The sequence below is a fragment of the Grampus griseus genome (genome assembly GCF_964374135.1).
Source record: "Grampus griseus genome assembly, contig: HAP1_SCAFFOLD_76, whole genome shotgun sequence".
NCBI classification, from domain to species: domain Eukaryota; kingdom Metazoa; phylum Chordata; class Mammalia; order Artiodactyla; family Delphinidae; genus Grampus; species Grampus griseus.
Window position 1 is genome coordinate 889,231 of NW_028133371.1, and position 72,089 is coordinate 961,319.

At 38.8% G+C, this 72,089-nt stretch overlaps 1 long non-coding RNA gene across 1 annotated transcript; it reads right to left on the reverse strand.

Annotated features, from left to right (window-relative positions):
* Window positions 1–708: 708 nt before the first annotated feature.
* On the reverse strand, window positions 709–27,892 carry LOC309817777. The gene is made up of 4 exons (XR_014296251.1): window positions 27,867–27,892; window positions 27,215–27,456; window positions 25,164–25,254; window positions 709–820 (listed from the first exon to the last, which is right to left on the reverse strand). It is a non-coding gene; the product is annotated as an uncharacterized lncRNA (long non-coding RNA).
* Between the last annotated feature and the right edge of the window lie 44,197 nt (window positions 27,893–72,089).

Genomic DNA, 72,089 nt, shown 5'->3' on the forward strand with positions numbered 1-72,089 from the left:
AATGGTGCTATATAGGGGAAAATAAAGGAAATAAATCTGGCAGAGGAACATCGGGGCCAAAACCAATCTTAAAAGTATTAGAAAATACAGTGACCATACACACTGATGATAGAGTGACATGAACTGAGGCATATGGTCCCTTTTGAGTAAATGCCTTAAATACAAACTAAAAAAATAATGTCATAAGATTTACAAGCACTATAAAAATATTTAGCATTATTGCAGTAGATAGTAGAAATATATAACCTTTCAACTTAAATGAAAACAAGACTGATGAAATATCATCTTTGTTCCCATGTCATCCATGCAAAGGAAGAAATAATAAATCAGCTTTTAAGATAGAATTTTTTACAATGAAAGATAAAAAAACAAAGAAAAAGAAACCCTAACTGTTTATCCCATGAAGGGAGAAAAAAACAATTTGAAAAGTCAGAGTAGAACTCTCTGAGGACAATATTTAACATCAATTTTTGTAAAACAGAATTTTAAGAAGCTGGTTTTGAATTGTTTATAGAGTTTCTAATTAGCATGCTGAGGAAATACAGGGTCCATCTTAATCCAGAAGCAAATAAAAAGTTCTGACTCTTAAAATGCTAGGCTCTAGAGTAGGTGCGTGCTGGTGTGCTGGTGTGTATGTGTGTGTGTGTGCACATCTGCTGTGTGTTTTCAATAAACTCAAGAGGACATAAGGGTGTATGTTATTACACTGTAACAATTCTTGAGCAAGTCTAACTGAAGGTCAGTAGCAGACAAGTAGATGCCGCTTGGGTGGCCCCCCAAACTCTCAGGTAATGCGCAGATCTGGCTTGGCAATCATGTTCTGCTTTTAGACATAATGCATTTTTATGTTCTTGTTAGCATTGAAAGACTAACTTGAATATTCTGCAACTGACGAAATGGACAACAGAGCAGTAACCTAGAGTTTACAAGTATCTGGGGCAGTAAAACTTTAGTTCTAGATTTAACTTGGATTTTAGTCCTAATTTAACTTGGATTTTCTACAACGCATTTTTTTCCTATAAACTGGAGGTATATACCACCATAATCCTAAAAAACCTGTGACTTTGGGCTTCAGGGGTCTAAGCCTTCTCTCTAAGTGACTGAAAGGTACAAGTGGATATTAGACCCGTCTAAAAATTGTCCTTTTCTGCCCTCACATAAAAGGGTTCAGCTTGATTTTTGGATAGCTGTCATTAAAAAAAAAAAAATGTGCAAAGAGCTAATGCCTTTTGCTACAAGACAAAACAATTTCTCCTGGACATGCAGTAATAGGAGGCAATGCCATGTGTTGGAAGCATGCACATGTTTTATGATAGATATTAATCTGGAGGTTAACAGCTAGGTGCTCTGGTTGAAGTAGTTTATTTCAAACATACATATAATGTTAACCCACTTTGTAACAAAGCCTTCAACATTTCATATGCAGATTCTTTTTTCTTTCTAGTTTAAGCCCAAGGAAATCCCTATACATCTTGTCACCAAAGAGAAAATATAAAGAATTCATAAGATTAAACAGTTCTTATCAATTGTATAAAAAACTAGAAATGTACTAACTAGACAAAAATGTAGATGTCTAAGAGAACGTCCAACAAACAGAAAAGTAGAGGACTGCACTGAGATTGCAATCCTGAGAAAAATACATTATTTCTAAATGAAGAAGTAAAAGGAGATAGTATAAATTGAAGCCAGAAGAAAAATTTAAAACCTACAAAAATACGAGTCAATACAAAGTTAAAAACCCATTAATTTTACTATATACCCAAAGGCTTCACAAAAGATCTCATGAATATCACAAATTAAAATAAAACAAACAAAAGCCAGAAATATTGTTTTCCCCAAATTGTACTACTACCTGCTTATTGCTTCAGTGGTAAGAAGAAAAATTATCTTCAAATAGTTAAATTGTATACCTACTTATATTTTAACTCTTAGGTGGATCTGTTATATAATATATATGATCTTTAAAGAAAACTTGTTGATTGTTTATTTTGGCATCTGTTAGGAAATTCCTATTTAATTAGATAAATCTCCTTAGATAACTCTTAAATAAAAATAGATGCAAATATACTATGTTTCATATCATTCATTTTAGACCTCTAAGAGTTGGAAAAGCTCAACCTGGAGAAGAAACTAGTTTTATTGAGGGAAGAAACTACTTTCCAGTTTAGAAGAGGAGGGATTATCCCATTTCTTTAGAGGAAGCAATCAGGAAGATACAAAAAGAATGATCCTTGCCTAGTGCTAAGGCCAGAACTACTGTGGATATTGTACCAGATCTTGTAAAAACAGCCACTGTGCTGGCACTCACAGGCCTGGGTCATGGTGTGTTTAACAATAAAACTTTGTTCCAAAGGATGGAACTCCTTTGGGCCAAAAAGCTTTCACCTGCATTACTCCATTAACCTCACTGTTTGGTTATGGGAAATGTGTTTATTTTTTGAAATGACATTGAAATATATCCTTAAAAGAACACTTTAGGTCTCAACAAGATTCTCTTCTCTTTCAGCCAACACATTACCTTTTAGAAATCAACAGTCTACTTCTTTCTTTAAGTCATCACATTTCAAAGCTGTAGCAGCTAATAAATGTTAATATGATTTTTCCAAAACTGCAATCTCCCTAAATTTCTATGCTGTCTTCTTTATCCTGTCTTTTCAAGGTAAAGGTATCTTTCCAGTTTTCTTAGCATTATCAGGATTATGGATTTTGTTCATTGTTAAAGTTCGTTATTTATGGACATAAGTTAATGTAAATGCAAAAATATCTCATATTATTCACAAGCTGGCTGACTTAAATCACTCGCTCTTGAAACAGCTTTACTGCTCTCCAATCTGTTCAAATGCACGGAAATATAAATTCAGGATGATGTGGCTTCTCTGCAATGCTTTCTTTTCAGGCTGCAGTCTACATGAGAGCGTTATATCTTACCCTTGCTGCTGTTGTTGTTCAATCTATAAAATCTCTCTTGAAGACCCCCAAAACAGCTTGTAATTTAAACTTTTACTTTTGGTGACTCACTGTTTTCAAATTGCCATCTCTGACCATATCCCCCTTCCAGGGGAATTTATGCAGACTCTTAACCCATAATTGCTGTACTCTTTACCTCTATTTCTGGGTTCTTAAATTAACTGTTACATCAGTGTGCTTCATTACTCAAATTATTTTTTCTTAGGAACTTTTCCTGGAAGTAAGTTCATGCTATTTTTGACAAGCAAACATTTGACTTCTGAAAGAATTCTTATGGAAATGGGTTTATATCCCAAATGCACCACCACAAATCTTTGTGACCTTGCATAAACGTCCCTTACCATTTCAGGTGCTATCTTTACTTGACTCCAAAGTGAACTGATTAAAACTATGAGCATCTAGCTGTTATGCACTTTTGTCTCAGTTTGGTCAGTGAAACTCTCAAAAATCCATCAGATTTTCATTATTTTTATCATTAGCCTGTTTGTATAAAATAAGTTACCATTTATGGAGCCAGTGTTCTCCTTTATTCCGGCATCCAATCATTGTAAATATTTCTCATGGACACATTCTTAGAAGGCCTATGAATAACCTGGCCTCTTACTGATTCTCCCTTTTGGAGTCTTACTAGCCAGACTTCCCCAATAACTTTCAGAGAGAGTTTTCCCCCTTTCCGGGTCTTCTTTTTGAATTCTATACGCCATAGAACTTTCAAAAGTCATCACACCAATACTAATATTACCACATACCCTCCAAAAAGCTCCAAGCTGTTTATGCCTATTCATTAAGTTAATACTTTATCAAAACTTGTCCAATTAAGTAGTTTTAGCACAGATATTTTACACATTTTAGCACAGACATGCTCTGTTTAAGGCTGACAGATCCATTAGGAATTAACTTTCTGGTACATTTTCCCTCTGACATTTTCCTCACAACTGCGTTTCCTCATAACTGAGCCATCAGTTATCTCTTGCCTATAGAAAGGCAGATAAGAGAAAAGAAAGCTAAGTGAGAAAAGATATGTAAATAGACTAGCACAATATTGGACACATAATAAGTATTCAATAAATGATAGCAAGTATTCTTACCCTTATCCTCACATTAGTTTATATGTATTAAAAACTGATTACTGGACTCAACTCTTACTTCCATTGCTCATTAGATCCTCACAGAAACCTTGGAGGAAGCGAGGTTTTATCCCCATTTTACAGGTTGGGAGACTGCAGCCTAGAGGGCTTAAGTACCTTAACTGAAGTCATATAGTCAAGAAATAAGCCTGTATTTGTCACAATCACTTGCCCATGCTTTGACATGACACCACCACCCATCATTTACCCAGCTTCACCAAGGTACTACTAAATTTTTTACTCTTATTCTCTTCTCTTTGCTTCATACTGCCATTGTCACCAGCCCACTCAAATTCACTTTTAATTTTCCAATGTTAGTGAGGGGAGTAGAAGGTGGAAATTGAGGTTAAAGGAGGAAACTTTAATGGTATTCAAGGATGACTTCATCTTAACTTCCAGCCTTCGTCTACCCATTCTCTGCTCCAGTCACACGCAGAGTATTTGCTCTCTCTTCCATGAGTCTTGACTTTCCTTGTCTTTATGCCACTTTTCTTTTCTCCATTTGCAATGAATCTCCCTTTCCCTTGGTTCTTCACCATTTCTTACTCCATACTCTCCATTAAAATTCAAATCTACCTTTAAAGCCCAACTCATATACCAGTTCTGTCCTGCAGTCTCCTGGATCTGCCAAGTCAGAACTAACCACTTGCTCCTCCGTGCTCCTGCAATGGCAATGATGTTAGAAGGGCGAGTGATTTTACAGCTCGCTCACCACCTGCGGGAAATATGTCCTATTTGCCCTTCCACATCCTTGCTCCACCCAACTCTATATGGATGGCTTGCATGGCCTAGCTTAGTAAGTGTCCTTGCTCTGGCTTCTGTTTGGCTCACCAATGAAGAGTACCAATAGAAGATTGTAGGGAATGAAGGAGGGGAGTGAAGTTAGGGTATTAATTCTTGCCAAATTGCTGGGAGTTGGCCGCATCCCCCAACTAACGTATAGTGTTTCTCTGTGGGGCGTCACAGCATCTTTGGGGAGGACTCTCTCTCCAGCAAGGCTTCCTTTCTCTTTCATCTCCTATAAAGTAGCCACACTTTTACTGAACCCAGGGCACTACACTATCTCTTGATTCTCTACATTGGGCTCAATTTATCCTTACTGATGTACCCCTGATCTGCTGCTGAGACCCTGTCTGATGAACTTCGTAATATGCTCTTCTAAGCTGTTAATTTTACAAACCACATTATTACACTTATTAGAAGAATGTCTTCAGGACGTGTCAGTAAGCTCTGATTGATGATAATGGTAAACAGCTAGAACTTATGGAACATAAAGTATGCTTTGGTTACTCTCGAGTACACCGTGTGCATTATTCTAATTAATTAAAATCACTATTAGCTAAGCAAGGCACACAGCTGCTAAGAGGTTCCCAGAAGTAACTTGCTCGTGGTCACTCCAGTGTTTCTGTAGTGTTTAGGACTCAGATCTGTCCAAAGCCTAAACCTTAAGTTCTAGGTCTAAGCAGTGGGTCTCCAACTTGAGTATGCATCAGCATCACCAAGAGAGCTTGCTGAAACAGGTAGTGGGCCCCACCCACAGAGTGTCCGAGTCTGTAGGTCTGGAGCAGGGCCCAAGACTTTCATTTCTAAAAATTCCTACGTGCAGCTGATGTGCTGGTCTGGGTACCAGACTTTGAGAACCACTAGTCCAGGCATTTTAGGTCCAGAATTTCAGGTGTTAGAATAATTTTCTGGTGATAAATGTCCAAAAAAAAAAAAAACCACTGCATTTTTCTGTTTGTAAGGAGGTAATACATTCAATCTTAAAGAGTCAATAATGGGGCTAAGTATTTAAGAAAGAAGAGTTATTCTCCAGGAAGATGGGAGGAGATGGACATTCTAAGGACAGGAATGCCCTTTCAGGAAACTTGCAAAGGGAACAGAAAAATAACATAGTAAGATTCTGCTATCCAGTGTTCACAGAACATGAGTGGGGTACTCTTGACGGTAAAATGGGAAGCCAACTTTTGCTCACCATATACATACCTTATTCAGTACAAATGTTTATTAAGAATCTCCAAAAGCTAGACACTAGGCATCAGGGCTACACTGATAGAGCAGATCAAGTGCCTGGCCTCACGGAGCTTGTGCTTCAGAGGATGTACATCAGCTAGATAGACTGAATGATGGCTACTATATTAGGTTCACACTTCGTCTCAAGAAAAAAATATATCCATAGACGTGATCCAGGAGTCAAATGGCAAAAGACCTAGCCTCAAAGTGAGTGTTAATTTCATTAAATGGTAGGTAAAAATTATTTTATATGCCGAGATAGGCTCTGCTTAAAAGACACACTATTCCTCCAAACATATTATACAAGCCAGCTTATGAACCTGTGACTTTTTCTAGGAGAAATGTTGCCTTCTTTCCCAAGAAGGGAGCGGTAGGGGTCGGGGTGGAAATAGTTTCATCATCAGAGGCACAGTCTCACTACTACTGCTCAGCCCCAATTCGCAACCTTCTGAATGGTTTCCAGACTAAGTAATTTAGCAAAGTGATGAAGAAAAAATGGCCCATTAATCTTATGATGCGTGTTATAACTTAACTCTGGGTTTAGCATAGGAAAAATTTTATTTGCATTGATTAGAAATATGCTTTATGGCTGCATATATTATTCACTCTGAACATTCTAAAATTATTAGCTGGGTTGACATGATGAACTGCACAGGAGTACTTCTAGATGGCATCTCAATGTCATCTGTTACTCACATCATATAGGTCTAGGAATCAATATGTATTTTACTCAATATGAGATCTTATTCCAAACACCAAAAATATGCCTGTTTTTATTCGATGGTTATCATCATGAAACTACTAGCTAAACATCATTTAGAAAATTCAAAGCAAGTAAATTACTGTATTAACTGTCCAACTATGATTATGACTTTCCTCCACTTACAGCTGAACCTAATATAATGATCTGGTCAGTCTGACTAGGAGGATTTATTCATTAATTTACTCAAATGTTCTGAGGTATATTTTGAAGGACTTAAATTATGGTCTGGTTTGTAGGATCCAACAGTAAGGGTGCAGGTTTATCTCCTACAAGCTCTGTGACCTTGCCCAAGTGACTTAGCATCTCTGAGCCTCACTTTCCTAATCTGTAAAATGGAAACAATAATAGAACCCAAGTTGTAAAGCGGAAGGAAAAAAAGTAATATGGCAATGTATTTTGGCACAAAAGAGCAGTTACGCTGATGGTCATTATTTGTGAATACTGTTGCTAAGATTACTGAAAACCTGTTGTGTGTTAGGTGCTGTTCAAGGACTAGAATTTTAAGACTGTTCTTCACCTTTATCCCAGTTTTACCTGCAAAGTTCTGCCATGCACTGGAAAAACATACTGGTATTTCTAGGGAAGGGGACCACACAGGTGACATTTTTGTTTCACCAGGTAGATAAAGTATACAAAGGTTATAGTGTACCTTTTAAGTCCTTTGGACGTCTAGTTACCTTTCACTAGAATGATTCTAGTAGATTCTGATAGATACCTGAGACAAGGTCAGGTCAGTGATGTTGGTACCTTTTCTGGCTTAAGAGCATAGGGCAGAAACACAGGAAGAGAGGTCTTCCTTTTCCACTCCTGTTACTAAGAACCCTCTCGAATAATGACAATCTGAAACAGATCACTACATTGTTGCATGTTGTAGAATCAAAGCAGTGTACAAAGCAAAGAGCACTGGCCTCCATTATACTTGCATTTCACTTGAGATTCACTTTTCTAGACCGTGGTGAAAGCAGATGTTTCAACACTTTCCAGGTACTGGAATATTACCATCTGGCAATCTCCACCACTGCATGTTTGATCACACTATTCCCTGCAAATGGAATGCTGTTCCATCAAGGTCAGATTGACCAATGCAAATACCTGATTTTATCGTACGGTCAGAACCAAATTAACTTACTGAAATTCTGCCCAGCTCAGGGTCTACCTTCTCTGTGAAACCTCCTGTGAGATCCCAAGTTACAAACAACTCTATCTTCTTCAGAAGACATTGTATACTATATAAATAGTAATTTACATATAAATATATTATATGTGTGTGTATTTCTTTGTTACATTAAGTTATAACTCCTGCGGTTTCTCTTCTTAACTAAACTGGACCCCCTTATCATCACAGTGGCCATGTACATCATTGTATCCTCCAAAACATCCAGACAATAATATCATGGATTCAGTATATAGTTGTTTAATAGAAAACAACTAACCACTGTAGAATACTAGTGTCTCTCAAGGTGTGTTCAGTGGATCATAAATCCTACGAGACAGTCCATGACGGAAGATTTCAAGTAAATTTGGGATCTGTTGTCCACTACATCTCCTTATCAGAGACTCATAATTCACAAGACTCGTAAAAAGCTCTGTAGCCAAAGAAACTGTTGACTTAGTTTGACCCAGTATTTCTCTTACAAGAGTATCAGTTCTGGAGGTCAAGGACATTTTCCACCTCTAATACAACATCTCTACTGCCTAGTAGAGTGCCTGGCACTTAGTAGACACCTAATAAATATTTGAATAAGTTTCAACATACATTCCCCTTTTAAGCTATAGAAGAAAAACATAGTATATAGTAGATTTTGATTTACTTGGGGAGAATAATCATATGAATAGATAAATTTACACAAATCATTTTAAAGTATATATATTTGATAATACTTTTTTCCACAAATCTACACAATTGCACATTTAGTGGTGATAGTAAACGAACTACATTTGCTTCTGAAAACTTGCTAAGAAGCATGGCTACTAAAAACTACAACTTGAACCCAAAACAATTGATTTAGTTCATCGGTCCCCACTCCTTAGCAGTTTTAATATAGAAGAAAATAGACGCATATATTTCTTTTCTGCCATAATATGACATCATATAAGGAATGCTATTTCATTAGCTAGAAATAAGATTTGCTTTTGTTATTTTAGTACATTTGATCACATAAGAATAATGCTAGATTTTTTCCCCTCCTGTGACTCTCATAGCATCCCATCTAAAATAGACTTTGGAGATTTAGATCAAATGTCATATCAATTGTCCTAGACTGCTTACTACGTGCTTTCACTATAGATTTTAATGTCAATAGAGAAAGGAGAAGGAAAAGTCAAAGGGAAATGAAACAGGTGTATGCAACACCCCTCTCTACTACCAACATTTCTCAGAATTCTGGGGGAAGTTGCATCTATAAGGGGAAAGTTTTTCACCATGGAACTCACGGTGGGTGAACTTCTCATGAAGAATTCTTTTTTTCACTACTGAAGAAAAATATGTTTGATTTTACCATAACTGAAAAGTTCTCCTGTTTCTACTTCTGAGGTTTGCCCTCAAGACTACTGTTTACCTAATGGAAGTGACTCCTATGCATGGAGGAAAAAGTGCACCATTTGAAGGAAAAGCTAAAGGAGTGATATTCAGGTAGCTCCTCATTCCACCAATGAAAACATACACATAGATTTTCCACTTTACACCTCATTTTCCACCTTATTTTCATGATTTTGAAATGAATATGTAGGGTCTGATGAGTTTGTCGATAGTCTATAATTATTAGTTATTAAAATAGAATACAAATGATAAGCCATATGTAAAAATGCTGTGTGAATAAACCGCTATACCCCAAATAATACAAATGAGTGAATGGCAGTAAATGCTAAGAGGGATTAACAACATAAAGGATATTAAAAAAATGATGACCGTATTTCATATCTATGTGTCTTTTTCTCTCTCACTCTTTTTTTTTTTTTTCTTTTTTTGCGGTACGCGGGCCTCTCACTGTTGTGGCCTCTCCCGTTGCGGAGCACAGGCTCCGGATGCGCAGGCTCAGCGGCCATGGCTCACGGGCCCAGCCGCTCCGCGGCATGTGGGATCTTCCCGGACCGGGGCACGAACCCGCGTCCCCTGCATCGGCAGGCAGAACACTCAACCACTGCGCCACCAGGGAAGCCCTTCCCTCTCACTCTTACTCAACTCCTAAATAACTAAGAGAATATGCTCACAAATGGTAAGCATGTTTTGGATGTTCGATGTGTGTTTGTGGGAAAGAACAAAAAAAAAAAAACTGCCTCTATTAGGTCAAATATCATACAAGAGATGAATGAGATTAGAGATGGGATTGGGATTTGTGTTAGTAACTCAATAGCTAACCAATCACAGATATGACAGTGTAGTGCAATATGCAAATATACTTTTAAACAACTTCTCTTAAGTTATCTACTGTCTGTAAAGACAATCACACTCAACTGCTCTGCACTTAACCCCAGAGCTTGAGTTAGAATCTGTTAGAAATAGGTACACGTTTCATTGCTTTGGCAACATTTACATGGCTCTGCATCAGGCAATACAACTGCTAAGATCACACGCTGGGAATTCGGGAAAGGCTAGTGTCCAGTTCTGGTCGTTCTACCACCCAACTGTGATGTAGGATAAATTCCTGATTAAAAAAAAAAAAGAAGAAAAACCCTGAAGATGCTGAAACAGTATTTCCTACTTCACAGGGTTGTCATGGGGATAAAAGGTCATTAGGATAAAGTGCCTCTCACCCAGGAAACACTGATAAATGCTACTGATGCTACCATCATCATCATCATGACCGATCAAGAACATATTGCCACATGGAAATTCCAACATTCCCTGGGCCATTCACAACTTTCCTTTAAAGGACTCATATTCTATGTGGGGTCTTAACACCTTCAAATAACAGAAAATACAAGTCTTTAGCCTTTTTTTCTGTAGCTAATTTTGGCATCTTTCACCTCTGTCCACTTAAGTGTTGGTTTAGCATATTCTTGTCACACAAAGAAACTACTTCCCAAAGAGAGGAACAATGTGTCAAGTGACAAAGACATTGAGTGAAGTCTTTCACATCCTAGATTGTCCACGGTACAGCTCAGCTGGTCTCTGGGTTGGAAGGCCTGGGTCTACTTTGCTTGTCTGTTACAGGGGAAGGGACATGGTCCTTAGCATGTGGTCTGTGAAACAGAGGCAGCCGCGGGTAGAATTATAACACAAGCAGAACTGGCTTCAATTCTTCCTTCTTAGGTCTTTTCCTTCTTGTTCAGCTGTTCAAGGAACTTGCCTGCCCTCTGTCCCTGCCAGGACGATGTTACATCTGCCTGGATAAGTAGGTCACCATTGTATATCAGGAAAGGTCTTATTTGTAATCATCAGGAACCATATATGGCTAATTTGAGCAGAAAAGGAAACTTTCGGTAGTTTATAGTTAGGTCTCAGTAACTAGAAGCAGACTAAACAACCGAAAGCCAAGGCTATGCTATTGCAATTATAGGATCAGGCCAAAGTGATGTTATAAGTCCTAGCTGGCCTTGCTACCAAGCAGGAACAGGAAACAGGAGGTTGACCCAGCACTGCTGGCCTTGCTTCTTTACATCATTTATTTGTAATTCAAAATCCAAGAGAGGAGTGCAGTTGGCCAACCCGAGGTCGCCCGACTGTTTTCCATCTGTAAGGGAGACTGAGCATGTGAGTAAACAGTGTATCTGACATGTTCAGCTTGTATAACGAGAGGAAGGCTCTGTTTCTCATCAAGACCCACAAAGTGGAAAATTCCCCAAATAGAAAGGAATTTCAGATGCTTGAGAAGTTAAAAACAACAACAACAAACAAATGCAGATGTGGAATTAAAGACATGGAGTAATTAAGAACCTATATGTGGAGTGATTCAGACCTGAGTTCATACCTGGAGCAAGCTACTCAATCTTGCTGAGCTTCAATTTTCTTTAAAGGAAACAACGTGGAAGATGATATCCACATGTAACTTGTGGTACACATGAAGGAGGGTAGTACAGTATATGATGCCTGGCACATCCTATGCATTTTCTAAAACTACTACTAGTACTATTATTATTGTTACTTATTATACAATTTATTGTAGAAATTAACAGGGAGAGTATTAATAAATGTTAATACAGTGCTAAGTGTCACATTTATGATCTCAACTAATTATTTGTTGATTCAACAAACATTCCACATATCAGAAAATAACCTGTTAGTGTATATATATATATATATATATATATATATATATATATACACATATTTTTTTTTTCAGAAGAAAAGAAACCCTGAGGCTTAGAAAGTATAAACAATGTACCAAAAGTCACTCATTTAAGAGGTAATGGAATATTATTCAGCCTTAAAAAATGAAGGAGATCCTTTCATTTGTGACAATATAGATGAAACAGGAGTGCATTATACTGATGAAATAAGCCAGACAAGATAAATACGAATGATATCATTTATATATGGAATCTAAAAAGAAAAAAAGCCACACTCATAGAAAGAGAGAGTAGAAAACTGGTTGCCAGGGGCTGGGGTGTGGGTGGGGAAAAGAGGGGAAGATTGGTAAAAGGGTACAAACTTTCAGCTGCAGGATGAATAAGGTCTGAGGATCTACTGTATAACATAGTTACTACAGTCAATAATCCTGTATTGTATAACTAACATTTTCTGAGAGAATAGAACTTAAGTGTTCTCACCACAAAAAGAAAAAAAGGAAAAAGGTGTCATGAGCTGTTAGATGTATTAATTAACGTGATGGGAAGGATCCTTTTGCCACGCATATGTATATCAAATCATCATGATATACTCTTTGACTATCTTACAATTTTGTCAATTATACCTCAATAAAACAAAAAAAAGACGTAATAAAGACGAGATTCCAATCCAGGATTATCTAGCTCAAAAAACTACACTCTTAACCATTACAATATAGTATCCATCCATATGTTGTAACTGTAAAATGCTTAACACAAAGGAAACGTTAAATAAATGGTATTTATTCTAACTCTAATGCTTACTAGATATTAGTTATGTGGTACGCTTTACTTCTAACTACAAGGGTATAAGGTGCAAATTCTTGCTACAGAACGTAAAAGCCCCTGTGGTACCCTGTAGGATAAACACAGTACCTGTAAATCTCTCATCTCTCAACCCAGAGTCTCCTCAAGTTGGAGGTCTTTACCCCCTTTATAATGTGGGAATAATGCCTTTCCCACATTTGCACTGGGCATGAAAATCCATACTTCCAGGTGTATACTGAACCTCCACTTAGCTCCTCGTCACCTTGGAATCACCAGACCAAAGATCATTTATTCCATTAATATAAATGATGTAGGGATAGAAGTACAGAATATACAGAGAGTGTTGGAGGAATCCAAACAACAAGTCCTCCACTCTCAAAACAAATTTTAGAGTTCCAAAAGTAAAGAGCAATGTTTGGAAATAAAACTAAAAATGAAACTAACATCTACAATTAGCCAAGTATTTATTATGGGCCAGGCTACTTACTAGGCACTTGATAAACATTACAGCTCATCTTCCTGCAGTCCTTCAAAGCATATAATATTGTTTCTATTTCATAGAGAAGAAAATTGTATCTAAGCAGGTCAGTGATTAGCCCAAGACCACAGGGCTAGGCTGTAAGAAAAGAAGGCCAAGTTTCAGTGGTCAAGATGGTGATGGATGTTATAACTAGAAGATTACGGCTAATCAAATAAAAATATTCAAAACGGTCCTAATGTATGATGAGGATTTCTTTAGAATAACTTGGGTGCCTTAGTGACTACAGTAGTGGTAGGCACTACAGTCTCTTTAATTTGCTAATCATACAAATCTACTTTAATATTCTTGGTGACAAGGAGCTAACTACCGATAAGACAGCTTCTTCAGTTTTGGGGCTACTCCAGGGTGAAATGCCGGAACGTCTTACTGTCTGCAATGCTATCTAGTTCTACCAGGGGGAATAAAGCAGAACAAGTAGCCACTGTTCTTGACAAATGGATACAGTTTCCGTTTTTCAAAATATGAGTGTCACATTCATTCATTGTATCAGATAGATCTGTCAAATGGCTTTGCCCATTTACTAATGGATGGCACACTGCAGACACACGTTGGGTCAAAGGACTCAATGTCACCTCATTGATACTGTCATCAGTATAATTTGTATTGGCATTTTGTCTCACCCTGACTTTAAGGACTATGTGAGGAGATCCAAGTCTCCAGACCATGGACTGATCACCTCTGCTTGACACAGTATTCTCTGCTCATTTCCAGAGGGGACCAAGGATGAGCTCTTGTACTTCTGAGTCTATTCACCCTACCTGGCAACACATACTAGCTGGGCTGACTGGATCAAGCAGGAGCCCCAGAGTTTAAATTTCCAGCTGCATTGGAGGAAACAGAGGCTATGCCCCAATCCCATAACCCCTCACTTCTTACTGCTAGCCTATCCTAGGCTGTTCTTGCTGATAGGAGTATTTCATGCTAAAAATTAATTTTGCTTACCTGATGGCAGTCACACAACCTCAAATGCCGTTTTTATAAATAAGGCAACCACCAATGGAGTGTGATTTAGGGTTTTTTCTTCTGTAGACCCTGCCTACCCTATAAAATCTCCCATTACTGCATCATGGAGACTATAATCCCTTTCCGAGGGAATAGATTCTTTCCAACCATAAGATGAAATAAGAACCTACATTTCCATACTGCCCAAAAGGAAATACATTGATTACAAAATGCAGGAGAATGACTGATTTTCCACATTTGTTGTGTTCCTTAAAGGGTTTTTGAATAGACTTGACAGTATTAAAGAAGTTCAACACACACAAAATAAAAATTAATAAATGAAGAGAAAAAAATTGCATTTACAACAAAATAAACACATTGATATATAAAAGGCTGTTATACATCGATGAAAAATGGATGTCATAAAGTCACAAACATAAAGTATTAACAGCCAATAAAGATGTGAAAATATGTTCAACCTTGCTATTATTAATCAAAGAAATACAAATAAAATAATTCAGGTGTCATATTTTACTGACTAGAATGACAAAGTTTTAAAAAACTTGATACTACTGGTATTGATATTGATAATACTGGTACTGATGAGTGTGTGTAAGAAACCACACTGGATGTTAAATTCTTGGTAGAAATAAAAAGCACGGTAACCTTTCTGGAAGACAACATGTCAGTATGTACCAGAACTGACAACCAGCCATTCAAGTTCTAGAAGTCCACTCTAAGGAAATAAACAAATGCTCAAAGACATATGAACAAGGATGCTTGTCTCATTGTTTAGCAAAGCAAAACAGGAATAATCTAAATGTTGAACAGTAGGGACTGGTTAAATAAATAACAGAATGCTGTTCAACCATGAAAAATGATGCTGCAGATTTTTATTAGGTGATGAGTAATCATACTTATATTACTAAATAAAAATCTTATAGAACTGTTTTGTAGTTTGATATAATAATTAAAGGTATTTTATACTTGCATTGTATTTATATGCACCCCGTCACAAAAAAGTTTCAAAAGATACCCTCAAAAATGTTACAGAGATGATTTATCAGAAATGGGATTTTGAGTTATTTTTCCTTTTTTCTTTAAATCCTTTCAATTTTGGAGTTTCTGCAATGAGCCTGTATTATTTTTACAATTAAAAATATTTAAATTTACAACAAAAGGATCTAAATTCCTCCAATTTTCCATTTATTTTCCACCCTGGCTCAGGGTATTTGTGTAAAAAAAAAAAAAATCAGCTTATTTTCTCTTTTGTATCAATCTAAATTTACTTTTCATAAGTTAATTATTTTAGTCTAGCAAAAGTTTCACACAGGAAAATTGTTAAGGTCTGAGTATTCTATTACCTTTAAAAGCACTGGAAACTTTGAAATTATTTCTTTCAGAATTTTCATATAGTACTGAAAGGTGGGGGGGAGGTAGCAAAATGAAGGGAAATAGATAGTAGTAGTCAACTTCAATTAAGAAAAAGCACCAAGAGGCAGTTTGTACTCTTTTGATACGGCAGAAGCCCCATGTGTCAACTCATGCTAAAAAATGTATATATACACACATATATATATATGTTTGTGTGTATTATATGTATATGTGACACACACACATAATTAATCCACAGTCTTAGGCTAATCACTCATTGTGGCAGAAACAACGAGCTGTTGACTACACTTTAATTAGCTCCTCCAGCCTGCAGAGGCCTCACTAGGACCAAGACAGGAACAACATTCTCCACTTGCATCTGGGTATGGTTCTATTCCAAAGAATGTGACCAGAGGTGACCTGAAGAGTTTATGTCTGAAGGATGACGAGTTGATAATTGTAGCTTGCAGCTTCCTCTCTCCTTTCCTTTTTAGGACAAACGTAGAGCCACTTGATGAAGGTGGTGGGTCCCTGAATAACTGAGCAGAAAACTGACCCTCAGACCACCAAAGTCCATACTACACTCCTGAGTGAGTGAGAAATGAACCGTCCATGTGTTGCTCCACTGAGGTTTAAGGTTTATTATTTAGTGTTTAACTAACGCATTTTTTCTTTAAACCTCAGTTGCCTTCTCTGTAAAATAAAGTATTTGAAAAGGATCCACTGTAAGTTTTTTCCATTGCTTATGTTTTTATCTTAGTTTTTAATTCTCAGAAACATTGCACGCATTTTAAGTTAGTAAGTCTACTTTTTTTCCCACAAAGACGGGTTCTTCAAGTTATGGAGAAGTCATAGCAGACTGTTGCTTCAGTTTAAGATACACATTCACATATGAGATGAGAAGGGTGAGGACCCAGAGAAACGCCTTTGACAGAGGGGAGTGAGAGCATACTGAAGAATGTTTAGTAATAAAGAATTCAGATGGGAGAAACGGATGGGTTACATCTAACAGATTTGCTCAAAGGAATTCTGGAAAGGAAAATATGTGAAAATGTATAACAAAGACATAAAATGCCTTTTGGTCCCTAAATGGATTTCATTTCAAAGACGTGCATATTGCAAATACATGTACCATAACACTTCTCTGTCCACTTCTAGAATTTTCTAAAGCCTGACAGAACATCTGCAGAGAGAGGATGTCATTCCAAGATAATCGACTGCAAGTTACTAAATTAAGATAAAAATGTCCTTAACCTTGAACAGTTTTTAAAGAGATTTTAGAAGAAAGGAGCCCTCCAGGGGGTTGTATAACTATATAATTGTACCCTTTCTAAAAGGCTATTTACAGATACATAATGTTTCCCCTCCATTCTTTAAAGTAAAATATAGGATAAAAAAATAGTTTGGGGATAATATTTGTTTGGGACAGCAGGCACTGCTAATCAGTACCACTCTCTCCTTATTCCTTACTATCAGAGCCCTGGTTTAGGAGACCCCATTATCCTTAAGGCTAAGGTGGCCAGTTTAAAATCCGAGCTGATGAGATATAAGTGCAAGTCTGCTGACCATCTGTGGTAAAAAATTTGCTCTCTGATTTACACACTGCCTTTTTTTTCTTACTTAATTTCTTTTTTTTTTCCCTTTTCTTTCTTCCTGCCCAAATTGCTGGAACACTATTGGAGATTCTGGGGTCACTTTGAAGCTATGTGGACGTGCTAGAGATGTGGAAGCTGGAAGAGCTAAGCAACGCAGTCCCCTGGTGATGCCCTTCAGCTGCTGGACTAACGCTAGAGGGACTAACTCCAAACTTCCTGCTACCCGTGGAAAGTAAGGTAAATCACTCATTCACTTTCTGTCACCTACTAACTGATCCAGAACTCTAACCTCAGGGTTCTAGAACCCTTCTCAGTATCCCATAGTCATACTCATGTTCCAGACTCCTGATCATCAGACTTGCTTATAGCAGATGTATGGGGAGGGTGGGCTCTTCTGGAAGCCCTGATACTTCCCCCCTACCCCCCACCACACACAAATAATGATCTTTATGTCCACTCATCCTTCTATCTACACTCAGAGGCCAGGGCCCCCAGGAAGGCTTCACTGACAACCCTTTACTCCTCTCTACATGCAGAAAGGGTAGAGGTGTGGGCTCTGGAATCAGACTTCCTAGACTTGAATTCTTAATCTGTTACTTACCAGTTTAGGACGTGGGCAAAGTAGTTACCTTCTCTGGACACCCCTGTAAAAGAGGAACACTAAGTAGCACCTATGTACCTTACTGAAAGGATTAAATGAGCAAATGCAGGTAAAGTTCTTATAATTTTTTCTTGGGTCAACCAATTCTAGCTGCCATTGTTACCTTTGACTAATTTAGGGCAGAGTCCCTTTGCCCTCCTTTGGTTCTCTGGGCCCGTCTCATTCACAACACACACAATCGCATACTGCAGAGTTTTGAAAGGTGGTTCTCAAAATGTGGTCCCTGGGCCAGCAATATCAGCCACACCTGGGAACTGGTTAGAACTCTGGCACTGGAGCCCAGCAATCTGTGTTTTAACGATATTCTCAGGCAAATCTGATGCACACTAAAGGTCGACGACAACTGAGAACATCTGTCTCAGACTCTCCTGGAGGCATTCACCAAAAATAGAGTTACAGGACCTTACACCTGACCAGCTGGAGAAGGGGTCTAGTAATTGCCCTGGTTATCATGCTTGTCATGATTTTTCAGCACATAAATGTTTGAGAATCACTGCCATTTTGAATGTGTGTGTCACTTGTCTGCTTTTCCAGTGGACTTTACTTCCTTGCAAGGAAGGTTTGTGAAGATTTGTTGTTGTTGTTTGCATTATTAGTTTTATTATGCTAATTCTAGAATCTCTGGTGCATAGTGCAATCTCAGGCAGGAAGTAGTGGCTCATTAAAACAGGTATCCCAAACGTCTTAGTAGAACTTCAAGATTAATTCCTTCAGGAAGAGGTAAAATTGTCATTATATGCAGATGATATGATACTAGATATAGAAAACCCTAAAGACTCTACATGAAAACTACTACAACTGATAAACGAATTCAGCAAGGTAGCAGAATACAAGATTAACATACAGAAATTGGCTGCATTTCTTTATACCAACAATGAAATATCGGAAAGGGAATGTAAAAAAACAATGCCTTTTAAAATCACAACCCCAAAAATAAAATACTTAGGAATAAACCTCACCAAGAAGGCAAAAGACTTATATGCTGAGAACTGTAAAACATTAATAAAGGAAAGTGAAGATGATTCAAAGAAATGGAAAGACATCTCATGTTCTTGGGTTGGAGGAATTAACATTGTTAAAATGCTCATACTACCCAAAGCAATCTACAGATTTAATGCGATCCCTATCAAATTACCCAGGACATTTTTCACGCAATTAGAACAAATAATCCTAAAATTCATACAGAGCCATAAAAGACCCAGAACTGCCAAAGCAATCCTGAAGAAAAAGAACAACGTTGGAGGCATGGCCACCCCAGACTCAGACAGTACTCCAAAGTCACAGTAATCAAAACAGCGTGGTATTGGCACAAAAACAGACATATGGATCAATGGAACAGAATACAGAGCCCAGAAATAAACCCACACACCTCAGTTAATCTTTGACAATTAATCTTTGACAAAGGAGGCAAGAATATATAATGGGAACGAGAAAGTCTCTTCCGCAAGTGGTGTTGGTAACGTTGGACAGCCTTATATAAACCAGTGAAGTTAGAACACATCCTTTCACCATACACGAAAATAAACTCAAAATGTCTTAAAGACTTAAACATAAGACATGACACCATAAAACTTCCAGAAGAGAACACAGGCAAAATATTCTCTGACATAAATCATACCAATGTTTTCTTAGGTCAGTCTCCCAAGACAATAGAAATAAAAATGAAAATAAACAAAGGGGACCGAATCACACTTACAAGCTTTTACACAGCAAAGGAAACCATAAACAAAATGAAAAGACAACCTACAGAATGGGAGAAAATATTTGCAAATGATGCGACCAGCAAGGGCTTAATTTCCAAAATATACAAACAGCTCATACAACTTCATGACAATAAAAGCAAACAACCCAATCAAAAAAATAGGCAGAAGACTTAAAGAGACATTTCTCCAAAGAAGAAATACAGATGGCCAATAGGCACATGAAAAGATGCTCAACACTGCCAATTATTAAAGAAATGCAAATCAAAACTACCATGAGGTACCACCTCACACCAGTCAGAATGGCCATCAGTAAAAAGTCTACAAATAACATATGCTGGAGAGGGTGTGGAGAAAAGGGAACCCTCCTACAACACTGTTGGTGGGAATGTAAGTTGGTGCAGCCACTGTGGAAAACAGTATGGAGGTTCCTCAGAAAACTAAAAACAGACCTACCATATGATCCAGCAATCCCACTCCTGGGCGTATATCCAGACCAAACTATAATTCGAAAAGACACATTCACCCTGATCTTCACAGCAGCAATATTCACAATAGCCAAGACATGGAAACAACCTGAATGTCCATCAACAGATAAATGGATAAAGATGATGTGGTACATATATACAATGAAATACTACTCAGCCATAAAAAAAAGAATGAAATAATGCCATTTGCAGCAGCAACATGGATGCAACTAGAGATTATCATACTAAGCAAAGTAAGTCAGAAAGAGAAAGACAAATACCATGATACCACTTATATGTGGAATCTAAAATATGACACAAATGAACCTATCTATGAACCAGAAACAGAATCAGAGACATAGAGAATAGACTGGTGGCTGCCAAGGGGGAAGCAGGTGGGAGAGGGATGAACTGGGAGTTTGGGATTAGCAGATGCAAACTGGTATATATAGATTGGCTAAACAACAAGGTCCTACTATATAGCACACGGAACTATATTCAATATCCTGTGATAAACCATAATGGAAAAGAATATGAAAAAGAATGTATATACCTATGTATAACAGAGTCACTGTGCTGTACAGCAGTAATTAACACAACGCTGTAAACCAAGTATACGTCAATGAAAAATAAGTTAATTAAATTTTTAAAAAGATTAATTCCTTCAGAAGAACAAGTACTACACATTCACAGAAAAAGCACCCTTTGAAAGTTTAAATTTTTGAATTTCTTTGCCACTTCCTTAGTTTTGATCATCTTGGACAATAAATTTTTAATATTGACTTTTAAAAAGAATTGTGTTTCAGTGTTTGCTATCCTTAGAGAGACAGAAACAGATAAGTACAACTAAATACTTATTTTTCAAAAGTCTCAAAAGTATAAGGGAAATGAAAGTAATTGTATCTTCAAATGATTTTGGGGTATGTTTCTAATTTCATACTTCTGATGCGATTCAAGATTAAAACTGTATTAAGACATTTGAGACATGCTGCATTGGTATTAAATGAATTTAATTTTGTGTAAAGTGGTAGAAATATTTTCTTCAGCAAACAGACCTGCAGATATAAAATCACAACCATAAATCTACAAAAAAGCAAGCTATTGAATGAAATCTGATTGGTTATTTCCCTGCAGTATGGATCTGCTAATAATTTAATTTACTACTTGCTAACAGAAGCCAAAATTTAAATATACATATATATGTGTGTGTGTATATTTATATATATTTATATACATATATGTGTGTATATTTATATATATTTATACACAAATATATGTACATATATACATATATATCTTCAATTTTAAATCATTCATATATATGAACAAGTATACATACACATATATAACAATTGTTCATATATATATATATATATATATATATATATATATATATATATATAAAAACAATTTAAATTAAAGAAAGTACATCTGGTGGCCTATTTTTTCCCCCCGATTTCTAAAGAACACCATATTCTATTCTAGGCAGTGGAATGTCAATCCACCTTAAGGGTTGTTCAATGAGCACATCTGAGAAACCACTGGTTTAGCCAATGATGTACTTATTGAGGGAGGCCCTAGTGCCACTGTCAAGAGCTTATCCACAGGAGAGGTAAGAAGGTACTTGTTTGGTTTGTGAAAAGGAGTAGTGAGGAATGGCAGGTAGCTGCAGGCTGATGACACGTGATGTCCATATATATGTAGAACCAACCCGCCCATAATTGCACCCATTTTCCATACCCAAATCCAAAGCCTTTATATCATTAATCCCAGGCAAAAATGGTAAGATTCATGTGTGTTACTATCCCACGGCTTCAAGATGCCTATAAACTCATATGAGTATGTCTTAGTTTTATCAGCGGAGGACAAACCAGGCTTCTATCACCAAGCCCCATTCCATAACAGGCAAACCAGTCCAAGACTTCTCTGAGTGCTGCAGGAGAGTCTATGGAAGTGGCGCTCACTCCACTGTGATGCCTAAAATGCCTTTGCACAGAGCAAACATTCAATACATGCTGAGTGAATGAATGAGTGAACTGGTGTCACAAAACAGGCTTATTTCAGGGAAATTCCATTCAACAGGCTGGCATTCCTTCCTACCCATCTTAATTGTTAAGCTTGCAATCAGACAAAAATTTAATTATAAAACGTTAGAGCTGAGGAAATTTTAGAAACTATCTACTCTCCAGAGGTATACAACTTTAATTTAGTGGTAAAAATCACTAGGAGTGATTTAGGAGTCTATCAGACCTGAGACCAAATTCCACATCTACCATATTTTCATGAGCAAATAACTACTTCTGAGGCTCTGTTCCATGTATGCATTATGGGATATCATAATAATACATACATTAATTGTATGACTATCAGGGGATGAAATGACACAATCCATTTGCCATGGTCGGCTAAGTAATTTGCACCAAGTAAGCACTCAAGACATTAGCCAATATTAATAGCGGAGAGATGAAAACAAAACTCTGGGACTGATGCCTACCCTAGTGGCCCCAGTGGTCGTAATGACTTTCTTCCATTCAGCCTGCTCTCTTCTCACTGAGACTAAGGAAGAGAAGATGAACAAATTAGGAATAACAATTTGAAAATGGTTTTATACTCCCTGAATGAATGGAATTATAACAAAATGATTCATGAGTTCTGCAGAAATATGATGAGACTTTAGATCTTTATGTTAGTTCTCTACAAAACCAATTTATGGCCCTAAGATGTACCTTCCCACCCAGCCCCATCCTTACCAGGATCAAATATCATTGTAAATGGAAAAGTCAACAACACATAATCAACAAGCTAAGTTACCAGCCAGTGAAGTCTCGGAGCTTTGATAGAGAAAATTCAGATTTATCATTATATGTAAAAATAAGATGATATGAAGAACTCAATCTAAAAAATATTACCTGGAGATCTATAATCTCTATAATAGTGCTATAAAAAGTAAACAGCTAGAAATCTATTTAGATGGTTTTCCTTATAAGAAAGCACTTTCTGTATAACTTTTAATGTACTATTGATGAGAACAATTCAACAAAATTCAAATAAATATCTGCAGATGTCCTACAAGAAGAAAAGAACAGAGTTAGATGCGACAGGGGATAACTGGACTTCAGGATGAGTAAGACCCTATACTTGACCTCAATAAATTAACATGAAATACAGTGGATGAGTCATGTACAGAACGTCAGAATTCTAAAACGCCAAGCTAAGTACCAAAAGGAACATGTGGGGACTCTTAAGAAGGAAGTAAAATATTGGTTAGTTGATTACGAAAAGGCAGAAGGGAGTAGGTTCCCTTTGGCTGCTCTTTGAAGAGATCACTTCCTTTCCCCCCTAGTCCTGAGGCTAGGATGGCATGGGCAATAGAGGAATGTGGGGATTGAGAATCATTTCTACTCTCACCAGAGTGGCTGGAAGCAGATTTTCTCACCAGGATGTAGTAGTAGGCTAATATTTAAGGGTTCTTGAGGTCAGAGAGAAGGGTTTGAATACTCCGGCTCCATCTCTTGCTGTGGGTCAAGTTTCTTACCTTTCCAACACCTCAGCGTCTTTATCTGAAAACTGGGGATGATGATAATGTCTCCCACCTGAGTGGGAGAACTACATGATACAGTGCATACGCGGGGCTAAATTTGGTGCCTGGCACACAGAAAGTGCTCAGTACGGCCTGCGAGTGTAGTGACAATAAAGGCAAAGATGACGGGGGTAGTGCCGGTGTTGCTTCTGCCCCCAGAACAGGCTCTGACTGCGAGAGAGTTAAAGCACCTTTGGGTTCATGGGTTCATATATAAGCAACGGTTGATCAATGTGAGCTGGTTGTCCAAACGATTATGTGCAATCTAAGAAAAAAATGGGCCTCAGATTTGCTCAGCTACTTAATAATATTAGCAGTGGGAGTAGTCAAAGAAGCTAAATTTTATTAAGTGTTTATATGCCAAACAACGTGCTGAACGCTTTAAAAGGATTTACTCACTTATTACAACGAGGCTATACGCTAGGTCCTGATAATGTTATTCGTCTCTTTCAGATGTTGACTGAACCTCAGAGGGGTTACAAATGCACCTAAGATCCCGTTGTCAGTACATGACGGAAATGAGTTCAAATCCAGCCTGTCTGACTTGTTCTTAATCACCAAGGTATGAAATTAAGCATGTTGCCCTTTGCCTGATTCTCCTTCTGAGGCCTGAATATTTCACTTAGCGCTCGGAGTGCAGAAGAGAGAAAATTCTCTCTCCTTGACCCAACTTGGCATCAATATCCAACTCCCCTTCTCAAAATGGGTTGCTTCAATGAGCAGCAATGAATGCCGGGTCGTGGACCAGTCACCTTGATGACTAAGAGTCAGACACTAGGGAAAGAAAATGCTCTGTGACAAACCTACCCTTGTACAGAAACAAGACAGAAATGGGGGGACAGGGCAGAAGATAATGGAATAAGGAATAGGAAAAATAGCACCTGGCATCGTGATAGTAATAATAATAGTAGTAGTAGTAGTAGTAGTAATAGTAATAATAATAGACTTTACTATGCTCTAGGCATTGTATTAAGTGCTTGGTGTAAGTGACTTCATTTCAACATTGAAAACAAGTCTATGAGGATGAAATATTATTAACATCATTTTATAGGCAGGAGTATTGAGGTTCAGGTAATCAGGTAAATTGCCCAAGCTCATATGGTTAGCAAGTGGAAAGCAGAGATTTGAACCAGCACCTACACTCCTAACCATTATGCTATAACCATTATGCTGAAGACATAAGAATTCCAATGGTCTTTCCCCATAACCCACTCCTGCGCTCCAGACTTAAATAGTCCAAGATCAAGAGAGAGCAAGCTTGGAGTTGCCACTCTTCAGTGAGTGTCAATCATTTCAAAACAGTGTATTTGCTAACAAGATGCAGTTCCTGTGATAATCTTCTCAACCAGGTATCAAGAAACAGGAAGCAAAGATTCAAGTAACAGTATGTTCCTACTTACGAGGAAGGTGGGACAGCACAGTTGACACTGGGCTTAACTGTTCTGGGAAACGTGGTCCCAGTAGGCATACACGCTGGTACATTTTCCCCACCTACCAAATACAAAAGCAGTATTTCATTTCCATGTTGCTCTTCAAGTTCCACCTCATTCGTGCCTGTCATTCATCCTCTGGCCTCTTCCTGTCTCCATTTCTGTACAGAAAGGTGCCGAGCCTCTGCTCTCGGATACGAACAGGGTGTGTTAGGAGAGGGAGCCGTGGTACCGCGATGTCTTTTTCTTTCATCTTAATTCTATTATGCCAACTCCACTGAACTTAGTTAGAGTGAACACAGAATTACACAATTACCCTCTGTTCTAGTCTTCAGATGTTATATTTTGATAAAATTTACGACATGCTGCTCTCCCCTTGAACACCAGATGAACGCTAGAAATGGATGTGTGTTGACATAAAATCTGTTATAATTACAATTAAAGTATAGCTTACATAATGATAGTGTTAACATAAAATTATAGATGTGTAGAGACAACGTGGTCATGCATTTTTTAGTATAAGTACATGCTTAGACCAATATCTGTTAGCGGAATGAAGATGGAAGAGAATTTTGGTTAAGCCACAAAGGCTGTTTAAGGACTTGCAGATAGCTAAGGGGAACTCAAAGACCAGTAAGATAATATTTCCCCTGCCATGTTTTCAACTGCAAAGTGAAGGGAAGATGGGAAAGTAAGTACCCCTATGGAAATTACAAGACAAGTACATTTTTTTCCTTGAATACCTGGGTAAATGCTTAAATTCTAATGTATATCAGTGATGCAAATTTTCAACTGAGTTTGATAAATCATAAAATAGTAATTATACATATATGTATATAAAACTGCATGGAACTAGACAGTTCAGAATTACTTCTAATTAAAGAGGTACCCTATGACAACTAACTTAAACCTTACAAAATATGGTTCCAAGTACCCTATCAGAGTGAAAAGCAGGAGACTGAAAGGTTTAGTGTAAATGTTTATAGTCATGGTGTCTTAACTAAAACTACTGTGTCACAAATACTATTAAAATAATTGTGACGTTTTATTCACTTTTACTGCAAACAACAAAAGAAACTATAGGTATTTTTTCATTTCAGGTAATTATTTTAGCTAACAGTTATTAAATGTTTTGAGAAGACAGAGTGCTAATTGCATTACTTCATTTTATCTTTAAAATAGCGCTTCCATGTAATTATTCTTAATATCTCCATTGTATTAAAGTGTATCTCTAGTTTAGACCTTTCTTCAGAACTGCAGACTTGTGTATCCAACTGTGTACTCAGCATCTCTACTTGGACGTCACGAAAACATCTCAAATCTTATACCTCCAAAACTGGTCTTTAATCCCCCAAACATGCTCTACCCCAAACTTTTTCCATCTTAGGTGACAGTAACCACACCTTTCCAGTTCCCCAGGCCCTAAATCTCGAATTCACCCTTGACCCCCTCTTCCTTTCCATTCTTGCATTCAATCTACCACGAAATGCTGTCACAACCTTCCCAATGTGCCACTTCTGAGAATTACCAGCCGCTAGCAGCCTGGTGCAGGCCACCAACATAGACCTCGAGGATCCTGTAGTCACCTCCCGAGATTCTCCCTGACTCCGCTCTCTCCCCACATCCTCAAGACCACAGATAGAGTTATGCTTTTCAAACAAGAGACAGTTCATGCCACACCTCGGCTGAAATCCTGCCCCTGGCTGCCTACATTTAGAGTAAAAGACACAATGCATGTGATGGCCTCCCAGGACTTACCCAATCCATCCCATCACATCTCCGACCTACAGCCCTCCTGCTGTCTCTTCCTCCCCACTGCCTAAGTCAGCCAGGGTGGCCTCCTTGATATTCCTCCAAGCTGCCCGGCATATTTCTGCCTTAGAGTTTTGGGACTGGTTATTCTTGCTCCCAGGGAGTGGTCTCCCCCTCATACATTCTGACAACTCCCTCACTTCAAGTCTTTGCTCAAATGTCAACTTATAAAATCCACCCTGACTACCCTATTTAAAATCAGAACCTACCTGTACACTCCTCCAGCACTCCCAACCCAAGCCTCTTCAGGGAGCTTCACATCCTTTTCCTTATCCCGTAGCAACCATCAACTTGTGACAAAGCATAGAATTTATTTATAACATCCGTATCCACACGAGAGTGTAAGGAGGGAGAAAGCATGCAAGAAGGAGCACGCAGGCAAAGGCTCTTGTCTGATTTATTCATTGATACGTCCAAGCATAGAGAACAGGAAGATGCTTGATAAATAGTCCTGAAAAAGATACAGATGAGGAAACTAGTAGTGAAGCTCAGAAAGTTTAAGCAACTTCCTCAAGGTTCTAGAGCTAGAAGAGGGTCACAGTAGAATTCACACTTGGCGATGTCTAACTTCAAACCTCTTAGCCTCTCTGCTATCTTTTTTTTTTTTTTTTTGCGGTACGTGGGCCTCTCACTGTTGTGGCCTCTCCCGTTGCGGAGCACAGGCTCCGGACGCGCAGGCTCAGCGGCCATGGCTCACGGGCCCAGCCGCTCCGCGGCATGTGGGATCTTCCCGGACCGGGGCACGAACCCGTGTCCCCTGCATCGGCAGGCGGACTCTCAACCACTGCGCCACCTGGGAAGCCCCTCAAATGTCAACTTATAAAATCCACCCTGACTACCCTATTTAAAATCAGAACCTACCTGTACACTCCTCCAGCACTCCCAACCCAAGCCTCTTCAGGGAGCTTCACATCCTTTTCCTTATCCCGTAGCAACCATCAACTTGTGACAAAGCATAGAATTTATTTATAACATCCGTATCCACACGAGAGTGTAAGGAGGGAGAAAGCATGCAAGAAGGAGCACGCAGGCAAAGGCTCTTGTCTGATTTATTCATTGATACGTCCAAGCATAGAGAACAGGAAGATGCTTGATAAATAGTCCTGAAAAAGATACAGATGAGGAAACTAGTAGTGAAGCTCAGAAAGTTTAAGCAACTTCCTCAAGGTTCTAGAGCTAGAAGAGGGTCACAGTAGAATTCACACTTGGCGATGTCTAACTTCAAACCTCTTAGCCTCTCTGCTATCTTTTTTTTTTTTTTTGCGGTACGCAGGCCTCTCACTGTTGCGGCCTCTCCCGTTGCGGAGCACAGGCTCCGGACGCACAGGCTCAGCAGCCATGGCTCACAGGCCCAGCCACTCCGCAGCATGTGGGATCTTCCCGGATCGGGTCACGCACCCGTGTCCCCTGCATCGGCAGGCGGACTCTCAACCACTGCACCACCAGGGAAGCCCCTCTCTGCTATCTTAAGTCCATGCAATTCAGGATTTGTTTTAATCAGTGCCATGGAAATTCTCACTCCACTGAATAGGATCAGCAGTAAGCTGACCCAGGAGGTCATTTTTCCCACAACAGTCTTTATATATATGACTAAGGAACACACTGGTAAAAGAATATGGGAGAAAGTCTGAGTATGACAAGTCAGCTAGACTGATATTAACTAAAAAAGCTGTGTGAAAATATCCTTAAAAAGTTGCCCCCAACTCACTCAAAGTCCAAAGTTGGAGCTGGAAATACAATGTCATGGAGTTTGGATAAGAACAGGTTTTCTCCAAGCTGAACTATGACACAGAGATTAGAGACTTCTAGAAACTACACTTTTTCAAAGAAAAAACATCACATGAGAAAAATGAGGCCTAGAAAAATTAAATGACTTAAGCTAATTAATGGCAGGACTGAGACTAGAGTATACTCTGTGTAATTGGCTATGGTCTTTTTGTTTGTTTGTTTGTTATCACTTCAGAACGAGACAAACTTAAAGAAAGGAAACACAACCAAAACTCAGTGGCTGGAAAAGAGATGGATGTGAACGCCCACTTGTTTCTTACGTATAAAGTTACCCCTCGCAGTGTTTTGGAGGAGAAAACGCTGGCTTTTCCCAACGTTGGTTACATACACAAAGATTCCAAAGACAAGACAAGCGCTTTGCAAACAAAGTAACTAGAACCAGCTCAGGCTTCCCCGCGCCGGGTCCTACGTTCCACGGTCAGAACCACCAACTGTATCCCCCCGGGTAACAAGGTGATTCAGAAAACCTGGCGCCTTCAGAGAAGCGAGAAAACTTAGCCGGGAAGAGAGTCAGGAGGAAACTTGCTCAGCTTCTTGCTGGGGTCTGAAACGATCCCAAGAGAGTCCTTAAACCCCTCAGGTTTCCCCAATCAAGCACCCTCGCCTCCAACCTGGGCCACCCCAGATCTATCAGACGACAGAAGTCTGCGGACGCACGGAGAGCTGACCACCCCACGAGAGGGACCTACGCGCGGCCGCGCCCACTCACCCGCCGCTCCCCGGGAGACGGGAGACCAGCCCGGGGTCCAAGTCCTGGGCGTGGCAGACTCGCCCCGCTCCGGGCCCGGCTCCAGCTCACCTCGGCGCGGCCCGCCTGGGCGCCGCCATCTTGACCACAGAGGGGGCCTCGCGCCGGAGGCCCCTGAGCGGGCGCCCTGAGCGGAGCCGGAGCGCCGGGGAGCCTCAGGTCGGCGCCCTACGTCCCCCGCACGCTCGCTCCCTGTCCACGCGCGACGAGAGTCCCGCACGCAGCGCCCGACCCAGGCTTCCGCGGAACCGGCGCCCCGCGCAGCCCGCACCGCGGCTCAGGCGGCGCCGAGGGCGGCCCGGGCGGAAGAGCGGGCGCGGGGCACGCGCTCGTAACCTGGCAACGCGGAGCGACCCGGCGTCTCCGGCGAACGCCAGCCCTCCACCGCGAGGAAGCACGGACCCCCGCGCCCGCCGCCCAGCCCGCGCCGCCCCTCGGTCTCTCCGCCCGCCGCTGCCCGCTGGCTATGGTCTTTTAAATCCATGATACAACGTCTATATGTAACAAATCTGTTAAACCCTAAATGTTTATGATAATTCAAGTAATCCATTATCTGAATTATTCTTGAAGATAAAACATCCAAAGACTTCTTAATTGTATGGGTATACATACATAAAATACACGTGGAGGTAACTTCAAATATAGAATGTGCCTGTCTCTATTCCTTCCCTCTCCGCTCTTTTAAAAAATGCCCCTTTAAAAATTGCCCACTCACCATCTGTTAGGTAAATTTGCTGAAACACAGTAAATGTGGAGACAGAAATTGTTATAGAGACTATTCCAAATGGCACTGACACCTGTATTTATGAAATTTTTAAAAGGGTAAGTTAGAGTTGTTTTTAAAAAAAAAAAAAAAATCCCACTATAGTAACACCACATCATCCTAAGTGCCCAGTTCTATCCAATTACATAAGATGGAGAAAGAGAGAGAGAGAGATAGAAACAGAGAGAGAGAGAGAGAGAGAGAGAGAGAGGAGAAAGAGAAAGAAGAAAGGAAGAAAACCAAGTACTTATGTATAAAATGTTGCTCCCAAAGTTTGAGATTATACTCAAGCATCAATGAACAGAAGGAAAACACTTACAAATTTACAAATGTATTTCATTTATGGTATGAGGGACACAGGTTTAGATTTGCAACACGCTCCCACAAGGGTCACATTGACCACTTTTTTCTATCTAGTTGCTCTTGAGAGAACGAAACAATTGAAACAGATGCCATTCAATTCCAAGTCTATAGCTTAGACCATGTCGCTGCACATGAAATATTGTTCATTCAGAGTCAGCACATAGCAAGAGTAATTTATACTCTCAGAGTGTTTGCTCTCAAGTCAATAGCAGAGAAGCCTTGAATAAAAACGTTCCCATTACTTTCCATTGTAATATATCTTACTTATAGCCCATGAAACAGCGGTCAGAGGAGATTTATTCTTTGGACACCATATTATATAATCTCTCCACTTTAAGCCATCCCCCACTCGGCGATTATTTTTTAAATATGTTACTCGTAGTCAATATTAATTTAATCTTTCTTAGCATTAGGAGAGTATTATTTTGTACAGGCTCCGAAACAAATCTCCCGAAATTCCTCCCTGATGCTCCCTTCAGGCTGAAAATGCATTGCAGGGTGGCTGCAGTGACTTAATTCTAGTTGGCAGAGCCCTGGCCACACACTAATTTCATTAGCCTCAAACTCCTGGATTTGAAAGATCCACTGAATATGATTCATGTCCTCTGACATGTCACTTACTAACCAATTCAGTGTGCATACAGAGGAGAGAAAGGACTTGCTCAGCTCTGGCCCACCGGCAGGCAGATGAGAATTCCCAGTCAGAGACACTGTTTACATCTGAGTGGTCATTCTTGCCCGGGTCCTCATTTTCAGGAAGGAAGTTCAATCCAGGCTTTGCTGGCAGCTGCAGCATTTGTTACATCCATTACTAGCTCCTTGTTCCTTCCTGCCCCCCAGTGCTTAGCATCCCCCATTTCAGTCACTAAGTCTTCCTTCCTCCAGCCTAGAAGCTTACCTCACCATAAATTTTTATCTCAAATGATAGGTTTGGCACATTCCCCACAGCAACCCACAGGGACTGGGGAAAAGAAAACTCAAATCTCCGGAGAGCTAAGAATTCAACCATTTAGAGGAGTTTCTTTTATACAGGACAGTCTTCATTGAGCTGAACCCTGCAATCCCAGAGAAGATTCACCTACCCGTTCTTTTCCTCTTTCCCTAAAGTGACTGTGTCTTTGAACAAGGGGTCTGTGTTCCACTATTCTCTCTATTCATTTTGCAGGTTTACAGAGGCTGGGAAACTGGGGACTGGACTTACATGCCAGGAGCTTCTAAGATCACATGCAAAAATAAGGATACTGGAAGAGATTGTTGGAATCTATCTCTGTATATTTGAACATGGGCAGTGGTTAACCAGGATGCTCACACCAAGCTTATATCCAGCTTGCAGCACAAGCTACAAGTTGGTGCATCCCTCCTACTACCAGCCTCTTCTCAATAAATGCAGGTGAAAACTGGGGGCTCTTTTCCCTCAGCTGTTCAATCCAACATGAATAGCTGCAATTTGCAAATTAGAGGAAAATGACAGTGTTTTTTCTGAATGGTTTTGGTCCCAACGCACACTGCTAATGCTGGCATTCAGTTCCTTTCCTTCCCAGCCCAGGGAACGGGGGAACTAAGCATAAGGCAAGCGTTCTCTTTTCTTGCAGGTGCCTCAGATCCACACACCAGAGAAGGAATCAGCTCCCCCTGGAATCTTTTTCAGCAAACACAATCCTTCAGCCTAGTCTGCAAGCTCTCTCTTGACTTTAAGATTTCTCTCTTTTTTCGACAGGCAGGCCCATCTGCAGTACTGCCCAAGCTCCAAGTGAAGGCACCAAAATAATTTTTAAAATGTCAAACAGCAAATGTGCCTTCAACCCCCAGAGCTCCAGTAAAAATACTGTGAGTTGCCCCTGTGGTTCTCAGGTGACCTCTGGCCTCATCCTCCCTGCAGCGCTGCCTCCTCAGGTTCTCTAGTTTAAGCTCAGAGGTAAAGGAAGTGCTTCTGGGTTTTGCTTACAACAACCCAGGCTCTTCCTGAAAGCATTACCTCAAAGTGAAGGCTGCCCAGAAGCACTTTTGGCCTTGCAAACATCTAGATGTGGCATACTCAACAGGTGCTAGGGATGCTCAGAGACTCAGAGGGGCCATACCAGGCTGCAGCCTTAGACAGGCACCCCTCCTTCTGGCACAAACACAAACTTCATACCCCTGGGTGCTGATGTAGTGACAGCTTGAATCTCACAAGGAGTCCCCTCCAGAAACCCAACATGCTTCAGGAAAGGCACTTGAGAGGGAGCCAACTTTTTAGCTACGGGGAGCATAAGGGTCAGCCAGAACATCTGGAGAAGGGACTAACTGAGCTTGGGTCCTACCAGGCAGGGAGAGAGCTGTGCATTAGGAAAGGATCACTTCAAGACAGAGATGAACAAAAAACTTGGAGATAGGGGTAGAGAAGGAAAAGAGAGGCAGAAATTGAAAGGGAGAACATAAAAACAGAGAGACAAAAAAAAAAAAGGGAGAAAGAGACACAAGGAGAGAGACACACAGGAAGAAAGACAGAGAAACAAGAGAACCCATAGTCACGCAGACCCTGAAACTCAATTTCTTCATCCAGAAGCCATCCATCTATACCCAGGGCGGCACAGGAGCCGTGGGGCCGAGGCTGCGGGAGCAGGCGGTGAGAGAGCACTGCAGCACCGCCCACCGCTCAGCGGGCCCGATCCGCCGTCCTCGCATCTTCCGCCGTTGCCCGCCTGCGCCCGGAGCTAGAGGACCGCCCGGCCTTGCTCAGCGCACCCTACTGCCTCCCTCCAGGCGCCTTCTTGTCTGGCTCTGAGAATCGTCCTCAAAACCCAGGACTGGGGCTGGGGGCTGCGTTAGGGAGGTCGTGGGAAAGGATGGGCACCGGGTGGGTGCAGAAGAAGCGACTGTGTTTCGCAGTTAGCATGAGCTCACCTCCGGGCTCTGAGCTGGCAGGAGTAGAAAGCGGATCGCCCGGCTCCTGCCAGTGGCCGGATCGCAAAGGCAGTTTAGACGGTGCAAACAACTGCTCAGAGCAAATCACCTGGGGGCACGTCTGCGGGTGGCTTCTCCCCGCTTGAGGACAGTCCCCACGCCTTCCGCCCCATGCCCTCGCAGAGACAGGTTACAGGTCGGGAAATCCAACCCAAGCGAAATGGGCAATTCACGTCCAAATGTAGGTGAAGACCTAGCCTTCGGTTTAAGAACTGCCTCCCTAAGCTCTTCTCGAAATTTTCCAAGGGAGCTGCAGCTTGTCGGGCGGCTTGGGGCAGGGAAGCTGGAGAGTTGAGAAATGCCTACTTTCTAGGCGTCTTCTCATCTTTCATATTCCTTGCGCCTAAGTGGCTCTCACAGGAGCCCGGCACTTTTACAAGCCTGTTTTGGAACCATATTTCACTCTAATGCAAACCCATTTAAATCATCGTCTTGTTTTTCGGAGACTGTTTCTTGTCAATGCGGCCATAAATCCAGAATGTCAAGCCGGATGGAGTGGAGCGCGGACAGGGGAGAGATGGAAGGGAAATGAATCAAGCAGGGAAAGTACCTCCTCGGGTGAGGTGGGAGGGATTCGGCAGGATCTCCAGGGTGGAAATGAGCGAAGGCTGACCAGACCCCGCACCCCTGAAGTCCAAGCCAGCCTTCAGGATAAAGAGCGCGGGGAGCTACGGCGCGCTCTGCTCCGGAGGGGGCGCGCTCTGCTCCGGAGGGAGCGCTCCCTACCTGGAAAAGCCTCAGGATGTTGGCTACCATGATGGAGACCGAACTCCCCGAAGCCCCAATCACTCCAACTACTTTCTCGGGCTTGACGAAAACCGGAGGCTCGCCGTTGGTGCAGCGCACTTCGGAGGTGTCCTTCTGGATGAGCGCCTGGACGAAAGCGAGCGACTGTTCGAGCGCATAAGTGTCCCTGGAACAAGTGTCCAGGATCCGCGCTCCCAGCGTCACGTTGGGCAGCAGGTTGGGATCGCTGTTGATCTGGTCCAGGGCGTAGAGTATCGCTTCCAACCTGTGGATCCCGTTCTCCCTCTTGATGTCGCCGCAGGGCACTCCGCTGGGACCCTTCGCGTGCACCGGGAACAGCTCCCCGAGGGTGACGTCCCCCTCGATCCGAATGGAGTACGGGGCGTACATCTCCTGGCCGCGCGCCGCCACCGCCAGCGCGCACAGAAGCCCCTCCAGCACGCAGCAGGGAAACTTCATCAAAGTCAGGGCGCGGAGCAGCTTCCCAGCTGGACCATGCTGCTTCCGCGGCTGCGGTGGTGGCGGCGGCACTCGAGGGGACGGTGGCGGGCTCGCCGGAGTCCTGGCCCCTTGGGGTGAGCTCCGCCGGGGAAGCCCAGGGTCTCCTGCGGGCGAGGAGGGTAGGGGCGCCCGGGGAAGGGCAGCCGGCGAGGGTGGGGGCTCCCGCGGCGCCTGCCAGCTTGGGGCGCCGTGCGCTCTCGAGTTCCCCGGCCAGCGCGCCGCGCTCGAGCTCGCACTCGGTGGCTAGCAGCTCGAGCTCTCCAACAGCCCAGCACTGGGGAGAGAGCGAGGATGGCTATCGCTTTAAATGCGCGTTCGGCTCCCTCTCCTCCTCCGCCCACTCCCTCCCACCCTCGCTCGCTCTCAGGCTCTCCCCACCCTTCCCAGCGCCCACCCTCCCCACGGTTTTGTTTCATCACGCAGGGAGGGGCTGCGTGCTGAGGTAAGGGGGGAGGGAATGGGTGGGCGGCTGCGCGGGGGGGGGGGGGGTACCTCCGATTGGGAGTTTCGAGGTCCCCAGGGAATCGGGATTGCAGGTCGCAGGCGAAGGCTGAGCTCCTGCTTCGGTCTCACTGTAGAAGCCGCTCGCTCGCCCGCCTGCACCCACACGCACATTCTAGGCACAGGGTGGCATCAGCCCCGGACAGGGCGGTTCTAGCTGGGGCTGACTGCTTCCAACCCTGAGGTCCGGAGCCGGGGCTGTCAGCGCTCGGAGAATGCGAGGTAGTCGAAGGTGATGCCGCCAAGCGTGAAGGGTAGTAGGGAGACCCCAGTCTCTACTGCTAATTCGTCTGTGCCAGTTTTTCCTAAGAAAAACACACATACACACAGGAGCCTGATTTATGACCTAAAGAACCTTTACGCAGAGACTTCTCCGGGGCCAGGCACTGGGCTAGTCTGTAGGGAAAGACGCCAACAAGAAATGCTGGGAATGGAAATGCATCTTTGGTCTTCAGGGGTTACTGTGGCCGGAGCCGGATGGAGTAACCCTGGTCTCCAGTAAATCTGTGGCGGATTCGCTCCTTTTCTTCCTTTCATCGCGAGAGATGGAACAACTGAGAACTCTGCAGAGCGCACTTTCTTCTCTGGCGCTGACAGGCTCCCTCCTGCCCATTTCCAGAGATGCTTTTGGGCTGATGTCAGGTTTCCTCGGGTAGGAAATAGCAAGAAAGAGGTGACAGTAGGAGGAGCAGACAGAAATCTCCCCATCGATCCAGTGATCCATTCTTTTTTTTTTTTTTCTGGCTGAAGATTTGGGGGGTTTGGGGAGTGGAATCAGGATGCCAGAGCAGACTGTAGTGCAGTTAGGAAGCTGTTTTTCAAAGGTGTCCCCTCCTGCAGGTCCAGCCCAAACTTGGCCCATTAAAGCAACAAGTGGCCCTAGTTCCTACACAAGGAAGGGCAATGTATCTGCCCTTGGTGCCCACGTGTACTGCTTATGGTGGTCTCTACTCTTGCTGAGCCTTTCTGTTGGAGTGCAGCGAAACAGTCTTATACAGAATTGAGGGCGCAGAGAAAACCAAAACAAGACTATACTTTCTGTTGTAATGTTAGTGTACTAAAGAAAAATGTCCTTGCACATAAACAAAACAACACACACACACCCTTAAAAAGTCAGAAGTTGGGAAGTTGGTTGTCTCTTCCACCAACCACCTGTATGACCTTGGCACTTCTGTTCCTGCGCCTGAGTTTTACTTTGCCCATCTGTAAAATGATGAAATTGAATTGAATGTTTTACAGGTTAACTTTTAACTTTCAAATCCTCTGTTGAAATAGGCCATGCACCTTTGGCCATGGTGTTCTTTTTAGACCAATATCCTTTGTTGCTTTATGTGTAGGGCACCCGTTTTTTGATACCCAAACAACACTTCAGACGTTTCCTGGTACAGAGGATTTTTTTTTTCTTGTTGACCACCCATTTATCTTCCTTCTAGGGAGAGTCCAGTCCATCATTTTCTTTTCAGACATGCCCCTCCTCCAGGTTTCAATACTTAAGGTTTGAGGAGGAAAAAAAACCTTCTGGCTACAGTGTTCTAGGAAGGGAATAGAGGCTAACAAGAGTTATGCAGGGCTAATCCCTGGACTTCTGCTGGAGTAACGAGGTTGATGACATAGGGTTACCACTGTCCAATAGACAATCCGTGCCGGAGTTAAAAGAAAAAGGAGCCTCCTTCCTCTAAATGCTTTATGTATATCTTTTGGACAATGTTGCACTATTTGATTTTGTAAACACATACCATTTTACTGCCATCTTCAAGAAAAGTGGTGTAAAAACTACGCGAAGCTACCCCTGTATACAATGTGATCATCAATCACTCATAGATGTGATGCCCTGCTATATAAGTGCACACCTTGTGCAACCTTATGCTGTGATGCGCCCGCCCCTTCCAGCCAGCCCTGGAGCTGCGAGCGCATAAGCCCGCAGCTGTGCCAGAAGCTCCCACATAAACAGGGAAATATTTGAATCCCATAATGAGAGATACCAGAGAGGAGAAAAGGCAGAGAGAAGAAGGAGTGGGGAAGAGAGAAAGGGACCTGGTTAAAACATGTGAACTCCTGGATCCACATGTGCCTGAAAGATTGCCTCTTTTTTTTCAATTATAAAGTATTTTATTTTTGTTGTTTGAAGTCAAAATATCCTCTTGTAACTCACCTATTCTGCTATTCAATACATTGGATCAAAAGGCTGGAACAAGTGAAATAGATATCCTGTTAAGGCAGCATTAGCTAATTTGGAAAGGGGGAAAGAAGCAAAGCAATAGAAAGGCATCCTTGGGAACACAAATACTGTGATCCTAGTATTTAGGCATCAGTACCTCAGGCTATATTTGATAGAGACTGTATCCTTATTTAGTTTTTAATTTAAAGCTATTTAGTAGGCACTTGGTGCCAAAAAATATATTTGAAGAGCTGTGTTACAAGTAATAACACTTGAGTTTTCACCTGCCCATGTGAAGATCTATGTTCTCCTCTTCCATTTCCAGGTCACAGTTTGCAATTGCTCAACAAATAGTTCTTGGCTGACTGTTGAATGTTGCCTTATTCTGTGTTCTCTCTTTGCTTTACTCATTCTCCCCAAACATCTGGCAGCAATCATTATCTTCTTTTTGTTGCAGTCATCTGTGTGCATGTTTTATTTCCCTTGCTAAGCTGGAAGATCCTTGAGGGTAAGGGACTAGGTATTATAAGGGGCTAGGTATTATTTATCTTTTTACCTCGGACAATGTTCAGAATGGTGTTTTGTACCTAAGAAGCACTCATGTGTTGAATGAATCAGAATTGGTTTGCCATTCCTCACTGCCTTTATCTCACAATAACAGAAACATAAAGTGGGCAGAGCAGAAACGACAGCAAATAAATTGTCCTCTTAGTCACAGAATGCAATTTCTAGAACTTAAAGAATAATTAGTAGATTTTGAAATAATTTTGTTTTACAAAAATTTCATAAGATTGAAATACTCTAACCTTAAAGCTCTTGATCAACTCTAAAGGAGGGCTTTAATTGCCTCTTCCTGAGTCAAGTGTTTATTCCTGGGCCGATAACTGGGGCCATTGTCATAATAGAAAGTGTGATTTGTTACCAGAGAAAGAGGAAAGTGACGCTGGGCTTGCAAGATATTTATATCTTCAGCCAGAGTGCATAGGATCTGGAACTTAATTGATGACGCAGTATTTGTTTGAGATTATATGAATGAAAAATCTTTGTGTAAGAGTGATTAATCTAAAACTTGGCCAGTCATTGTCCTAGTGTCATATTAAATTGCAGGAGAATCTAGTTTTAGGCACAAAGATCATAAATATAAAATGTGTTCCCAGGCTTGGTTCTGTGTAGTCAGTAATCTATACTCACCCAGTCATTAATAAAAATGAAAGTTAAGGACTCAGTCCTAACTTATATGCTTAGCATTGTATTTTGTTAACAATCTCAGTTTTATTTTCTTTGTTCTCCCCTGTCCATCATCTTCTGCAGAATATAATGTCTCCACTTTCAATTCCCTGTCTATTTAAATCCAATTTGTAATTTATAAAGTTGTCCTCCTTAAGGGCTGTTGCTTCTGCCAGAATAATGTACTCTGACCATTATTATACTCTTCCATCTTTCATGTAGGTCTCCATCCATAGGTTTTGTTTTCATAGCTTTTTTTTTTTTTTGGCGGTACGCAGGCCTCTCACTGTTGTGGCCTCTCCCGACATGGAACACAGACTCCGGATGCGCAGGCTCAGCGGCCATGGCTCACAGGCCCAGACGCTCTGCGGCATGTGGCATCTTCCCGGACCGGGGCACGAACCCGTGTCCCCTGCATCGGCAGGCGGACTCTCAACCGCTGTGCCACCAGGGAAGCCTGAAGAAATCAAAATCTTTACAGACAAGCAAAAGCTACAAGAATTCAGCACCAGCAAACCAGCTTTATAACAAATGCTAAAGGAACTTCTCTAAGTGGGAGACACAAGAGAAGAAAAACACCCACAAAAACAAACCCAAATTAATTAAGAAAATCGTAATAGTAACATACATATCAATAACCATCTTGAATGTAAATGGATTAAATGCCACAAACAAAAGACACACACTGGCTGAATGGATACAAAAACAAGATCCTTATATATGCTGTCTACAAGAAACCCATATTGGACGTAGGGACACATACAGACTGAAAGTGAGGGGATGGAAAAGGATATTCCATGCAAATGAAAATCACAAGAAAGATGGAATAGCAATACTCATATTAGAAAAAATAGACTTTGAAATAAAGACTGTTACAAGACATAAGGAAGGGCACTATATAATGATGACGGGATCAATCCAAGAAGAAAACATAACAATTATAAATACTTATGTACCCAACATAGGAGCACCTCAATACATAAGGCAAATGCTGACAGCCAAAAAACAGGGAAAATACAGTAACACAATAATAGTGGGGGACTTTAACACCCCATTTACACAAACAGACAGATCATACAGACAGAAAATAAATAAGGAAACACAAGCTTTTAAATAACACAATAGACCAGAGAGACTTAACTGATATTTTTAGAACATTCCACCCGAAAGTAGAAGAATATTCTTCTTGATTGCACATGGACTGTTCTCCAGAATAGATCACACCTCGGGTCACAAGTCAAGTCTTGGAAAATTCAGGAAAACTGAAATCATATCAAGCATATTTTCCAATCACAACGCTATGAGATTAGAAATCAATTACAGGAAAAAAAACAACAGTAAAAAACACAAATATATGGAAGCTAAACAGTGCGCTGCTAAATAACCAACAGATCACTAAAGAAATCAAAGAGCAATTTTAAAAAATACCTTAAAACAAATGACAATGAAAACACCTATAGGACAGAAAACCTATAGGACAGAACCTATAGGACAGAACCAAAACCTATAGGACAGAAAAAGCAGCTCTAAGAGGGATATTCATAGCAATTCAAGCTCACCTCAAGAAACAAGAAAAATCTCAAATAAACAATCTAACCTTAAACCTAAAGCAATTAGAAAAAGAAGAACAAAGAAAACCCAAAGTTAGTAGAAGGAAAGAAATCATAAAGATGAGAGCAGAGATAAATGAAATACAAATGACAAAAACAATAGCAAAGATCAATAAAATTAAAAGTTGGTTCTTTGAGGAGATAAAAAAAATTGATAATACTTTAGCCAGACTCATCAAGAAAAAAACGGAGAGGACTCAAAGCAATAAAACTAGAAAGGAAAAAGGAGAGATAACAACCGACACCGCAGAAATACAAAAGATCAAAAGAGACTACTACAAGCAACTATATGCCTATAAAATGGACAACCTGGAAGAAATGGACAAATTCTTGAAAAATTACAACCTTCCAAGATTGAACCAGGAAAAATTAGAAAATATAAACAGACCAATCATAGGTAATGAAATTGAAACTATAATTAAAAACCTTCCAACAAACAAAAGTCCAGGACCAGATGCCTTCACAGGTAAATTCTAACAAACATTTAGAGAAGAGTTAAAACCTATCCTTTAAAACTCTTCCAAAAAATTGTGGATGGAGGAATAATACCAAACTCATGCCACAAGGCCAGCATTACCCTGATACCAAAACCAGATAAAGATATCATACAAAAAAGAAAATTATAGATCAATATGACCAATGAAAATAGATGCAAAAATCCTCAACAAAATACTAGCAAACAGAATCCAAAAACACATTAAAAGGATCATACACCATGATCAAGTGGGACTTATCCCAGGGATGCAAGGATTCTTCAATATATGCAAAAGAATCAATGTGATACACCATATCAACAAATTAAAGAATAAAAACTATATGATCATCTCAAAAGATGCAGAAAAATCTTCTGACAAAATTCAACACCTATTCATGATAAAAGCTCTCCAGAAAGTGAGCATTGAAGGAACCTACCTCAACATAACAAAAGCCATATATGACAAACCCACAGCAAACATCTTTCTCAGTGGTGAAAAACTGAAAGCATTTCCTCTAAGATCAGGAACAAGACAAGGATGTCCTCTCTCGCCACTATTATTCAACATAGTATTGGAAGTCCTAGGCACAGCAATCAGAGAAGAGAAAGAAATAAAAATAATACAAGTTGGAAAGAAAGTAAAACTGTCACTGTTTGCTGATGACATGATACTATACATAGTATCATGCAGATGATGGAGCAAGGTAAAAACACAGCAGATGATGCAGCAAGGTAAAAACCCACCAGACCTAACAAATGAAGAGGAAACAGGCAGTCTACCTGAAAAAGAATTCAGAGTAATGATAGTAAAGATGAGCCAAAATCTTGGAAATAGAATGGAGAAAATACAAGAAACATTTAACAAGGACCCAAAAGAACTAAAGAGCAAACAAACAATGATGAACAACACAGTAAATGAAAATAAAATACTCTAGAAGGAATCAGTAGCAGAATAACTGAGGAAGAAGAACAGATAATTGACCTGGAAGATAAAATGGTGGAAATAACTACTGGAGAGAAAAATAAAGAAAAAACGAATGAAAAGAACTGAGCACAGTCTCAGAGACCTCTGGGTCAACATGAAAACACCAACATTCGAATTATAGCAGTCCCAGAAGAAGAAGAGAAAAAGAAAGGGACAGAGAAAATATTTGAAGATATTATAGTTGAAAATTTCCCTAATATGGGAAAGGAAATAGTTAATCAAGTCCAGGAAGCACAGAAAGCCCCTTACAGGATAAATCCAAGGAGAAACATGCCAAGACACATATTAATCAGACTATCAAAAATTAAATACAAGGAAAAAATATTAAAAGCTGCAAGGGAAAAACAACAAATAACACAGAAGGGAATCCCCATAAGATTAACAGATGATCTTTCAGAAGAAACTCTGTAAGCCAGAAGGGAGTGGCAGGACATATTTAAAGTGATGAAGGAGAAAAACCTACAACCAAGATTACTCTGCCCAGCAAGGATCTCATTCAGATTTAACAGAGAAATTAAAACCTTTACAGACAAGCAAAAGCTAAGAGAATTTAGCACCACCAAACCAGCTTTACAACAAATGTTAAAGGAACTTCTCTAGGCAGGAAACACAAGAGAAGGAAAAGACCTACAATAATAAACCCAAAACAATTAAGAAAATGGGAATAGGAACACACATATCAATAATTACCATAAAGGTAAATGGATTAAATTCTCCAACCAAAAGACACAGACTGGCTGAATGAATACAAAAACAAGACCCATATTTATGCTGTCTACAAGAGACCCACTTCAGACCTAGGGACACACACAGACTGAAAGCGAGGGAATGGAAAAAGATATTCCATGCAAATGGAAATCAAAAGAAAGCTGGAGTAGCAATTCTCATATCAGACAAAAGAGACTTTAAAACAAAGACAAGAGACAAAGAAGGACACTACATAATAATCAAGGGATCAACCCAAGTAAAATATATAACAATTGTAAATATTTATGCACCCAACAAAGGAGCACCTCAATACATAAAGCAAATACTAACAGCCATAAAAGGGGAAATCGACAGTAACACAATCATAGTAGGGGACTTTAACACTCCACTTTCACCAATGGACAGATCATCCAAAATGAAAATAAATACAGAAACACAAGCTTTAAATGATACATTAAACAAGATGGACTTAATTGATATTTATAGGACATTCCATTCAAAAACAAGAGAATAAACATTCTTCTCAAGTGCTCATGGAACATTCTCCAGGATAGATCACATCTTGGGTCACAAATCGAGCCTTGGTAAATTTAAGAACATTCAAATTGTATCAAGTATCTTTTCCAACCACAACGCTATGAGACTAAATATCAATTGCAGGAAAAAATGTGCAAAAAATACAGACACATGGACGCTAAACAGTACACTACTAAATAACCAAGATATCACTGAAGAAATCAAAGAGGAAATTAAAAAATACCTAGAAACAAATGACAATGAAAACATGATGACACAAAAACCTATGGGATGCAGCAAAATCAGTTCTAAGAGGGAAGTTTCTATCAATACAATCCTACCTTAAGAAAGAAGAAACATCTCAAATAAACAACCTACATGTAAATGAATGAAATTAGAACACTCCCTAAAACCATATACAAAAATAAACTCAAAATGGATTAAAGACCTAAATGTAAGGCCAGACACCATCAAACTCTTAGAGGAAAACATAGGCAAAACACTCTATGACATAAATCACAGCAAGATCCCTTTTGACCCACCTCCTAGAGAAATGGAAATAAAAACAAAAATAAACCAATGGGACCTAATGAAACTTCAAAGCTTTTGCACAGCAAAGGAAAACATAAACAAGACGAAAAGACAACCCTCAGAATGGGAGAAAATATTTGCAAATGAAGCAACTGACAAAGGATTAATCTCCAAAACATACAAACAACTCAAGCAGCTCAATATCAAAAAAACAAGCAACCCAATCCAAAAATAGGCAGAAGACCTAAATAGACATTTCTCCAAAGAAGATATACAGATTGCCAACAAACACATGAAAGGATGCTCAACATCACTAACCATTAGAGAAATGCAAATCAAAACCACAAGGAGGTATCAGAGCACACTGGTCAGAATGGCCATCATCAAAAAATCTACAAACAATAAATGCTGGAGAGGGTGTGCAGAAAAGGGAATCCTCTTGTACTGTTGGTGGGAATGTAAATTGATACAGCCACTACAAAGAACAGTATGGAGGTTCCTTAAAAACCTAAAAATAGAACTACCATATGACCCAGCAATCCCACTACTGGGTATATACCCTGAGAAAACCATAATTCAAAAAGAGTCATGTACCAAAATGTTCATTGCAACTCTATTTACAATAGTGAGGATATGGAAGCAGCCTAAGTGTCCATCAACAGATGAATGGATAAAGAAGATGTGGTGCATATATATATACATGGCATATTACTCCACCATAAAAAGGAACGAAATTGAGTTATTTGTAGTGAGGTGGATGGACCTAGAATCCATCATGCAGAGTGAAGCAAGTCAGAAAGAGAAAAACAAATACCGTATGCTAATACATATATATGGAATTTTAAAAAGCCATACTGATGAACCTAGTGGCAGGGCAGGAATAAAGATGTAGACATAGAAAACGGATTTGAGGGCACAGGGGAGGGGGCAGGCGATGCTGGGATGAAGTGAAAGAGTAGCACTGACATATATACACTACCAAACGTAAAATGGGTGGCTAGTAGGAAGCTGCTGCATAGCACAAGGAGGTCAGCTTGGTGCTTTGTGACGACCTAGAGGGGTGGGATAGGGAGGGTGGGAGGGAGGCTCAAGAGGGAGGGGATATGGGGATATATGTATACATATAGCTGATTCACTTTGTTGTACAGCAGAAACTAACACAACATTGTAAAGCATTTATACTCCAATAAACATGTGAAAAAAAAGAAAATATGGGGCAATCTAAATAAATTATGTAAATTATAGGTTGCGCAGGGATCTGGAGAAAACAATGGCAGTGGTACACAATCCCTGTCATTCAGACAATTCTGCTCTTGGTATCGGTAGGCAGGAGTGTTAGGTATGTGAAAACATGATGCAAGAACACATGCTAACATGTAAAGGAGGCCAGGATTCATCCCTGTGAATGGAGGTGTTCAGAGACATTACTATGCATTCACATGAGGCATATTTGGGAAAAGGGAGATCGCTTTGGCCAAAACAGAGTTAGTAAACCAGAAGCAAACTGTAACTGATCCTAACAAAGTGAACAGTAATGGTGGAAATATCAGCAGAGGCTAAATTATGAGGAGCTTTGAATATTAACTTTAGACTTGCTTATATAGTTACAAACGCTCATGGTATATGTCATTTTTTTCTTTCAACTTTGCATATAAAAGTGATACAAGCTCCTAATGAAAATTGCAATCAGTAATTAAATGTATAAATTTTTAAAAATCTATTTACATTTATTTCTAAGAGGTAGCTGTTTTAATAAAATAGGGTATAGCCTTCCAAACTTTGTCTGTACATACAGATGTACATATGTAAACACATACTTATTTTCTCAACTAAATTGTGTATCTACTCTAAAATCCCTCATAGCTTGCTTTCTTCTTTGACAGTCCATCTTGGGGATTTTTCTATGTTAAGCCAGGTAGATTTATCTCTTTTAATAGTTACATAGTATTCTACTTTGCAGATACAGCATTATTGATTCAACCAAGCCCCTGTTGATTGGCATTTGAGTTCACTGATGATTTTGAATAGACAACAAAAACTTTAAAGAAAAGAAACTGTTTAAATATAACCATTAAAATATCTCACATACTAAGAGTGGTAATTGTTCTTTGATCTAGAATAAAACATCCTATTGCACAGATGAGCTGTCCACTCTGAACATCCATACAGACTTGTATAGAATAATGTTAAAAATTTAAAGCAATGTGCCAGAAGATGATTTACAGAAGGAATCTTTAACTTTTTTCTAATCATAGATTTCCTCTAAAAATCAGATCAAAATCTGATTGTAGTATTTTACATTCAACTTCAGGGGCTGAACGTTTGAAATTTATAAGTGGAGAACATCATGTATTATAGAGAGCCAGGACTCCAGATAGTGAAAATAGCTGATTATTGCAAGTGCTTAATTATGGTAGCAACAATTAGAATAAGGGGGAAAAGACTGATGAGATATCAAGGAAAACTATCAATATAGCTTGATAACTAATTGCACAAGAAGAGTAAAGGGGAGTGTATACTCAAAAGCGGTTTCAAGGTTCTGATTTGGGGTGAAATAATGATGGTTTTAATTGTCACTTGACAACTTTTTCACATTAGAAAGAAGATAGAAAGAAAGACAGAAAGACAGGAAAAGGAAGGAAGGGTGGGAGGAAGGGAGGGAGGGAAGGAGGAAGGAAGGGAGGGAGGAAGAACGAGAAAGAAAGAAAGAAAGAAAGAAAGAAAGAAAGAAAGAAAGAAAGAAAGAAAGAAAGAAAGAAAGAAAGAAAGAAAGAAAGAAAGAAAGTAAAAGAAAGAAAGGAGGGAGGGAGGGAGGGAGGGAGGAAGGAAGGAAGGAAGAAAAGAAAAGAATACCTCTAATGTCACTTGGTCAAGAAAAGTGGGAAAGGTAGTTACATGATTAAGGCAAATTCATATTAAAAGAACCAGGACCCTACAAGAATCTGATACAAAGGGGTAATACTACTACACTGAACGGAAAGACTTCCCTTCCAAGGAGACACTTTTATTTACCTAAAATATCAAGATGAAATAGAATCCTCTTCTAACAAGTACTGTGAACCATTAGGTTTCAGGGAAGTCAAACAAAGACAGTCCTACAAACAAAACCTGCATTCTTTGAAGGAAGTGTAAACTGAGACAAGCTGAAAAGAAACCATTTCACTGATCTCAGGGTATCAATAATTCACAGGTAATGATCAATAACTGGCCACCCTAGTTGATCTGTAAATCAAAGCTGTACCACACAGCACTCCATTGCTCTTCATCAACATTTTTATACATTATAATGCAACTTTTACTCTGTGCTTTCAATAATCAAATCTGCCGATATGAGATCTGGTTGTAGTTTCTAAGAACAGAAACCCATGGTGGTTCTAAATTATTAAATGCAATTTTAAAATGCAAAAGGTTCATTTTTCTTCATCCAAAAAAACCCTTACCTACCATGTTGATAGCAAAATGGATGGTATTAAAGTTACAAACTAATGATTAAAATCACAAAAGCAGATAGAATGGACCTGATTCTGGTTGTTATGAGGAGAATGTTAAGGAGATGGGGCATGGAGGGCTTTAGAGTTTATGGCTCATCACCATTTGTTGGGAACAAGCAATCAATAGGGTATATGACTCTGACAAAGATGGGAAATATTTTGAGCCATTATTTTCACCCTCTCTCACAGATGAACGGGATATGAGCAAAGAAGTGTGGACTTGTATATTTTCCAATGACTTACAAATTTAATAAAAAAGAAAGAACATCCATTGATCCTTTTTATGGTCCTAAAGTATGGATGTTCATAGAAAGAATTGTAAGAAATAAAGCATCACATCTTTACTCACTACTTTAACTGCATGCTTCTAACGGCACATTTGTTTGAATCAATTTTTAGACTGCTATTTCTTTTAGTAGTATTTCCCTCTCTCACTAGCAAGATTCACTATGGAAAAATATTAACTATTTCTCAAGCACATGCTATATTATAGTATGAAAAGTCTCCAAAGGTGTTTTGGGGGGTAGAAATTGGTTTAAACCCAGCATGTCTTATCCTATCCAATTGCTCTTCCTTACCTCCCACTAACTCATAAAGTCAGCAATGAGGTAATAAGAGCTGCACCCAGAAAGCTTTCTCCCAAAACTGTCATTAGGCTATCTAGTAGAGCAGGTCATATGGTACATGTCCTCACATCTTTTGGAGACAACAATTAAAATACCCTCAGAACAAGAGAAATAGGCTTGTGTTTTGAGAGCAATCTTTTGTTTGAGATTAAATTACAGAACCCACCCAGTAAAGGCAATTTCAGTGTAAGCAAACTGAAGTTTGGTGACCTTTTCCAGGTGTCTGAGGTACCACAGGGCACTTCTGATAGCTGGGGCAGGGGGCGGGGGCAGGTCAATGTAATACTGTGATGCTAGAGAACTGTCCACAATACCACCCTTTCTTCTGACACCATCTAAAGAGTCTGGGCATTTCCCTAATCACCCTCACTTTTGACACAAATTACAAGTTCAGAGATCCCCAAGACCACCCGCAAGTTCGATAATTTTCTAGAAAAACTAACAAATATCACTGAAAGCTATTATACTCATGGCTATAGCCTATTACAATGAAAGAATACCAATTAAAATCAGACAAAGGAAAATATGCAATTGGTAGACTTTAGAAGGTCTCCAAACATGGATCATCCAGCTGTCCTTTCCTGGTGAAGTCATGGACAGTGTTAATTCCTCTCATCAATGACGTGTGCTAATAGACATGAAGAATTTGCATTCAGGAAAGCTCACCTAAGCTTTGGTTTCTAGAGTTTTAACTGGAGCTTCGTCACAGACCCAGTTGACTGTCTCCTGGAGGAGTTGGTCGGGGTTATTCTATAAAGACATTATTAAGAAACTGACAAAATTGAAAGATGCACTGTAGATTAAAGGATTATATTCATGTAAATTTATAAAGTTGATAACTGTACTATGATGTGAAAATGTAAGAGGATAACCCTATTCTTAGGAAACACACACTGACATATTTAGGGATAAAGGGTCAAACTATTATACATGTGTAACTTACCCTAAAATAGCTCAAAATATTATGTGCATATGTATATATGTATATATATAATTACTTACATATATACTCTGTGTTTATATAGCTACACATATAGACATATGTGTGTATGTATGTGGTGTGTGTATGTCATGTATATGTGTGTATATATATATATATATACACAAAGACATATATATGTTATAACATGTTATAATATATATGTTAGAGAGAGAAAGATGGAGAAAAACAGGAGGAGAGAGAGAGGGAGATAAAGAATAGTTGGCAAAGCAAATTGGCTAGAGTGTTAAGACAGGTAAAGCTGGGTAGTCTGTGTAAACAATGGTTTTTCTTCACACTATTTTTATTATTGCAAGTTTTGTAAATTTGAAACTACTTTGAAATAGTAAAAAAATAGTGAAAAAAAAACTCATCTAAAACTGAACAGAAAACACTGCTCCACTTCCAATCCTGTTTCAAGATGAGGCAACAAAACATTCTTGTATGAGTGAGGCTTTCAGTTGCAGGTAATGCTGAAAACTCAAAGGAGCTCACACACTAAATGGAAATAATAGAGAACAGGAGAAATGTCAGGCACTCTGAATCTATGGATTCCAACTATGTCACACAACTCCATCTCTGTCTTTCTTAAATCCGTTTTCCTCTTTGTTATCTTCACCCTTTCAGATACTCGAAATCCTTGTGGTAATAAAGGTGTTCCCCAATGACTCTTAGATTCAAGTGATTCTTACAGCTAGTGATTGCAGCAAAAAGATTCAACATATTTCCTAATAATTCCAGAAGAAATAAAAATTAAAACGAATTCTCTAGGTTTTCAATGGTTTTGCATGTATTAAACACGGAGGATTAAGCACTATGGACAGTGTGTGGTACTCTGATTGGCCAGGTCTGAGTCACATGACCACCTGTGAGCCATGGGGGGTGGGGACTGTGGGTGTCAAGCATGCAGAAACCACCTGATTGAGAGATGGAAGAGTGGTTCCCAAAAGAAAATAAGGAGTTCTGTTACTATACAAGAATAGGCAAATAATAAAATAAGAAAATCCCCATGACCACCATTCAATGAACTTTACTATACTATCACACTTCATGTTCCCCTACCTCTTAACACCTTTCCACACAGCAGCATCTTTTGTTGAATCTGAGAAAGAGGTTTTGTATCACAAGGCTGCCCACAGCGAGTGCTCAGGGTCTACTTACACATTCAGTAAAGACCCACTCTGTGAACACAGTAGGCTCGGGGCTATAGGGGTTGGCACTGCAGGAGCTGAGGAGTAGGCCAGCCATTAACTCCACAGGCAGAAGCACTTGAACAGTTCTTCCCGGTGAAATTTATGACATTCACGAATCCACAAGCACTCAGATTTTTCCTCTTACATGGGCAATCTATAAAACCAAACATTCTGGATGAGACCTGCAGGTAGTTTATTTCAATTGAAAGTTGTATTCATTTTAACAGGTATTAAATTTATCACACAATGAATGCATAATATATGAATATTTAATGAGCATTCAAAATATATTTAAACTATCAAATATTCATGAATAAATAACCATATACTACCAGAAAAACAGAATACATTTGCCAAGAGAGTTGATATCCTTTATTTGGGGGACTGTGATATTCATCTCAATACTATAAGGATATAAACTGATTTAAACAAAAACAACTTTTTGAACTTAATGTTATCAATGAAAAAAAAATGTTGCCTTCCATATCAGTAAACAAAGGATGTTGCAACCTCAAGCCATTACATTACAGCAGCCTGAGGGTGAGCCCTGAGGGAACTCGGGATAGAAACAGGATGCCTGCCATCTACCAGTCAACTGCTACAGCCACCCCCTGAAGGTGCATCCTGAGGACACTCAGGATGAGAAAGCACAGGACTGGCCCCAGATAGCTGAGATGCATATCAAAGGAATAATCTCAATGAGCCCTGACGTTTGCATGTTCCCATACACAGAAAAGCACTAAATTCCTTAACTTGAGATACCTGGTTTTCTTTAATTAACAGTAATCTTTTCACATTCAAACTGCCTGGTCTTTGTTGCAAAGTCCTGTATATCCTGGCTTCTCCCTTACCTCTTCTGAGCGGTCTCTCAGAGCTATCTGAGATGCTGTGTTCCCAGCTGAAGTCCTCAATTTTGTCCACCAAATAAAACATAATTCTCAACTTTTAGGCTGCACATTTTTTTCAGTTGACAATGTTAACATGACACTTCTGTCAGATAAAAAATGATTTAAAAACAATCCTTGTAGAGTCTATTATTTGCTGGCAGCAAAGCCAAAGACTTGGTTCTCAGCTAACTGGTCCAAAGGAGAATCTAGTAAAATAGCTTTCTAAATGAAGAAGCACCAACTCTAAGCTGCAGTGCAATAATGTGTTTCTTCTTTCCACAAGAGAGCACGTAAAATGAAATCTCTACCTAAATGCCAGTCATATGATAAGAGTCACTGGCTTTATAAAAGTAAGTGTCCAAATACAAGATAATTTTTTATGTCACTATCCATCCAGAACGAGGGAAACAAAATTATTCCTATCTCCAATTAAAATATTTTTTGTCTCAAACATTTCATATGAAAGTCCACAAAACAACAGGGTGTAAGTGGTAAAAAGATAAATAAATAAAAATAAACAAAAAATTTGTGGTTAAAAAAAAAGGCAAATTTTCCCACATCACAATTAGAGCCATGTTTAGTTTTCCTCTGTCTGTAACTACAAAATTAAAGTATATATTCCTGCTTTCCTTTTCTCCCTTTTAGCTAAGCTCTGGGGCAGTAAACAGGTATATTTGTGGAACTAGGGAAGTATGGGAAAAAATGACCAATCTTTGATATTTTTCTAGCCAGTTCCCATATCCCATATCCTGAAATTAATATTTCACCTGCTGCTCCGTTCTACATCTCTGCAAGACTTCAGAAAGATGCTCACTGATCACTTCTAGAATGGAGATACAGGGTGAAAAGAGAAGGATAGAAAACGTCTGACAGCTGTGATTTGCTACAAATGGAATGGTGGCTCATCCAGAAGAGATTAAATAATTTCAATTCAATAAATACTTATTTTACTAGACCTATCACTTATATGCTATGTTCAAAGTCCCCTTGTAGCTAAACAATGCATTTGCTCAGGCAAAGGATACCAAGCTACTCTATAACCTGGTTTACTTATTTCATGGGTTGAGTCATAATCTAAAATTATTTTGATTACATAAATATATGTTTGTATCTTCCACACAAGCTATGCCCTGTAAATGCAGAATCTTGTCTGTTTTGTCCTCTCCTTTCCCCTGGGTGCCTGTCACCTAGTGGATGCTCAGTAAATATTTGTTGATTAAATGAAGATAAGGTGTTTAAGAATTAGGGTATACCAATAGCTTTAATAAGTCACCCCCACCTCTCAGTGGCTTAACCCCAAAATAGATTTACTCCTGGGTCACATAAGAGTCCAAAGCAAGTCAGTGGGGATGGTAGATACCGGATCATCCTCAACATACAGCTGCTGATTTTTTTTGTTTTTTAGGAAATGACATCCAGCTGGCAGATGCAGGGGGTGGGGGAGCAGAGAGAGAGAGAGAGAGAGTTAAAGGCACTCCCTCTGTTAAATTATCTAGGCAGAATCAACACATGTCACTTGTGATTTTTATGTAGAAATATAGTGACTGAAACTTGAATAAGGGTTTCTTAGAAATAAAATAACCCAAATTAAAAAAATTGTGTTTTGAAATTGAAACTATATTATTTTTATGCACTCATATATAAGGACTTTTTCAGGCAAGTTTTTGCTCCATTTAAAATAAATTTGATGGAAATTCTCACGGTTCAATGCCCCCCAAAACAATCATACTCTACCTTTTAATATGAGAAGGGTTCTATTTACTGAATACAATTATCCTCTATTAATACAACACTGTTTAATTGCTTATATTATAATCAGCATTTCTGACATAGAATAACACAATAATTTTGTTTCTAATAACAACTTAAAATTACTTTGCATGATTACAGTAGTTTCCCTTATTTATTTCATTATTGGCATCAATTATAAGAAAGGCTCATGGTAAGTCCAATAAAATGTGAATCCTAAATTTCAGAACCTAAACTCCAATATGTTTCAACCATACTGTGGTATTCCTAAAAGGGTTCATATTAAAAAAAGTAAGATAGATTTACAAAGTAATGTTTTAAAGTCCTATAATTTTTAGAGGACACTCACATATTACTTCATATGATCCTTACCAAAAGCTTGGCATATACAGGTGGAACTTTTTTTCATGTGTCCATCTTAAAAATTAGGAAAGTGAGTATGCAGTTGGTCCAGTGACTGAGGTGATCTTCCCCTCTGCTCCCTACCTAAGAATAGGAAATTCTCTCCTCAAGAAAATACAGTTGACCCTGGAACAATGTAGGGGTTAGAGACGCTGACTCCCTGTGCAGTCAAAAATCCACATATAACTTTATGGTCGGCCCTTCTCATCTGTGGTTCTGAATCTGAGGATTCAACCATCCACAGATCATGTAGTATTGTATTACTTATCGAAAAAAAAATCCATGTATAAGTGGATCTGTGCAGTTCAAACCCAGGTTGTTCAAAGGGCAACTGTAATGTCATTCAGATTCTCTACAACTTGTCATATCCCAAATCTGGTATTCACTGACGAACAACCAAGACTACCAAGAAAAGGAGAATTAGAATAAAAAACAAAACAGAATCAGAATCATAGATGACCTAAACATTAAATTTCATACATATTTTGGTAAATATTATCAAGTTCAAGAAAATAGATGACAAGGTGAAGAATTTAACTTGACAACTAGAAACTATAAACTGATTGAAGTTGAACTGATAGAATTAAAAATTATACGAAATTTAAAACTCGGTAGTGGATTGGACACAGGTAAAGAGAGGTAAGTGAACTGGAAGATAGAGTAGTAACAATATTAAGACTAAAGCACGGGAAACGAAAAGAATAAAAAGGACACAAAAGTGCATTTGAGACATATGGGCCACAGTAAACATTTTTATCATATGTGTAAACTGGAGTCCAAAGAAAAAAGGAGACCGAGATTGGGGTGAAAACAATATTTCAGAAATGTTAACAGCTGAGAGTTCTCTAAAACTAAAAAGAATATATGGAGCCATAAATTCAATAAGCACTAAAAAAACGCAACAAGAACAAATACAAAGAAAACCACACCTAAGATCACCACAGTACAATTCATGAATGGCAAAGAAAAACATGACATCTTAGAAGCAGCCAGACGAAAAAGAGAGAGATTACTTTCAAAGGAACAATAGGATTAAGATTACAGCTTACTTCTCAGTGAAACTGAATGGATACTAGAAAATAATGGAATAACATTTTTAAGTGCTAAAGAAAAGAACTTCCCATTGGGAATTCTAGAGGCAGAGAAAATGTTGTTTGGAAGGAAAGATGAAATAAAGAAATTTGCAGACAAACAAAATTTAGAAAATATTTTCTCATCAGAACTGACTGAATTAAATTATAAAGGGAGACCTGCAGGCAGAAGGAAGATTATCACAGATGAAAATAAGGACTTTATAAAGAATTATGTATAACAGAAAGGATAAATAAGTGGATAAACCTAAATAAAATCTAACCGCACAAAAGAGTAATAATAAAATATATGAAAAATTAGAATGCATTAAAACAAATGGAAGAGGAAAAAGTAGTAAAAGAAATTTAAGATCTCAGCATTGCTTGAGAAGCAGTAAAAGAGCTAATAAGTCATGGTACATGTGTAACTGCTACTTGCAAAAATAACAAGCTAATACAAGGGAAAATGGAATTTGAAGAAATCTCAAAGGAAGAAAGAAGAGCAAAAGGAACATAACAAGGTGGGACAAATAGTAAACAAGGAGTAAACGGTCTATAAGAAAATACATTAACTGTAAATACTCAAATTAAAGGACAAGGATTATTGAAACAAACAAAAAACCCAATTCTATGCCACCTACAAGAGACAAGAGTCAGATTGAAAATGAAAGGATTCAAAAATTATGTCATAACAACAGTAAGCAAAATTGAAGAAGATTTTTTAACGTTAACATAGATTTGAAAGCAAAAAGTATCACTGGCGTTAAGGCAGGATAATAAAACCCACTGTTGCTTTACAAGGAATATATTATAAATCTAAACTTCAATGCAATATATGAAGGGAAATTCCAAAAATCTAAGTAGAAATAGAAAAATCTGAATTACCTAGATCAGTAACATAGAACCACAGCAACAAATCAGCAGATTATAGGAGATCTGAATACCATCATTAAAAACTTTGGCCTAAATTTACATAAAACACTGAACCAACAATGATGGAATATATATATTACGCAGAAATTTTTAGGTGCGCATGGCACATTTATAAAATTGACTACATTCTGGTTATAAAACAAGACTCCGAATAAGCAAGAAATTTAAAACTATACAACCAATATTTTACCAAATAGTTGGATATTAAAAACATACTTCTGATCATTATGTAGGTCAAAGATAAAGTCGCAATGGGAATTAGAATTTTATTAATTGAATGATAATGAAAATATGCCATAACAAAACCTGTGGGTTGCAAATAAAGCTCTGGTCACAGAGAAGTTTATGTATTCCAATTATACTCTCTAAATGTAAAACGGAAAGGAATAAAGCAACTAGAAGAGAACCTATCACCCTGAGGTAGGCAGCTCCTGAACTGTACCTGGTGGGGAAGGCAGGGCAGAACTTCAGGAGGCCAGCTGGGAGCACGGTGAACCCCATGTCAGGAGCAGTCTCCAAGAAAGAGAATTTAATGTACAAAGGGATGCCTAAAATATATTTAAGAGCTAGCACCCTGACCCCTCTTAAGGATGACTTATGCTGCTGGGGAAAAAATAAGAAGTGCTCGTTGTAGAAGGTGAATAGCTTTATAATTCCCAGGAGAATCTTGGTACCAGGACCACACAATGAAGAACTTGGAGTCCCCGTGGCTAACCCAGCAGAGAGAAAAGGAGAAATAGAGATGCGAGAGAAAATAAAGGGAACGCTTGGTGCAATTCGGTGCTGCTGCAGGCCCAAGTCCAGGTATGTGCTCTCTATCTCCACATCTTAAATAAAAGCCACCATGTTCCTCAGTCTTTCAGGTACTTAGAATTTCTCTTTAGAACATGAAAACGGGGTCAGGTTTGCTGTCTGCATCGCTACAGTACAAAATAGAGGCAGGATGTTTGAAATACTTCTCCATCTGGCAGAGGAGGCCTTGAAGCTGTGAGCCACTCGCTGCAAACCAGCAGGACATGAAGGATTCTTGAGAAGATCTGAAGCTACTGGGAGGCCTTTGAGGAGTTAAATCCCATAGTAAATACTGTACCTTCAATGGCCCCTTCTCTCTCTCTGTCCAGTCTTCCTCCACTCCCGTGGGGACCCAAAGGGGTTAAATGAGCACTCTGATGTAATCAATATAGCAAATTACTGGTATCTTCTATGGATTATTGAGATCATAAATGCCCTATATACAGTATTATATAGAAAGCAAGAGAGTTGACATAATACTTATATAAAACCATGAAGGTGGAACTATCGTTCTTGGTCCTTACCATATAAACACACACACATAGACACACACACACTTAATGGAGATTGAAAATTTACATATTTATTGTTTTCCAAACCAATAGATGCACACCTAAATCTCCAATGATAATGTCTATGATAAGCTTTTCTAGTCAGGGTATCACATGTAGACATAGCAGTTTCAATTCAAAATCAGGCTACCACCTGTTAAATATACAGGAGTCCATGTTTATGAGCCATGATCCATCACTGTTGTGCTAAAGCCATGTAAGAAAATTAAATGGGGATATCCAGGAATCACAACTACTACATTTTTCGTATCTTTGACAGTAATACACATCTCTTCAATAATTCCAGAAATTCAGTATTGCTGTTGATTTCAAGCTTGTTGGAATGGGAGACAAGTTCAGTTTAGTTTCGTTTGGCTTTCCTACACAAATTTGAAAAGCAAGACAAGGGATGTTCTATCACTAACTGTGTTTTCCCCACTTATATATCAGGAACGGGATAAATATCCACAAATTTCATTATGAACCAGTGAGCACACTGTGAGTTGGGCTTGGGTCAGAACTCAGTTTATCACCTGACCTCCATATCTCTCATGCTAACAACTTGAGAGGGTATCACTTATGTTTAATAGATGTTATTGATACCTCAGACCACTTATCTAGATGTTTTTGAAGTGTCTGAATGTTACTCCAGGTCAGTGTCAGATTCAATAATTCAGTTGCTGATTCAAGACTCTTATAAGATACACATATGCATGTGCACGTGCACACACACACACACACACACACACACACATCCATTCATTCATCTATCTGTCATCTACCTATCTATATCTATAAATATTTTTTGACATAGCATTAAGTGAAAGAAGTGTGAGAACATTTCCCAGTTTGTGGATTTTCAATTTTCCCTGGTGAAGACTGAGTTGCTATATTTATAGAAGCTTGAGAAGCTGGAGTTACTAGGTCTTCTTAATGATTCATACATTTTATCATAGTAAATATCTTTTAATCCCTGATAGTATTTTTGACTTCTTTTTCTGATATTATTATAACTAAATCCATTTCTTTTTGATCAGTATTCTCCCCTTAGATTCTTTCTGTCACTTATACTTCAGACTTTCTATGTCCTGTTAAATTGGGTATGTCATAAATAAATAATAATAATTGTCTATTTAGCTAAATTAAATCTTACGTTTAATGTATTTATTGTGATTTTAATTTTAACATTTTCTTTCTTAAGAACTTCATTGGATATTTTGCAAATAGATATAGACTTTTTCTTGATTTTGTCTTTATTTTATAAAATATTTTATATAATTTCTTTACATTTAGAACTGAATTTTCAAAAATCACTGGATTTATTGAAAGACATGGTATGTATATCAGTTCTTTTTTTTAGCTGACTTTTATTTATGTTTGACTTCATTTCATCTATAGTTCATATTTGATATTGAGGTCATTTTTTTTTCAATTTAGTTTGTTGAAAGTCTGAGGGCTTAAGTAGAGAATAATTTCCTCTAAAATAGGTTTAAATGTGCTTCTTCTGGGTTCCAAGGAACACTATTAACCTGGGAAACTATCTTGAGCTTAGCTTCAATTCATCAATATATGATTTTTATGATAAGAGATCTACTTCTAATTTGAACTTCAGACCCAAGTGAGATCTGTAATTGCAAACATGCAGGACATATTATTATTAACCCCCAGCCACAGCATAAAAATATGATTTCTTACAGCCTTCCATTAGTGATAGGCACATTTTTGTACCCTCCTGTTTTAGCCCCCAGTGAGACTCTGCACTTAATATACAGGTGTAAGATTCATCCCCAACTTAGCAAAAGTCCATGATTTAGTCAGTTTTTCCTAAACTGACATTGAATTTGCCTCTAAGACAGTCTCAGATTTCTTTGACTAAAATCACTTCTCTGATTACAAGCCATCTTTTGTTATTTTTATTATTTTGTGTTTTATTTCTTTGGTGGGAGAACTTAATTGCCTGCCTTATCATCTTACAATCTCAGCAATTTATTAACTTTTATGTTATTTTATCCTCTCTCTAGTAATACTGTGGACTGGTATTCTTTTTAAGACCTACTCTAATACACTTATTTATATATTTTGTAAAATGTATGTTTATATTCTTAATATCATTTTTTTTTTCTTTTTAGCACCTTGGTAAAATCCACCATGTACAGACAGGCATAAGGAAGACCAGGAGTTTATTCATCATCAGAAACTCATCCTATTAGAAACACCATGTATTGGATAATTCGATAATATCTAATTGGCCCAATCTGATTCTGTAGCAGATAGAATTCCCTTGGAAACAGACTCTAAGAATATGAGATTTGTATGTAGTAGAGCTATTAATGTGTGTTCTTGGGAACAATATCTGTTAATAATATAGTAAAACAATGTAGGAAGAAATACAACATAGTTCTCCAAAGAAAATACATCTAAAGTTAGTTGAATTTCCTGAATGTCTTGTAATCATGAAAAACTATATATGGAGTCCGTATGATTACTGTACTTACCTATGGGGTAGTACTGCTCTTATATTTCCATCAGTTCTATCAATCTTCATGTCCTAAGCCTTAATACATTTTTTTTATCAAGAAATCCAGTAATTTCCTAGTGTCCTTACAGTAGATACGGTTGTTTGCTTAAGCCATAGCATTGCTTCCTTTTACATACAACTCTGATTTTGATTAGATATCAACCTTCCCACAGGCAGCTTGGATATCCATAGGCTGTGGATGACACATTGGAAACCAATAACATGTCATTCAAACATTCTGGTTAAGCTGTCATTCTACTTGTCAGTGATCTTTGTTTTTTTCAGGAATAGAAATGTAGTGAAATTCAGATCACAGAGAATCATAAAGAAATTTGCTTTTGGAAAAATCATTTCTCTGTAATTAGCAATGATTTCCAGAAACATTTCTTCTTCTATCACTGATGTGAAGGAAAATGCAGGTAACCATGATCATTCTTGGCAGTAATTCTACAAGTATGTACAGAACCAATTTTAGGGTGGCATCAATACTGTGGCCAGGAGAGCTGAGAGATAGTAAAACTTGAGCCTTTATAATACTAATGAGCTCCTAAATTGATAAATTCTGAAGATTGTCTTTCTCCTAGACTTCTTCTGTATCAGCCTAATCATAGCAATCATATTTAAGCTGTTTGAATCAGAGTTCCTTGAGTCAGCATCCTAAATGAATAAAATATTTGTGTTAGAAATGGAAATCTGAAAATAACATTCTAAAATATGGAATTGAGTAAAATTGATACAAGGCAATAAGGATAATATTTTTCTGTCACAGGAATCTGAAAATACTAGTTATTCTACAGAAAAGTTCTGTTTAACTATTGCCTATCGTATATTGAGATGTATCAACTTTTGATGATGGCTGAGTCATCCTGAATCCTAGTAGGAAATATTTATGAGATTGAACTAGGTTGAATCTTTTCTTTGGCATTACATAACACCTTAAATATGAGAAAACTTTTGTCTGCAAGTGACTCATAGGAAATCTGAGCGAGAAAAATATGTCTCTGCTAAGAGAGGTCATCTTCACTTATGGATTATAATCAAAACATTTGGAAGTTTAGTAATCAGGGGCCTGGATAATTTAGAAAAGCTAAGGCTTGTAAGAACGATACTCTAAATGTTTGGGAATTTGAGAGAAAATAAGATTAGAACAAAACACTTGTCCCCCCCAAACCTCTTCCAAGCACCTCCTGTAAAGCATTGTGTGACTGATGAAGGGCACAGTCTGATAATTGTGAAGATACAGCTGTCTAAAGCAGCGATATTCGTGCCAGAGGCAGTTGGTTAAATCACCTGGTAACTGAGACCAAGAGGAAAGGAAAGTGTTACATTAAGGTCTCATGGCACAGACAGAGCACAGAGCTTGTTATCATAAACCAGAAACTTCCAGATTCATAGGCCCAAATAATTGCTGATTGTGTATTAGTATTCATGCAGTTAATTGAAAACAAGTAGACTGTATACCTAGTTTTAAAAGAAATGTATACCAAAGTGACGCCAAGCCTGGTTAGAGTATATGATTGCTAAACCTTCTAAAGTAAACACTAGTCCCAAGAATTTTCACCTACAGAAAGTACGTTGCTAAAGTCGTGCAGACCCAGAAAAGAAATTTTACACTGTCCACTCTAAGGTCACAGAGACAACAGACATGGCTATACTCTGAGAGAGGAGAATAAAAGCTCTCTGATTCACAAGCTATGAAAATCACTTCACTGACAGAACAGGAAGTTTTTGTATCCCTGTCCAACATGTAAAGTATATTATAGACAACTGCATATTTTCCCATTGTCCACCTTTACAAAAGGGAGTTCTTTATTGTAATTATCATGCTTTTTACCACTTTGTGTACAGTTAAGGAAGATAAATCACCTTATCACTGGACCATTGGGAGCCATGTCAGAGGACTGAATACTACCCAGAGATCTTGTACTTCAGAATAAATGCAGTAATTGACTTTGGATTTTCTCCCTTTGGGAAGGACTTAAGACATATTTCAAGTGGGCACGAATTTTTTTTAAATGTATTGTAGAATGTGTGGAATGAAAATATGTATGTGGAATAAGTTCTTGGATAGCCAAAGAGCTTGTAATATTGGATTTTAATTGTTGCTTATCCATTTATATTCCATATTCCCCCTTCATTTCCCTACTAGAAACTGAATTCATTTTCCCCAAATATCCATTTCATTCTATGAACCTTTATATAACTTAGTAGAGACTGAGTGGGCACTGTTTAGTCTAAACCAATCACAATATTTATCTTTACATCTATCAGTGATTGGTTGGAAAATAGACATGGAATTTACTGAGAATTAAAAGAATTGGGAAGTCAGCTAAGGGCTTCTGGGAAAGTTCTTTGCTCTTCAGTCAAGAATCTAAGAACAGGAATAAGCCTCTAAAACTGATTGCTACTGGCAGTCACCTTGTAACCCTGAGGGCAACCAGTCTTAGCATAAAGCTAATCTGAGGACAAAAGAGATAAAAGACAGATAAAACCAATCACTCTGATGACCTCATTAAGTCATGTATTCAGTGAGCTTAGAAATCTGCTCCAGCTTCCAGTTTTATGAGACAATAGATGATCTCATTGTTTTAGCAAGTTTATATAGAATTCCTATTAATTAATCCAAAAGCATTCTAAATAATATAATCATATTCCCCATCTATTCCCTCTGGAAAACCTAGAGGGTGCTTGTGAAGAGATTCTATATAGGACAGTTTTCCAGGGGTATCCACAGTAATTCCATACATCAAGCATCTCTGTGGCCTAGTTTTACAGAAAACTAAGTGCTTTTTACTCCATTCTGTCCTCTTTTATGATAACCCCCTGTAAAACTGGATGGTCTATATATGTCTGTACTCCATTTCTGGACTATTCAGGTACTGAGCCATGTGACTTCAGGTTTCCTTGAAGAGCAAAAAATTACACTGGGTATTTATTTCAGTGTCTGGACAGCTCATGATAAGAATATTCTATTTCATTTTAGTTTTGTCAATAGGGAGGGTTCTGTGCCCAGAGGAGAATGATAATCAAAACAGTATAATGTTTTCTCATGCTTGAGAATACTCATGCTGTTAAATATTTCTCTCAAACACTATGTGTAATGAATGACTGGAATTCAATCCTAGGTATAAACTTCAATTTACTCCATCTTTCCCCAGTTTTTATACTTACATTTTTTATTGTCCTTTGCTTTTGTAATTAATGCCTCTATAAATATTTTTATACAAAATCAGTATTATTCAATAGAATTATTTTTGAATTCCTATCTTAGCAAGATGCTTATGTATTTCAAATTTAGTACCAGGTATTCATTAGTAAATTTGAATCTTGTTATCATGGAGCTTACAAAGTACTGAGGAGAGAGTTGCGAAATAAAATCTCACAATAACATATTTTTCTGTGATGAATACTATCCAGAAAACATATAGTATTTTATGAGACTAAGAGTGAAAGAACAAACGTGTTTTCCATTAAGAAAAAATCTGAGAGAGACCTTCAAGATTGCAGAGGAGTAACACGTGGAGATCACCTTCCTCCCTACAAATACATCAAAAGTACTTCCACATGTGGAACAACTCCTACAGAACACCTACTGAATGCTGGCAGAAGACCTCAGACTTCCCAAAAGGCAAGAAAATCCTCATGTACCTGGAGAGGGCAAAGAAGAAAGAAAAACCAGAGACAAAAGAATAGCAATGGAACCTGCACATCTGGGAGGGAGCTGTGAAGGAGGAAAAGTTTCCACACACTAGGAAGCCACTTCACTGGCGGAGACGGGGGCGGGGTGTGTGTGTGGGAAGTTTCAGAGCCACGGAGGAGAGTGCAGCAATGGGTGCAGAGGGCAACGCGGAGAGATTCCTGCAAAGAGGCTCGGTGCTGACCAGCACTCACCAGCCTGAGACGCTTTGCTCACCTGCCAGGGGACTGGGGACTGGGAGCTGAGGATCGGGGGTCAGATCCCAGGGAGAGGACTGGGGTTGGCGGAGTGAAGACAGTGTGAAGGGGTTAGTGCACCACAGCTAGCTGGGAGGGAGTCCAGGAAAATGTCTGGACCTGCCTAATAGGCCAGAAACCATTGTTTCGGGATGCGCGAGGAGAGGCGCTTCCTGCTCTGTGTGCCCACAGACAGCAGAGCACAACCTAAGCAAGCTCCAGAGATGGGCATGAGCTGCAGCTATCATCTCAGACCCCAGAGTCAGGCACGGACCACTAATGCTGCCGCTACTGCCACCAAAAATCCTGTGTGCAAGCACAGGACACTACCACACTCCCCCAGGAGCCTGTGTAGCCTGCCACTGCCAGTGTCCCATGATCCAGGGACAACTTCTCCAGGAGAACACAAGGCATGCCTCAGGCTGTTGCAATGTCACGCCAGCTTCTCCCCCTGCAGGCTCACCCCGCATTCCAATTATGACTATCATACCTTTCCTCCTCTCCGACCTGAGTGATCAAGAGAGCCCTAATAACCCGCTGCTTTAATCCTTTCCTGTCTGGGCGGGGAACAGATACCTGAGGGTGGCCTACACACAGAGGCAGGGTCAAAACCAAAGCTGAACCCCAGGAGCTGTGCGAGCAGAGGTTAGAAAGGGAAATTTCTCCGTGAATCCTCAGGAGCAGTGGATTAAATCCCTGCAATCGACCTGATAAACCCTGCATCTGTGGAATACCTGAATAGACAATGAATGTTCCCAAAATTGAGGTGGTGGACTTTGGGAGCAACTGTAGATTTGGGGTTTGCTTTCTGAATCTGATTTGTTTTTGGTTTTATGCTTAACTTAGTTTAATTTTTAGTGCTTGTTATCATTGGTGGATTTGTTTATGAGTTTGGTTGCTCTCTTCCTTTTTTTTCTTTTAACGAGTGTGTGTGTGTGTGTGTGTGTGTGTGTGTGTGTGTGTGTGTTTCTTTGTGTGATTTTGTCTGTCTAGGTTTACTTTTACCTTTTAACCTAGGGTTCTGTCTGTTCATTTTTCTGTTATTTTTGGGGTTTTTTTGTTTGCTTGTTTGTCTTTTCTTTTAATGAGTGTGTGTGTCTGTATGTTTCTTTGTTTGATTTTATCTGTTTAGTTTTGCTTTGACTATTTGTTTTGGGGTTCTTTCTGTTTTTTTTCTTCCTTTTCTTTCAAGGCATGTGGATGGCAGGGTCTTGGTGATACAGCCAGGTGTTGTGCCTGGGCTTCTGAGGAGGGACAGCCAAGTCCAGGACATTGGACAACTAGAGACCTCCCAGCCCCATGTAGTATTAATTGGCAAGAGCTCTCCCAGAGATCTCCATCTCAACACTAAGACCTAACTCCACCCAATAGCCAGCAAGCTCCAGTGCTGTATGCCCCATGCCAAACAACTAGCAAGACAGGAACACAACCCCACTCATTAACAGAGAGGCTGCCTAAAGTCATACTAAGTTCACTGACACCACAAAACACATCACCGGATGGAACCCTGCCCACCAGAAGGACAAGATCCAGCCCCTTCCACCAGAACACAGGCTCCAGTCCCCTCCAACAGGAAGCCTACACAGCCACTGAACCACACTCAACCACTGGAGATAAACACAAAAATAGCAGGAATGATGAACCTGCAGCCTGTGCAAAGGAGATCCCAAACAGAGTAACTGAAACAAAACGAGAAGACAGAGAAATATGTAGCAGATAAAGGAGCAAGGTAAAAACCCACCAGACCAAACAAATGAAAGGGAAATAGGCAGTCTACCTAAAAAAGTATTCAGAGTAATGATAGTAAAGATCCAAAATCTCTGAAATAGAATGGAGAAAATACAAGAAACGTTTAACAAGGACCTAGAAGAACTAAAGAGCAAACAAATTATGATGAACAACAAAAGAAATGAAATTTAAAATTCTCTACAAGGAATCAATAGCAGAATAACTGAGGCAGAAGAATGGATAAGTGACCTGGAACATAGAATGATGAAAATAACTGCCGCAGAGCAGAATAAAGAGAAAAGAATGAAAAGAATTAAGGACAGTCTCAGAGACCTCTGGGACAACATTAAACACACCAACATTCAAATTACAGTGGTCCCAGAAGAAGGAGAGAAAAAGAAAGTGTCTGAGAAAATATATGACGAGATTACAGTTGAAAACTTCCCTGACATGTGAAAGGAAATAATCAAGTCCAGGAAGCACAAAGAGTCCCATACAGGATAAATTCAAGGAGAAACATGTCAAGACACATATTAATCAAACTATCAAAAATTAAATACAAAGAAAAAATATAAAAATCAGCAAGGGAAAAGCAAGAAATGACATACAAGGGAATGTCCATAAGGTTAACAGCTGATCTTCCAGCAGAAACACTGCGAGGCAGAAGGGAGTGACAGACATATTTGAAGTGCTGAAAGGGAAAAACCTACAACCAAGATTCCTCTACCCAGCAAGGATCTCATTCAGATTCAACAGAGAAATTAAAAGATTTACAGACAAGCAAATTTAAGAAAATTCAGCATTACCAAACCAGCTTTACAACAAATGCTAAAGGAACTTCTCTAGGCAGGAAACACAGGAAAAAGAAAAGACCTACAATAAGAAATCCAAAACAATTAAGAAAATGGTAATAGGAACATACATATCAATAATTACCTTAAATGTAAATGGATTAAATGCTCCAACCAAAAGACACAGACTGTCTGAATGGATACAAAAACAAGACCAATATATGTGCTGTCTATAAGAGACCCACTTCAGACCTAGGGACACATACAGACTGAAAGTGAGAGGATGGAAAAAGATACACCATGCAAACAGAAATCAAAAAAAAAGCTGGAGTAGCAATTCTCAAATCAGATAAAATAGACTTTAAAATAAAGACTATCAAGGGATCAATCCAAGAAGATGATATAACAACTGTAAATATTTATGCACCCAAAATAGGAGCACCTCAATACATAAGGCAAATGCTAACAGCCATAAAATGGGAAATCAACAGTAACACAGGAATAGTAGGGACTTTAACACCCCACTTTCACCAATGGACAGATCATCCAAAATGAAAATAAATAAGGAAACACAAGCTTTAAATAACAAATTAGACCAGACACACTTAATTGATATTTATAAGACATTCCAACCAAAAACAACAGAATACACTTTCCTCTGAAGTGCACATGGAATATTCTCCAGGATAGATCATATCTTGGGTCACAAATCAAGCCTTGGTAAATTTAAGAAAATTGAAATTGTATCAAGTATCTTTCCTTTTCACAACACTATGAGACTAGATATCAATTACAGGAAAAAAAATTTGTAAAAATACAAATGCATGGAAGCTAAATTATATGCTACTAAATAACCAAGAAATCACTGAAGAAATCAAAGAGGAAATAAAAGAATACCTAGAGACAAATGACAATGAAAACATGATGACCAAAAACCTATGGGACCTAAGTGTCCATCATCGGATGAATGGATAAAGAAGATGTGGCACATATATACAATGGAATATTACTCAGCCATAAAAAGAGACGAAATTGAGCTATTTGTAATGAGGTGGATAGACCTAGAGTCTGTCATACAGAGTGAAGTAAGTCAGAAAGAGAGAGACAAATACCGTATGCTAACACATATATATGGAATCTAAGAAAAAAAAATGTCATGAAAAACCTAGGGGTGAAACAGGAATAAAGACACAGACTTACTAGAGAATGGATTTGAGGCTATGGGGAGGGGGAAGGGTAAACGGTGACAAAGCAATAAAGAGGCATGGACATATATACACTACCAAACGTAAGGTAGATAGCTAGTGGGAAGCAGCCGCATAGCACAGGGAGATCAGCTCGGTGCTTTGTGACCGCCTGGAGGGGTGGGATAGGGAGGGTGGGAGGGAGGGAGACGCAAGCGGGAAGAGATATGGGAACATATGTATATATATAACTGATTCATTTTGTTGTGAAGCTGAAACTAACATACCATTGTAAAGCAATTATACTCCAATAAAGATGTTTAAAAAAAAAAAAAACCTATGGGATGCAACAAAATCTAAGAGGGAAGTTTATAACAATACAATCATACCTTAAGAAACAAGAAAAATCCAAACAACCTAACCTTACACCTAAAGCAATTAGAGAAAGAGGAAAAAAAAAAAAACAACACCCAAAATAGCAGAAGGAAATAAATCATAAAGATCAGATAAGAAAGAAATGAAAAAGAAATGAAGGAAACAATAGCAAAGATCAATAAAACTAGAAGCTGGTTCTTTGAGAAGATAAACAAAATTGATAAACTATTAGCCAGACTCATTAGGAAAAAAAGGGAGAAGACTCAAATCTACAGAATTAGAAAGGAAAAAGGAAAAATAACAACTGACACTGCAGAAACACAAAGGATCATGAGAGACTACTACAAGCAACTCTATGCCAATAAAATGGACAACCTGGAAGAAATGGACAAAATTCTTAGAAAAGTACAACCTTCCAAGACTGAACCAGGAAGATATAGAAAATATAAACAGATGAATCACAAGCTCTGAAATTGAAACTGTGATTTAAAATCCTCCAACAAACAAAAGCCCAGGACCAGATGGCTTCACAGGTGAATTCTATCAAACATTTAGAGAAGAGCTAACACATATCCCTCTCAAACGTTTCCAAAATATAGCAGAGGGAGGAACACTCCCAAACTCGTTCTACGAGGCCACCATCAGCCTGCTACCAAAACGAGAAAAGATGTCACAAAAAAACAAAACTACATGCCAATATCACTGATGAACATAGATGCAAAAATACTCAACAAACTTCTAGCAAACAGAACCCAACAGCACATTAAAAGGGTCATGCAGCATGATCAAATGGGGTTTATCCCAGGAATGCAAGGATTCTTCAATATATGCAAATCACTCAATGTGATGCATCATATTAACAAATTGAAGCATAAAAGCCATATGATAATCTCAATAGATGCAGAAAAAGCTTTTGACAAAATTCAACACCCATTTATGATAAAAACTTTCCAGACAGTGGCCATAGAGGAAACCTACCTCAACATAATAAAGACCGTATATGACAAACCCACAGCCAACATCATCCTCAATGGTGAAAAACTGAAACCATTTCCTCTAAGATCAGGAACAAGACAAGGTTGCCCACTCTCACCACTGTTATTCAACACAGTTTTGGAAGTTTTAGCCACAGCCATCAGAAAAGAAAAAGAAATAAAAGGAATCCAAATTGGAAAAGAAGAAGTAAAGCTGTCACTGTTTGCAGATGACATGATAGTATACATAGAGAACCTTAAAGATGCTACCAGAAAACTACTAGAGCTAATCAATAAATTTGGTAAAGTAGCAGATACAAAATTAATGCAAAGAAATCTCTTGCATTCCTATACACTAATGATGAAAAATCTGAAAGAGAAATTAAGGAAACACCCCCATTTACCATTGCAACAAAAAGAATAAAATACCTAGGAATAAGCCTACCTAAGGAGACAAAAGACCTGTTTGCAGAAAACTGTAAGACACTAATGAAAGAAATTAAAGATGATACAAACACATGGAGAGATATACCGTGTTCTTGGATTGGAAGAAGAAACATTGTGAAAATGACTATACTACCCAAAATAATCTACAGATTCAATGCAATCCCTATGAAACTACCAATGGTATTTTTTACAGAAGTAGAAACAAAAATTTTACAATTTATATGGAAACACAAAAACCCTGAATAGCCAAAGCAATCTTGAGAAAGAAAAACAGAGCTGGAGGAATCAGGCTCCCTGACTTCAGACTATACTACAAAGCTACAGTAATCAAGACATTATGATACTGGAACAAAAACAGAAATATAGATCAATGGAACAGGATAGAAAGCCCAGAGATAAACCCATTCACATATGGTCACCTTATTTTTGATAAAGGAGGCAAGAATAGACAATGGAGAAAAGACAGCCTTTTCAATAAGTGGTGCTGGGAAAACTGGACAGCTACATGTAAAAGAATGAAATTAGAACATGTCTTAACACCATACACAAAAATAAACTCAAAATGGATTAAATACCTAAATGTAATTCCAGACACTGTAAAACTCTTAGAGGAAAGCATAGGCAGAACACTATGACATAAATCACAGCAAGATCCTTTTGGACCCACCTCCTAGAGAAATAGCAATAAAAACAAATGGGACCCAAATGAAACTTAAGAGCTTTTGCACAGCAAAGGATACCATAAACAAGATGGAAAGACAGTGCTCAGAAGGGGAGAAAATATTTGCAAATGAAGCAACCGACAAAGGATTAATCTCCAAAATGTACAATCAGCCCATGCAGCTCTATGTCAGAAAAATAAACAACCCAATCCAAAAATGGGTAGAAGACCTAAATAGACATTTCTCCAAAGAAGATATACAGATTGCCAACAAACACATGAAAGGATGCTCAACATCACTACTCATCAGAGAAATGTAAATCAAAACCACAATGAGATATCACCTCACACTCGTCATGATGGCCATCAGCAAAAAATCTACAAACAAATCCTAGAGAGGCTGTAGAGAAAAGGGAACCCTTTTGCACTGTTGGTGGGAATGTAAACTGATACAGCCACTATGGAGAACAGTATGGAGGTTCTTTAAAAAACTAAAAATGAAACTATCATATGACCCAGCAATCCCACTACTAGGCATATACCCTGAAAACCCATAATTTAGAAAAAGAGATGTACCACAGTGTTCATTGCAGCACCATTTACAATAGCCAGGATATGGCAGCAACCTAAATGTCCATCGACAGATGAATGGATAAAGAAGATGTGGCACATATATATAATGGAATATTACTCAGCCATAAAAAGAAATGAAATTGAGTCATTTGTAGTGAGATGGATCAACTAGAGTGTGTCATACAGAGTGGAGTAAGTCAGAAATAGAAAAACAAGTACCATATGCTAACACATATATATGGAATCAGAAAAAAAAAATGGCTCTGATGAACCTAGGATCAGGACAGGAATAAAGATGCAGACATAGAGAATGGACTTGAGGACATGGTGGGGGGACGTTAAGCTGGGATTAAGTGAAAGAGTGGCCTTGACATATATACACTACCAAATGTAAAATAGATAGCTAGTGGGAAGCAGCTGCATAGCACAGGGAGATCAGCTCGGTGCTTTGTAACCACCTAGAGGGCTGGGATAGGGAGTTTGGGAGGGAGGTGCAAGAGGGAGGGGATATGGGGATATATGTATACATATAGCTGATTCACTTTGTTATACAGCAGAAACTAACACAACATTGTAAAGCAATTATACTCCAATAAAAGTGTAAAAAACATAAAATAAAATGAAATAAAAATTAACAAAAAAAACCCTTTGAGAGGGACTAATGTTTTTACTGAAGTTTGAGTGCGTTGTTGAGGAGAGTGGGCTTTTCAGGGAGAAGAAACATTTTTCAATGATGTCTAAGTGTCTGAAAGAGCTTTCTGCACTAGAGAAGCTTGAAGAAATATACTGTGCTTGAAGAGGCAAGAAAGTACACAAGATAAAGGTGAAGAATTGGAAGGAACTAGAATATGCAAATCTCAGATTATGTGAGGAATATACTGGTGTACCAATTACAGATTGCTTAATATAATAACTGTTTTACCTACTTAAAAATATCTGGTGTAGGGAATTAGAATTTTACACAGTATTATTCTTAGTTACCAAGACATAGTGTAACTCAACATTATTTGTCTAAGAAATTTATAAATAATAGATTGGCTGCAGTGTGTAGGAGGAGAATGTACCCAAAAGGAGCCCAGGTTTCTGATGTGTATAACTGGATAGGAAAAGCAGAGGAATGGTTGTAACAAAGAAATTAAGCATTTGATTCTGAAGAAAGAAAATGAAATGTGGTATAATATTTCATATAGAGAAAAACAGAAGAGGCTTGTGTGTTGATACAGTTATGGTCTACTGGAAAATTCCAAGTGAAGAAACTAAACTACAATAAAGTAATAATGATTATATTTTCTATGTATTTCTTTATAATAGCTCAGCAAACATTTTTCATAAAGGGCCAGAAAATAAATATTTTCGGTTTTGAAGCCATATGGTTTCTATCTCAACTCTAGAAATCTACCATTGTAGAATTGAAGTAGGCATAGTCTATAGGTAAAAGAATGAGACAAAACTCCACAGATGGATTGAAATTTAATTACGAAGTGTTATCTGGAACTATATTTCAATAAATTTGAAAACATAATAATAATTTATGTGTAAAATACCAATCTTGATTTTAAATTAACTAGCACACTTGAATAGATCAATCACCTTAGAAAAGAGATGCAGAAAAAGATTTTGCATCTTTTTTCAACATTCATTCATAATAAAACCTGTCAACAAAGTGTAGAAGGAACTTACCTCAACACAATAAATGTATATGAGAAGCCCCCAGCTAATATAATAATTAATGGTGGAAAATGGAAAGCTTTTATTCTAAGATCCAGCACATGGCAAGGATGCCCACCCTTGCCAATTCTATTTAACATAGTACTGGAATTTCTAGCCAGAGAAAGTAGATCAGAAAAAGGAATAAAAATCATCCAAATAAGAAAGAAAAAATAAAATAATCTCTGCTTTCAGATAATACAGTCATATCTGTAGAAAAATCTAAGGATTCAATAAAAAACTCTGGTAGTATAATAAACAAATTCAGTAAATTGCAGGGTACAAAATCACTGTACAGAAATCAGTCACATTTTCCATTGTCAACAATACTGTATTGTATATTTAAAAGTTGCTAAGAGAGTAGATCTTAAAAGTTCTAATCACAAGAAAATAATTTTTTTAACTTTGTATGGTGATGAGCTTTCTGCAATATATACAAATATTGAATTATTACATTGTACACCTGAAACTAATATAGTGTTATATGTCTGTCATAACTGAAAAAATATCAGTCATATTTCTACACATAAACAATAAACTGTTCAAACAGAAAATTAAGAAAAATTTCCCATTCACAGTAACAACCAAAAGGATAAAATACTTGAGGATAAACTTAACCAAAGAGGTGAGACACAGTCAAATGGAAAGATATCCAGTGTTTGTAGATTGGAAGAATTAATACTGTTGAAATGTACAGAGATCTACAGATTCAATGCAATCCCTATCAAAATCCCAATGATGCTCTTTGTAGAAATATAAAAAACAATACCAAAATTCAAATGGAGCTACAAAAAACCCCAAATAGCCAAAGCAGTCTTGAGCAAGAAGTGTAAAGCTGGAAGAATCACACTTCCTGATTTCAAAATACATTACAAAGCTACAGTAATAAAAACAGTATGGGACTAGCATAAAAACAGACATGTAGAACAAAGGAACAGAGTAGAGAGGCCAGAAAT